We start from the raw sequence: 58,832 nt of genomic DNA, 5'->3' as shown, positions 1-58,832 counted from the left end.
ATGTGCCATTATTCAGAGTGTACTGTACCCATGAGAATATTGTAAGGAGGGTGAAGGCCTCAGGGTAGGGAATTGGCCACTGGTGGCTGGCTCCTGGGCACAAATAGTAAGCCCATAGGTTGACTTGGTCATAACATGTAGTCATCCCTGGTGAGGATGAAGGCAGGTGGTGGATTTAAGCAAATAGCGCTTTGGGAGTTTATTTATTTATATGGCATTATTCAAGACAGTAGTTCTGAAATCTTTAGGGTCACTAACAATATCTTGGTAGTGTTTTAAGTGCATTAGAAACACGTTCAGGTCAAAGTGACAGGTTTGGCAGTTGTAATGTTGGAGGGTATGAAATGATAGTAAGGTATATGTAAAGGTTAGTGGTATTTGTGTGTGATCAAGGGGAAAGAGTGATCATAGTAGGAGATACAGGGCGAGAGTAGGAAAAGGCATCGGGGAGTAAACTGTACTCTTTCTAGGGGGAGAAGGGGTTGACTGATTTGAGGCAGATGCCTCTTGAGGAAAGTAATAATTTCCACTAATTTTTAGAATGGCATAGATGGTAGTAACCTCTACTAGATTTACTGTTAGACATGGAAGTGTAGGGTGTACATTTTGGCAGAGAGCAAGGAATATACCAGAATCATAGGTTAGACAGACAGCAAGTTCAGAAACATAGTAGAACCTTTAACATCCAAGGGAGAAAAGCATAAATATCCCATGTTTAATGCATGCCTTAGGAGAGGCACTCCATAGGCACCACGGGGACAGAGGTTTTCATATCTGGGGTGAAGCTGTCCCTGGCACAAGAGGTAAAGTCATCTACAATGGCAAAGACTTGGGCTGGGACAATGTCATCTCCAGCAGTGAGCTTCTGGGCAAGGGTGAAATCATCTGAGATACGGAACTTGGGTGTCCTTTTTAAATGGGTACCCTCTCAGGGTGATGTGCAACTCAGCATTTGCCATGTTTGGTTGAGGCTTATTTGGGGAGTTTAGACCTCTGAATTGAAAACCAGTGAATCATCCCAACCAGCAGTAAGGAGACCAATAGTTACCAGAATGGTGTGCAGTGCACTTAACAGATCTTCTGTTTTTCTTTGTGGAAGTCTAGGCTCAAATGGGTGCCATAGCAGATAAGTAGCTGCCTGAACCATGGGACAGTCTCTATGGTCACTGAGTCCAAGGGAAATAAGCACCCTCAATCCAGCCTTCCGCCCCGTGCTCCTGGAGAAAAATGGATGCAGCTATGATCTATCTTGCAAAGAATGTGTGTGATGGCAGAGCTGCTGAAGTACCCCACAGGTAGCCTGAAACAGGAGTATTATGTCCCTTCAGAAATGAAGGTGAACTGTAGTTGACAGACTATTGAAATAGGCCTGGAACAGAACACATTCTCCAAATCTATAAGAGCTGGTTATTGATTTAATAGAATCAGTAATTTTAATAATATTAGCTATTTTATATGGGGAGCCTAATTGGTGGGAACACATTAAGGTTGTAGTAATGCACCATGAGGCACTTTACCTTTTTTATCCCCCAGGTTTAACTGGCAAGATTGGGATATCAAATAGAAAAGCAGTTGGGGTAACTGCCTTTTTATTAATTAGGTTTTAACTCTTGAAGGCCCTGTTGTACCCTATATTGGACCAGATTAACTATTTTAACTGGGTATTCATGGGGTCCCATTTTATCAAGCCAGTTTGTAAAAGACCTACCTTAATTTATTATTTATGTTAGAGCATCTATGCTCCAATATGGGATATTTTAGGGCAATGGGTATTATGACTTGGGAAATATAGGCAAGGCTACATTTAAAGTGAGGCATTGCTACTTTTTCTCTATTTTATATATAGTGACTTCAAGATTATAGGAGAGGCACAATGCTTAAATTTAATGGGATCCCCCAGTATAAATGTAATTTGAGCTCCAGTACTGATTATGTCCATGGAGTTTTGTCATTGGGTACATTTTAGCTTCTTTTAATTTCAACCTGATAGACTTCCTTTACCTTTTTTTTTTTTTTTTTTTTTTTTGCAGAGCAGGTCTAGTGACAACTCCTTCCACTTTTGTTTATCTGGAAATATGTGAATTTCTACATATTTTTTCAAGAACATTTTGCTGAATATAAACTTCTCTATTGACAGCTTTTTTTTCTTCACCCTTTACGTTTATTGACGCACTTCCTTCTAGCTTCCAAGGTCTGATGAGACACTGGTTAATAGTCTTGAGGATCCCCTGTATGAGAGGAGTTGCTTCTCTCTTCCTATTTTCAAGATTTATCTGTCTTTGGCTTTTGACATTTGATGATGTATCTCAGTGTGGGTCTCTTTGCAATTCTCCTACTTGAGAGTTCATTCATGGTGAGCTCTTGCTGGATTTGCAAATTCATGTCTTTTATCAAATCTGGAGATTTTTCAGCCATTATGTCTTCAAATATTTTCTCTGCCTCTTTCTTTCTCTTCCCCTTCAGGGATTCCCAAATTGTTGTTGTGTTAAAGTTCCAATAAGCTATGTTCACTCTTCCTCATTCTTTTTTATATTGATAATTTATATTTTCCTATTTTTAAGTTTGCTGAATCTCTCCTCTGATTGCATGTCTTTTTAATCCCTTTGTTGTATTCATATTTTTTGTTTCCATTACTGTAAATTTTGATCCAGAATTTCTTTTTAGTTTTTTTTAAAATAATTTTCTCTCTTTAGTTCTATCCTTAGTTTGCTCATACATCTTTTTCCTTTGTTCATGTCTTTAGCTTTTTAAGCATCTTTAAGACAGTTGTCTTTTTCTAGTGAGACTGACATCTGGGTTTCCTCAAGTATTTTTTGTCTCCATTCATTTTGTTCCTTTAATTGGGCCATACTTTTCTGTTTTTTGGCATGCCTTCAGGTTTTTTTTTGTTGTTGTAGAAAACTGGACATTTGAATCTTACCATGTGATAACTCTGGAAATCATATTTCCCCCCACCTTTCCCTGGATTTGCTGCATTTTTGCCTTTGTTTTTATTATTATGGGATAACTATGTGCCAGAGATCAGCCTAAAGTGAAAGCTGAAGAAAGTCTTTTCAGTGCTTGTATCTGTCCTTGGGCATGTGAGGTGGCTTTCTGAATTCTTCCACATATGTAGTTATTTTTGAACAGACACAAAAAAATAGGTGCAATTCTTTTATATCTCGTGAGAGTCACTTCATCCAGTAGGGGTTGAAACAATGATGACTAGCCTACAAGCCCACAAGATCAGAAGCACCAATCCACAGTAAGAACACAGAACCTCAGTACCTGTGGGATAAGGTACTTATTGCCCACCCTGGCTCCAGAAATCTGCACCAGAATGACATTCCCATCCACAAAGCTGCTTGCCATGGAGCTGGGAGTGAGGAATGTGTAGACAATACCACTCTGATGGCTGCAATCAACACAAATTGTAATTTATTAGGCAAGCTGGAAATTACAAGCATTCAAAGAAACTCTGGAGTTCCAAAATTGTCACTTCAGAGAGATGCCAGAATAGTTTTTCAGGTATAGTAGCAGATTCGTAGCACTTTCTATTTGGTCATTTTCCCTGAAATCATACTCCACATATTTGGTTTTGTAGTATTTCATAGTATCTGAAATAATCTCTCTCTAAATATTTATGTGATCTGTTGCAGACAGTAAAATATGGAAAACTGGGTACTCACCTTTAAGAAATGAAGTACCACTCTCTTCATGAGTCTTTTGATGCTCCTTCCTAGTGGTCTTCTGGGTGCTACTTAGCCATTGCCTCAAAGAATGTGAAAAGCTACATTACCTAGAAGGATGTGCTTCATATGCCCAAGTGAGACCCTAGGACAAAAGTGCTTCCTGCAGCCTGCATTATTATGGGTTGCATTATTGGCACTGCTATGGTGGACTTTCATTTGTCACATGACCTGTCTGACCACACCACCCTGGGGGAGCAGGTGGCTCTTTGGGACCAAGCTAGGAAGGCCAGTAAGGAGGATAGGATCCATCTAGACACCTTTGTAGGGCCTGCGAGAGAGTTCAGCTGAGTCTGAAGTACTGATGCCATCACCTCCGTCCTAGCACAGGTGTGTTAACTACTCTCATATTCTTGGACCCTCAGCCACATGGCTGTGGCACACTGACATGGAGGATCGTGGCATCCTGGGATTCTTCAGGCCTTCTCTTCCTGCTGATAGGGTCACTCTCAGTCCAGAGTCCTAGACTTACATGAGGTATTACAAGAGAAAGTTCCTCTTTCTGGCAATCGGTGGTATGTAGTGGAGAAGTATGAACTATAACTTCTTAGTATCCCCCATTCATGTACAGTGGCATGTGCAGATCCTCAGGAGAGCATGGCCTACAGAATCCAGAGACATGATTGGATCATGCTGTGCCCTATCTCAGGGCTGTGGCCTTGTGCAAGCTACCTTGCTACCCTTCACCTCCATTTTCCTCAAGGAAGGCTTAAAGGGGAAATATTAACCATCTTAATTCTAGATGAGAGTATCAGAGATGGCTAAATGTGTGATGTGTGTTCCCAGTGCCCAACATTGTGCAAGGAACATCCCTCTAGATGCTATTTCTAGGGAGATACATCCTTAGGCCTATAAATCTGTCCTCTACTCCATCTTCCTTTGCTTACTGCTCTCCTGCCAAGCTGTGCTGATCATTCTAAGCTCCTTCCCACTTCCCAGGGTTTCTCTCTGCCTGTGACACTGAGTCCAGATCACCGCAGTGCCTCTCCCTCTCCTCTCCTCCCTTGCATCCTTCCCTGTTCTGCACAAATGTCACCTACTAGGAGAGTCTTCCCCCTCCTCCCCCTTTGGCCTTGCTAGTTCTAGATTAAGTATTTCTCATCTTCTGGAATCTTTGTGCAGGGAATGTGACACACTTACAAAAGTAGAGATCAGGACTTGTTTGGGTTTTCCAGGGTGGTGTGGAAGCAAAGAGGCTAAATAACAATAATAGCTACATTTATTGAGCTCTGAGGGTACCTGGTTATGTAACAGTTCATTTAATCCCAGTTTCCTCAGAGTTAGGTTCTATTATTCCTGCTTTACAGAAAAGGAACCTGAGGTTTGGATAACTTAAGTTACCTTCTCAGGGTCACACAACTCTTGGCAGAAACTCACACCCTGTATGTTGATCCCTTGAGGCTATGTTCTTTCTTCTTCACCTCCATTCTTCCTCAGTGGGTTGGGGAAGCCTAAGGTGACACCTGACAAAGATTTCTCTTTCTTTGACCAAACTCTAGCCAGGCCCCTCTGAGCCTTCTTCAATAGGCCTGTCAACTTTTGCCTATTAAGACTTGAACAACACTAACACTTTCTAATGACTGTTAAAGTGCCAGCCTGAAAAACTCAAAGCTGTCCACAGAATTTCTTCCAGCCAACACTGAAGATAAGGCCCTTGTCTCCCAGCCTCTGTGGGAGGATAGGAGCCTCAAAGTGCCAGTAGCAAACCCAGATAGACTGCACACAGATCAGCCCCCTCCCTTCCTGTGTTTTGTAATTTTTCAGTTTTTTTTTTTTTTTTTTTTTTTTTTTTGAGACGGAGTCTCGCGCTGTCACCCAGGCTGGAGTGCAGTGGCCGGATCTCAGCTCACTGCAAGCTCCGCCTCCCGGGTTCACGCCATTCTCCTGCGTCAGCCTCCCGAGTAGCTGGGACTACAGGCGTCCGCCACCTCGCCCGGCTAGTTTTTTGTATTTTTTTTTTAGTAGAGACAGGGTTTCACCATGTTAACCAGGATGGTCTCGATCTCCTGACCTCGTGATCCGCCCGTCTCGGCCTCCCAAAGTGCTGGGATTACAGGCTTGAGCCACCGCGCCCGGCCAATTTTTCAGTTTTCTGACTCTACTGAGCCCGTTCTCCACTCCCTCCCTATTTCCTCACCCTCCCTTTAACATACGCATTCACCTCTGTACAAATCAAAGCTGGGTTCAGTTCATGCCAAATTCCTTTCCCCATTGCAATAGTTACTACCAATTAAAGTCTGTTCTCACCACCGTCATTAATGTCCAGCTTTGTTCATCTTTGACACACCTAGTGAGCTTTGCAAGGTAGGCAGGCCTCCCTCGGCAGGCAAGCATGGTAATAAATGGGGTATGGGACATATTCTAGGCAGAAGGAACAGCATGGCCAAAGGCAACATTTTTTGTTCAAGGAGGCAAGAGAGCCTGTTTATTTGCCAAAAGAAACCCGTTTCTGAGGTCTGTCCTAGGAGGGCAGTATGGTGTGGTCTTTTACTGAATGTTCAAATTTAGCCTATATTCCTAAGATGTGTGACTCTGAGCTCAGGTCACTAGCATGAACATAATTACAGCATTTACTTTACAGTATATGGGAAGACTATTAAAAGCAGGAAAACCACAGCAACAAACTTCCATGTAGAGGCACTTTGTTGCTTGCTTTGTAAGTCTTTTAATTCTCACAACCACCTGGTAAGATGGGAATTATTTTTGTTTTGATGGAAAAATCAGGAAATGAAGTGACTTTCCCAAGTTTATAGAGTAAGCAAGTGACAGTCCCAATACACTTAGGAATTTGGGTCCAGAGCTGAGAACATTTAATTGTCTCAATGCAGCACATAGTGCAAACACAATGCTCAGTTTATGCTGCTATTAACAATATTGTGTTATGATCATTTTAATTTTTCCCTATTTATCTTTCATGCCAGAGTGCTTACACTCTGCACCTCTCGGGCCATATGGCCTTGTCATTGTCTTATTTCTTGCATCAATTACTTCTGCATATAAACCTTTTTTCTCTAACACAATTGCAATTTGTTTAAAGACTGACTCCCCCTCAGCAGCAAAAAATTAAGTTCCCAGGAAGTGCTCAGTGATATGTGCCTTGCTTCTTTCTAGGTGTTTACCAACAACTGAGCTCTAATCACATCTGACTGGCCCAAGGCTAACAAGGAAACTGTTTGACTTTCCAGGCATCAGTGACCTTCAATGACAGGCTGTAACCTCCATTTAGGAAGAGTGAGAACAGTGGCACCCAGCCCACAGGACTCTGTATTGAGAGATGATGATAAAGAACTGTAGGCTTCTGGTCTCTCGGTAAAGCCTCCCCTTTCCTTCATGTGGAAGCCTGATGCCTCCTTCACTCGGCCCATTTTCCAAATCTGTAGGGCACCCTCCTTCCTTCCCACAGACCTGCTAGGTTCCCATCTCATCTCCTACCTGGTCTCTTTGTTTCTCCTCAGATTATTTAGGGCAAGAAACATTCTCTCCCTCAAAATGGCTCAGATACTCAAGAATTTGTTGGAAGGAAACCAGGGGGTTTTGTAAGAGCTCTCCCCTAAAAATGTTAAACAGCAAACACGTAAGAATGACAAGTGATTAGATGTGACATTTGAGACCAGAATGATGAAGCAACCATGAGAAGACAATGATGATGAAATCAACAGCTAATACATAATGAATGCTATTGAGAGGCCAGGCACTGTTATAAACACTTTGCACCAATTGATACATTTAATCTTCATAATAATGCTGTGAGATAGCTTTATTACCATTTTACAGATGGAGAAACTGAGGCATGACACAGTGAAATAGTTTGTCCAAGGTCACACAAAGCCAGTATACATGCAACTTGGATTTAAACCCAGGTAGCATGACTCCAAAGCTTAATGCTCTTCACACACACACACACCTTGGGGCTCTTAAAGGATATGGAGTGTTTCTTATCTATTAGGCCCACAGTGGATGCTCAAGAAATGGTTAATAGGTATAACTGAGGAAACAATGTCAGCGACATCATAACATCATCATGACATCAGCCAAACTTTCTATCATAGCAAAGTAAGTCTCTTATTGCTTTCTTAAAACCATCTTCATTTAAAAAGATGGCCTTCTTTTTCCTAGTTCTGTATTGTGAAGGCACTTTAAATCCAGAAATGTAAAGCATTATCATATGTATGCTCATGCTTTTTAAATGACAAAGCACAGGTATTTCGATGAATCCTCTCATAACAAAGTGACATGGTAGCAGTAAACTACGTGTAGTGGAAACAAAATCTGGGCATTATAGGGCTACTTCATCTTTGTGGTACCAGTTGCTTGGGAGAGCAGAGAAAGGACACAGAATGGGAGAAAAGAAAGCTACTCTCATTATCCCATAAGTATATATGTGGTAGCCAGTCTATCCATACACAACTGTTTGATACCACGTCATGCTTCCTTAAGCATGACGTTGTTCTTCTTGTGTTCTTCTGTCCAGGCTGGAAAGCAGTGGTGTGATGACAGCTCACTGTGACCTTAAAACTCCTGTACTCAAGCAGTCCCTCCCCACTCAGCCTCCTGAATAGCTAGGACTGCAGGTGTGTGTCTACACCTGGGTAATTTTTTTTTTTTTTTAAACAGACTAATGAGTTTTGCTGTGTTGCCCAGGCTGGTCTCGAACTCCTGGCCTCAAGCAATCCTCTTGTCTCTGCCTCCCAAAGTGCTGGGAGTACAGACATGAGCCACTACATCTGGCCCTTCCTTAATTATAAATCTTCCAAAGATCCTTCAATGTTCCACAGAATTTCAATATAAATTTCATGATTAAAAATAAATCAAATGAAAGATAAAATCCCTGCAAAATAGTAAAAATTTACCACCCCATTCCAAACCTACTTTCTGTCGCAAATTGCTATTGGGATATGCCTCTGTGCTTTGGCTTTCAGTTAAGGTCGCACATATATCAGAGGAGATATATTTTGTTGCAAGTCAGAAACCTTATCACTCATTCCACACCAGAATTATATCTATAATGTTCCTTTTTAAAACAACAACGTATCTTACTACTCACCTAAGATATAGAACAAAATCTGAAGCACAATCCATATCACAGCCCTTCACTTGCATCAGTGTCCATACACTCCAAATCAAATTGATCTGTATTACCTTTTTAATCACAAGATAGGATTCTAATCACAGGGCCAGTGAGACTGTTCCATTTCTTATCTAGAAGTTAGAATATCTGAAGCCATCCTCCCTCCTTACAAACCATAATTGTCTGTCAAGGTTCAGTGCACAGAACAAAAACTCTCTTAACTATTTCAAGGCATATATTGCTGTAAATTAGTGCTTTCAAAATTGGTAGGTAGGCTGTAAAAGTAATGAGAACACTTCTGGACTAGTGACTTCAACGTAAACTCCCATAACTATGATCCAGGGATAGAGAAATAATGGTTGCTGAAACCAATGATGCTGCCAGCAGTACTACCTCAAAGCCACAGAATCTGAAACTAGACATGGGAACATGGAGTCCAGCTGCAGCAAGCATGACAGAACTCGACTGTCCACTTTACCTAGAATAACACCCAGTACACCACATACACACATGCAAAGGCACAAGCAGGGATGCACATAGCTACATGAGTAGTACTCATTACATAATTAGTGTTCATCATTTAGGATTCATTTAAAAAATCACATCCAGCTAAGCCTGCTCTGATCTCTTATAGTATGTTGTTTCTTGGTTATGTCCTCATAGCACTTGTAAACAATTATTTCAAATTTACTTGCTATCCATCTTTCTTGTCAGATAACATCCCTGTGAGAAAAAGATCACATTTGTTTTGTTCATTATTACAATGCTTATCAAAATGTGCTTTCTGGACGGTGAGAACACATGAAAAATGCAAATTCAAATCAACTCATACAGAAACTCTAAGATTCAGACTTAGCAATCTGTGCTTTAATAAACCCTCCTAGTGATTTTGACACATCACTAAGCTCAGAACTACTGAATTCCTGTATTCCATCCCTGTGTAATACACATGAGTGATGCTCAGTAAATTTTCTTGAAATGTATTTAATTAAGCCTACTGGAAATTGACTCTGAATAATCCTCATCAAAATACTGCTATTTTTTTTTTTTTTTGAGATGGAGTCTTGCTCTGTCGCCCAGGCTGGAGTGCAGTGGCCGGATCTCAGCTCACTGCAAGCTCCGCCTCCCGGGTTTACGCCATTCTCCTGCCTCAGCCTCCCCAGTAGCTGGGACTACAGGCGCCCACCACCTCGCCCGGCTAGTTTTTTGTATTTTTAGTAGAGACGGGGTTTCACCATATTAGCCAGGATGGTCTCGATCTCCTGACCTCGTGATCCGCCCGTCTCGGCCTCCCAAAGTGCTGGGATTACAGGCTTGAGCCACCGCGCCCGGCCCAAAATACTGCTATTCTTAGTACAAAGAGCAGGTGATTTTTCTCTAGGTTTGCTAGTCTCCAACTAAAGGCTATGCTAAGGCTAATCTTAGTGAAATTTTTTTACAAGAAATAGTCACAGTAAAAGAGTTTGTGGTGTACAAAATGATTTTATTAGATGCCAAAACTTTTATTAACATCACTTTATTTCTTTTGTAGCTTTAATTTTCAACATTATAACACTGGCTCCTCTGGGTGACTAAATATCTTCACATGTCCACTAGCTAAAAAGAATTTCTAAGTATAACTCAACTGAAACTGAAAGCTACTGCTCTAAGAAATGCATATTATAATGTTTATTTGCTCTCCTGTAGAATCCAGTTTACAAATAGCATGACTGCAAAGATTTACACATAATTCCTAAATCCTTCAGGTTGTTCTACCATTAATCTTCTGATGTGTAGCAAGATAAAACACTCTTAGTGAACACTTTGCTACATCTCTTAAATGAGATTTCTCTCCATTTTGAGTTCTCTGCTGTAGAATAAGGGATACACTTGGAACTGAAGACTTCCCTCAATTTCTAAATTTTCTACATTCATACAGCTTCTCTCCCGTAGGAGTTTGTAAAAGATTCCTATTGCCTAGTCTTTCCCACATTTGCTACATGTACAGGGTTTTTTTCCTAGTGTGAGTACACTTATGTCAATTAAGGGATTAACACTGACAAAGATTTTCCCACATGTATGGTCTTCATATGATTTCCCTACAGTATAACGTCTGATAAACAAACAGGCCTACATCTTTGCTAAAAAGTCTTCCTACAGTCACCACATTCATACGACTTTCCCCAGTATAAATTTTTCTAATGTTAAATAAGGGAGAATCTAGGAATGAAAATTACCATGATAAACACTGCTTCATATGGTTTCTCTTCTGTAAGGTTTCTCACATGTATAGTGATTCATATGGTCTAAAGGCTTTTCCACACTTACCACATTATTGGGTTTCTCTCCATTATGTACTCTTTGATGGGCAGTAAGATTTGAGCCTTTGCTAAAAGCTTTCCCACACTCATTACATTTATATGGCTTTTCTCCAGTATGAATTCTCTGATGTACAGTAAGGTTTGAACTACAGCTGAAGGTTTTCCCACATTTAATACATTCATAGGGTTTCTCTCCAGTATGAATTCTGTGATGTTGAAGCAGGGATGACCTATGACTGAAGGCTTTCCCACATATACTGCATTCATAGGGTTTCAATCTAATGTGATTTCTCAAATGCATATTCAGTGATTCAAGCTGGTTGAAGGATTTCCTGCATTTCTGACATTCAAAGGGTTTTTCTTCAGTATGAATACTCTGATGCTGAACAAGAAATGAGAGGCTACTAAAGACTTTGAGACATTTGTTGCATTCATATTGTTTCTCCATAGTGTGAATTCTTTGATGTCGAGTAAGGTGTGAGCTACAGCAAAAAGCTTTCCCACATTCTCTACATTCATAAGGCTTCTCTCCAGTATGGATTTTCTGATGGTGAATGAGAGATGACCTATGAATGAAGGCCTTTCCACATATACGACACTCATAGAGTTTTTCTTGCGTATGAATTCTTAGATGTTCAATAAGATGGGACACACGACTAAAAGACTTTCCACAGTTCATACATTCGTATGGTTTCTCTCCAGTGTGAGTGCTCTGATGGTTAGTAAGTGATGACACATGGCTAAAGGCCTTCCCACATTCAACACATTTGTAAGGTTTCTCTCCACTATGGCTTATCAGATGTCGTGTAAGGGATGAGCCATGGCTAAAAGTCTTCCCACATTCACGACATTCATAGGGCTTCTCTCCTGTGTGAATTCTCCAATGGCGATTGAGGATTGACTGTTTGCCAAAGGCTTTCCCACATTCACTGCATATATAGATTTTCTCTCTATTACAAGTTTGGTGAAGGGTAAGAGATTTGCTCTGGTGGAAGGCTGCCCCACTTATACTAGAATTCAAAAGTTTCTTTCCACCACTGATTTTCTCATTTTTTACAACTGACTTTTTTGGTAAGTTCTTCTTTAATATAGCATATTTGTGTGAATTCCCTTCAGCAGAAATTTTTTGTGTTTCAAAAAGAGTAGACTTTGAATGAAAGGTGTAAATACTGTCTGGAGTGGGGCTTTCTCTAAAGGTGAGAGTTGCTGGTCTGAAATGCTCTACCTGACTTCCATGCTTCCCTTCCAACTTCTCTATATATTCCAAATTCTTCTTAGAATTTGAAAATTCATAACTTTGTTTTACAACTTTTTCTATTATTACTGTTTGGGGTGAATCTTCATCATAAATATCCTTCTTTGTTGATAATTCCTTGCTTTCCCATCTTGATTCCCAATCTGAAATACATCAAGAAAGTAAAGCACTGCTTTTTTTTTTTTTTTTTTTTTTTTTTTTACTTCTTGAAAAGTAACTTCTATAGTGGAATTAGGAGAACTGGATTAGAAATGAAGCCCCCACAAAACACATAGCTCTGACAACTCAAATATTTCAATGATTTCTGAACAATGCTCAAATGGAGCAGAGAATACAAAGTTCACAGAAGTAGGAACAGAGTGTGATAATAGAAATGGGAAAAATATATGTAATGAATGAAATAGTATGGAAAAAAAGGAAATTATCAAAATAAAATGTGGAAGGCATTCTGGATTCCAAGCCATCATTTTGTGCCTATATTCATGTGTGAAAGACTGCATTTTGTCTCATAGCCTTTTTCTCCAACATTCAATTAATCTCAATTTGCTGCCAGATTAACACACTTAAAATACAGAATTGATATTTCTACTTTAAACAGTTTCAGTAAAAACAAAATAATCTAAATGCTCTTTATATGTGACAAAGATTTAGGCTTTCCGAGGTTATGAAGAAACTGTGTGAATCATGTCATTTACCGGACATTAGAAAATATTATTCCTAGAAACATCTTTATATATGTTCGTTTTTTCCTCTAATATGTTCATATTTCATCTATAAGGCTCAGCTTTAGAAAAGTGATTTCTCATCTAATTGACAGCTTTTCTTAGCCTAAAACTATCAGTAGGTTTTTCTTTAAATAGATTTAAGAAAGAATAATTTGCCTTACTTTGTCATGAACAGAGTAACAATTGAATTATTATGATGGCAAAAACCTCTAACCCTGATTAGATGACATGAGTAACACAGATAATAATTTGGGATAGAGGAACAATTGTTTTGAAAATCTAAGCTAAATATCCCTCAATTTTTCATTTCTATCTGAGATCTTTGAAGACAGTATCCCTAAAATGCTTCCACACTCTCTATAAACATCTTTAACAAAATCTTCCTTAGTCTCGTTCACCATGACTCACCTGGAATCATACCTTTTGACAGTTTTTTCTCCACCATCCAGGGCTCTTTTCCATCCTCCAATAACATGATCACATATGGCTTAGTTACGGAAAGACCTGCTTACAGGAAGAATATAGAATTGTTTAAGCTGTGGTCCTCTATTATGAGAGGCATCACATGAGGGACCATAGGAAGGGATGAAGGGTGTTCACTGAAATGGAAAGATAAGCTTCAGGGGCACAACAGAGCCGCACATTTCTTTGGGAACATGCTACAGAAATTCAGCCATTTACTTAGGAGATCTCCAGCAATTCAGAGTGGCAAAAGAGCCCCTAATGGAGTAGAAGGGGTGATATCCTTACCTACAGAGACCAGGTTCTCATAATTCTGGACCATCACATCCTTGTATAAGTCCCTCTGAGCAGAATCGAGCCATCCCCACTCTTCATGAGAGAAGTCTATAGCCACATCACTAAATGTCACCTGAAATAGCAAATATATTTAGGCTCATGCATAGCCCAGGCCTCTTCTGTCACTGAAGAAAGGGTAAAATTAGCCTGGTTGTGGGAGAAATGGAATAAGATTCAGGAATTGTGGCAATGATTGGGAATGTGATCTCAGTTAAGTAATAATAGGACAGTATGTAGTTGGAATTACTATACCATAAGGGGGACAGGTATGTGATTAGAATTATTATACAATAAGGGTGAGAAACAAATATGAGAGCTTTGCTTCAGGAGAGTTAATTTTGCTAAAAGTTACAGAAATACACGAATTTTAAAAAATCAGTATTTGACATTTGACAGCACAGGGTCAAGTATTTAGTTATATCTTTTACAGCTTAAGTGCTAGATAAGTAATTAAAAAAATGAGGCTAAAGCGATTGTCTCTCAAATGGGATACTCAGGATGATCCACTAAGGCTCACAAAAAATGGGCAACCAGGTATGGTGGCTCACACCTGTAATCCCAACTACTTAGGAGGCTGAGGCAGGAGAATGGCTTGAACTCAAGAGACGGAGGTTGTGCCACTGCACTCCAGCCTGGGTAACAGAGCAAGACTCTGTCTCAAAAATAAAAAAAATCTTTATATTAAAGACTGATAGACATACACTGTTATGGTTTGATTGTGACCCCCAAAAAGCATGTATTGAACTTAATCACCATTGTAACAGTTTTGAGAGGTAAGACCTTAGGAGATGATTATGCCTTGAGGGCTTTGCCCTCATGAATGGATTAATGTCATCATCATTAGGACTGGCTTATTTAATAAATGCATTTGAGCCCCTTTTTGGTTCTCTCTCTTCTCTTCACCCTTCCACCATAAAAGGACACAGCAAGAAGGCCCTTGCCAGATGCCTGCCCCTTGATCTTGGACTTCCCAGGCTACAAAACCATGAGAGGTCAATTTCTATTGTTCATAAATTGCTCAGTCTGTGGTATTCTGTTACAGCAGCACCAATGGACTAAAACATACATATAACTGATTCATAAACAAAAAAGAAAAATATATTTATGGTGTATACTTAAACTTTGTACTGACAGACATTTAATAATTAAAATATGAGACCCCTGAGTGAAAAGACTGAAGGATGGTTTCATATCATAGATCAGGTGTCTCTAACCCCCTGGGCCACAGACTGGTACCGGTCTGTGGCCTGTTAGGAATTGGGCCATAGAGCAGGAGATGATTGGGAGGCAAATGACTATTATCACCTGAGCTCCACCTCCTGTCAGATCAGCTATGGCATTAGACTCTCATAGGAGCACAATCGCTACTGTGAATTGCACGTGCAAGGGATCAATTCACACCCCTTATGTGAACTAAACTAATGCCTGATGATCTGAGGTGGAACAGTTTTATCCTCAGAACACCACCTCCCACTTCTGTGGGAAAACTGTCTTCCACAAAACTGATCTCTGGTGCCAAAAAGGTTGGGGACCACTGTCTTAGATAGTCCTTAAATAGGACCTGAAAGGAAAGGGAAAAAAATAAAAGGGTACATTTCAAAGAAAATACTCTAAGGAAATGCTCACAGATGAGCTTAGAAATTCCTTTCAATAGTACTCATTTCACAATATTACTTAAAATAGTAAAACTTTGGAAGCTTCAATATTCAATAGTAGTTTATTGGCTAGTTAAATTATATTATGTACAAAAAATATATCCATTTAATACAGCATTATTACTGTCTTTGATTTGTGAAACAAATTGCTTGCCTGTGGTAATTTTTTAGGTCTGACAGTTAATTCAGTATTGTATTACATTATTTGGATATTTTGCATGCATATTCACCAGTGATACTGGTCTTTGGTTTTAAAGGCAGAATTTACTTTTCCCAGGTGTTGGGAAAATAATTAAAATTCAAATCTCCTGCCAATGGCAGAAAATCCTCTCCACAAATGTAGGAAAAAACACAGTTTTATTACTTAATAAGCATTAAATCAATTGTGATGTACTTCACAGGCAATCCACTAATGAGATTAAAAGGACAGGAAGAAATCTCATCTTTTTTATAGCCAAGCAGATACAATCCAATACATACATTTTCCAAATAAGTAAGACCTGACAGTTCAATTTGCTACACATAATTTATCCTAAATTCATCTGTTAATTGTAGTTGCCACTGTGTTAGTTAATTCCCTTTATCCCAAATCAAAAAAACATTTATCATAGCTTTATGATGAACAGGTTATTACAAGTTAGAGCCAGGGATTACAAGTTCTTCCCCTTCAGTTGCCTGGGCAGCCTGGGGTGTTCACTCATCTCTGTCCCCAAAAGAACATAGGATATCTGTCCTAGCACTTATTTTAACTTCTTATGCTTTCTTACTTTTCTACCAGTGCTGCAATCCTCAATACAGTAGCCACTAGGCAATTTGGCTACATACATTTAAATTAATTAAAATGTAAAAATAAAATAAATAAAATTTAAAATTCAGTTCCTCAGTTGCTTAAGCCACAGTTCAAGGACTCAATAGTCATACAGGGCTGGTGGCTACCGTACTGACCAGCACATGTGCAGAACACTTCTACCACTGCAGAAAGTTCTCTTAGACAATACTGTATTAGAACATGAAGTCCTGTGTGTCGGTGTACACCGAAATTCATCTACAACTTTTCCTAACAGGTACTTCACAAGTGTTTAGAAGATGAACCAATTAATAATTTTGGCATGAGTTCACTTTAGCTGTTACTTTTTTCTTGCTGTCGCCAGGCTGGAGTGCAGTGACATAAACATAGTTCATGAAGCCTCATACCACAGGGTTCAAGAAATTTTCTCAACTCATCGGCCTCTCGAATAGCTGGAAAAAGAGGCATGTACCACCACACCAGTTTTTCGATTCTAATTATCTAATTTCTCCAAGAAAACAGACTTCACCTAACATGTACATCTGCTACTCATGTTCTCTCCTGTGCAAGCTTCAAGTTCCATGCCATGATTCTGCCCCATCAGTTCTTCATTACTCATCTTATTCACTCAACAATTACTTACTAAGCATCTATTTGGTGCCAGGTACCACTCTGGGTACTGAAGCTATAACAGACAACAAAAAAGAAAAAACATTTCTCCCACCAGGAAGAGGCAAACAATGAGCATGTGCGTATACTGAATATACAGTACATCAGCTAGTGAGTGACACGTGCCGTGGAAAACAACAAAGCAGTGATGGAGGAGTGGAAGTGCTAGGCGAGAGAAGATGACCGCAATTGCAAATAGGCGTTCAGGGACGCTTTTCTGAGAAAGTAACCACGGAGCAAACACACGAAGAAGATAAGAATGCAAGCTTGTGCCTATGTCGGGGAAGAATTTTCCACGTGGATGGCACAGCAACTGGTGACAGTAGCTGGAACTCACAGGAATGAGGAAGCAGAGAAGGAAGGTGGGATCAGAGAGGTAATGGCCTAATTGTACAAACAGGTCATTGCAGAAGTAACTCAGAGCCACTGAAAACTTTTAGGTTGAGGAATGATAGGAATTGATATAACAGTAGGGTCACAATAACAGCTGTACTAAGAACAGACCGATGAGGGTTAAGGGCAGATGGAGGGAATCCAGCTAGGATTCCGCAATAATCCAGGTGGCTTTATCGCTAGCACTACCGGGGTGGTAGTGGTGGTGGTAGTGATGGGGTAACTAAGGGTCAGATTCTGTATACAGCGTATAACTTAGTTCCAACTAGAGGATCTGAGTAAGAGTTATAAGTCAAAGGGAGAATCAAGGATGTCGGCAAACATCTCTTCACTTGAGACTACATGGTACAGTTTTGACAATCATAAAGCAAATAACCTTACATTCCAAAGTTGCATTGTGAATTGTAGTTTTAAAACGTTGGCAAGACTAGAAAGTCTTCTAGCAGAAAACTGTAGAATAGAGGACCACTGGGTGAAGAGGACAATACCTTGTGGGCTCCATCCTTCCTATATATATGGATGGAACCATAGATTCAATCCCTTAAATAGACTTAATTAGGTGGGAACAGGCAGGAGAAGCAAACACACAGTCCTGATAAAGTGTTTCAGGAAGATTTGGGGACACACTGACTTACCTGAGACATTACTCTGCAATTTCCCAACAGCCAACAGAGTCCTCTTGCCAGGCTCTTATCTTAGAGATGGGCAGTGTCCTGAGGGCACAGAAGGGCAGGGAAAAGCAGTCATGAAAAATCAGGTTTATCTTGCGGCACCCGTGACACACCATAATGGAAAAGCACACTGGTAATCACTCTCCAGGGCGTCAATCTCTCCCTGGGAACTAACAGGTTGTTTCTCCGCAAGGGCTAACCGTTTACCAGGTGCCACCTGCGGGGAAAATCAATTATTCTGTACATAAAAGCCTCATAAAACAACGGTAACAACTATCAGCTCGTTCGATCTTCATTACTATGCATGGTCGGCATTCACATTATTCCAGATTTCTTTTTAAACAATGACAAAACTGAAATTCCAAGATACCGAACCCATTTGTTCAAGGTTACACAACTGCAAAGCGCCGGCTTCATGACGACATAACCCAAAGACAACTGTGGCTGGCGTCTGCTCACGCGCCCACTTCGCTCTCACAACAGCGCCAAGATGTCGGCGCCGTCATCACCCCGCGTTTACACAGGAGGACAAGGCGGCCAGGAAAAGCCAAGGCACCGGCCGGGGTCACACCGCGGGGCAGACCCAGGGCCTGAGCCCCGCCGCCGCCCCCGGGACTCACACTAGCCGGAGTCCTCAGCGGGGCCTCACCGTCCCCGCAGGCGCCCCGAGCCCGCACCTCTGCGGACCTGACGCCCCGCGTCGCTGGTGAGCGGGCAACGGCCGCCGACCTCCGGGAACGACACTGCCCAGAATCGTCCCTGAGCCTAGGAGTCGCCGTCAGGCCTGAGGCTACCGCGGGACGGACCCACTGCGCAGTCCACAGCCGATCGACATTTCCCAGAATCATCCGCGAACCGCCGGCACCGGAAGACCACGCTTCCCAGGAGTCTCTGCGGCCGCGCGGACCTGGCGCGCCGCGGGCAAACCGGTCTAGGTTTCCTAAGAAACTAAACCGCCTGGGACTATTGTCCCAGAACCGGCCAGTTAGGACCATGCGCGAAGTGTCCTGGGGCACACAGTCATCCTGTGGTGAAAGATACACCTTGGAACCAAGGGCTACCCTCTACTTTTGAAGACAATAGCGCCGGGACCAAGAAACTACACTTCCCAGAAAACCGTGCGGCCATGGCAAACTCTTTCTGGGTCAGCGTGGGCTCACACCAATATTTCTTTCCGGGGGCGTGGGGAGACCTTACTGGTACCGCGCGAGCTCTCGCCTTTGCTAGCAAAAGAGCTCCTCTCTTGCCAAACCCTGCTGCTACGCTGTCCAGCTTCTGTGGTATTTGAGGTTTTTTTGGAATGCACTTGCCGGAGACTACAGCTCACAGAACGCCCTGGGCTGGACTGTGCCAGCTGTAGTTCGCCAAGGACATTTCTTGGAAATGCATGCGGCCACGTATCTGTGACACAAATGGGCGTTCTCATGTGCGTTAAGCTCCGTGGAAGGACTTGGAAATACGGAACTTGAGAGTGCGCTGGGAGGACACAGACCCTCATCCTGGGAGGAGTCACTCCTCCCGCAGTCATCGAGCCTGACCCCCTCTCTCACCAGAGGCGCTTCTTAGACCCTGACCTTGCCCGGCCCACCCAAAGGGGCAATGGACCTCTTTGTATGCAAGCCAGAGCAGTCTACTGTTGGTGTATATTTGAATTTTTTACTTTCTTTTTAATATTTAAATTAAATTTTAATTTAATGCTGCCTCTGCCTCTGAGAGAGACAGGGAGAGATAGGGGAGGCCTGGAGTGGGGGCCCTGCGGGACAGGGATAGGGGACCCTTCCTCACTTTGCACAATCTGGGAACCCTCCCCAAGGGGAACATAAAGCTGCAGTGGAAGAGCACTGGCCTAGTGGGCTTCGTCCTGGGGACAAAGGCTGGGAGACTGCAGCTGAAAAGTGTGGGCTCCAGGAGGGCCACAGAGGGCCCAGCAGCAGAGTCAGGGAGCAGAGGTCCGCCCTCCGTCCATCTTCCTTCCTTCTCTGGCCCACAGAGCACTCTGTGCCCCTCCCACGCCCACAGCTACAGGTGGAGCCGGCTTGCGGGGGCGGGGGTTCTTTAGAAGGAGTGGGGGTCCTCCTAGGGTAAAGAGGGCCAGGAGGCTTCCTGGGGACCTCAGGCCCCTCTGGGCCTCCCAGGACTGGGCCTGTGGCTGTGATGTGCTTTGCCCTGGGAGTGACGTGCTCAGTGGTGGAGTTTGTGTAACTGTCACTCATTCACCTGCCCGTGCGCAGCCACTCCCATCGGCGCCCACCCAATACACATGTGGGTCCTCAGCTGCCGTCAGGGGAAGTTCCTGCCTGTGTCACACACATCCGTCCCACCCACCACACTGCAGGTTACAGGACTGCCCCACATGCGCCACCATGCCCACCTGAAGTTACCTGGCACACAGGTATCATCACCTGCACGACATGACCATGTCGTGCACTTTCTATGCTAGGGCCAGGGCAGGCTTGCACCTTCAGCCTTAGGGACACTGGGGGTGGTGATAGCTGGAGGCCAGGGAAGTCACCAGGCTGGAGACATCATCTACCTCCAGGAGAGGGTTGATATCAGACATCTCCCATGCACCACTTTGAGCCATCTCAGCCTCACCTGGGACTCTGGCTGGCACCAGCAGTTCCATGAAGGTTTAGACCATCTCTAGGTTTAGGAAGGGCCTCCCTTGCCATCACCGTGGTCTGGGCTGCACGCCTTCTGAGCAAGGGCTCTGGGCAGCAGATGCAGCCAGCCAGAGTGTGGGGGTGAGGGGCCTAGGCACAGGAGGGTTGCAAGGCCTTCACTACACCCACCATTTCAGAGGGAGGACAGTAATTGTTTGGGTTTGTCCTGTGAGGTGTGGCAGAGAGCAGGGCCCAGGGCATGTCCAGGGCCAGACAGGAATCCTGTGCTGCAGCCTCGGGGCCATGAGGGTACATGATGGGGCCAGTATGGGGGCATCCCCTGTGCCAAACACCTGGGCAGTAGGTGCCCTGGGGTCAGTGGGTGGGTCAGAGCGTTTGCAGGATTTCTGGTTTCTGTTGGACTTGTGTGTGCTGGAGGATAGAGAGAAGAGAGAAAGGGTGGAGAGAAGGGGGAGATGGCCCCTGCTGCTTCCTGGCCTCTAATTGGGGATGATGGGTGGTAGATGAGTGGCAGAGGGGTCAGCGGGAGCTTCAAGGCTGAGCCAGGGAAGCGGAGGCAGCAGGGGTGCAGGCCTTGCCTGAGGTTGACTTGGGGCTGGGGCTTCTTAGAGGCCAGGGCCCTAGAGCTCCCAGACAGGGAGTCTGCAGGAACACAGCACATGACACAGCACAACTCAACACAACACAACCTGGCACAGCAGAGCAGCGTGCTGTGCACTGGGCTGCAGCAGAACGGGGAGGGAAGTCTGTAGGGTCCCAGGAGTCATGGAGCAAACTGACCTGAGCCGTGTCCCTCAGCCAAGGCACAGGCACCTGGCCTTGAGCCACCTACTTCCTTGTGACAGCCCCATGCCCTGGTGTCCCTGGGGCTGAGACAGGGCTGGGGCTGCTGTCCAAGGTGAGGTCTGACTAATCCCTAACCTCTAACCCCGAGCTGTTTTGGGAACTTGAACTTCTTCTAGGGGACCCAGTGGTGCTGACAGGATTTCTGGGCACCTCAGCCAGGCCCCCTGCCCGCCTGGCCACATTGGCTCCCACTCAAATCTGACCTTGGGGCTTGTGTGGCCTCTGCTTACTGAGCCCTGTGGTTCTCTGCCAGGCACTGTTGGCCCTGCGGCCAGGCTGGCACCTGGAGAATGGCCTGTCCCCAAAGCCTGCACTCCTCCCAGTTCACCCGCTTTGCTTTTCTCCCGCACTGGGAGGTGGGAACCAGGTTGACACTGGGGGAGGAGCTCCCTCAAATCTGGCTTCACTTTAGAGTTCTGGGCAGGGCTTTGGGAGATGATACCCTCATTATTTATTCTTTGGAAGAATTTGTATAAGATTGGTTTCCTCCTTAAGTATTTGCTAGAATGTCCCAGAAAAGGTCATTTGCCTAGGGATTTTCTTTGCAAAAGCTTTTAAAATTTTAATTTGGTTTCATAGACAATTAGAGGACTGCAGGGCCACCAGCAACAGTTGCAGATTCTTATGGGCAATAAAACTCACAGACACAATAGGTGAATGTTCACTTGACTCTAAATTAACGTAGATTTATGAAAGGACAAAGAAAAAGCATGTTCAGCATTTTCAGTGTTATTGGTGGGGTGAGAGATGTCCAGCAGCAGTCTAACATTTCACACCACCATTCAGTAGCATCGCTATTTGGGAATTGAAGTTAATGTGCATGAGGTTCACCTTGAAATGTTCATGTATCATTGTCTGATCCAGAACATCTTACAACATTGGAGGATACCTCCATGTCCATGTTAGTTCAGGAAAGCCTTGCTTTCCTGTCTTTTACATGATCCTAATCATGTCGTCCTTCAGTGTCCATACACCACTCACTGCCCTCCCAGTTCAGGTGCAGTTCCCCAAGCAAAGCTTTCACAATAAACAATGCCTGAAATGCAGCATTTCTCATTGATCTAATTCCATTCTGACTGAAGAAACAGTGCTGGAGGAAATAAAAGCAACATCGTCTTCCTAGGATTGAATATAGGAGAGAGCCTAGGCCTCCTGTTCATGGTTCACCCTTAAGGATTATTCAGGGTTTCTCTATCTTCTCATGTCAGTATTTGAATGTTTTTTTGGAATTTAAAAATCTCACCTAATTTTAAAAATAAACACAGGCCGGTCACGGTGGCTCAAGCCTGTAATCCCAGCACTTTGGGAGGCCCAGACGGGCGGATCACAAGGTCAGGAGATCGAGACCATCCTGGCTAACATGGTGAAACCCCGTCTCTACTGAAAAATACAAAAAACTAGCCGGGCGAGGTGTCAGGTGTCTGTAGTCCCAGCTACTCGGGAGGCTGAGGCGGGAGAATGGCGTAAACCCGGGAGGCGGAGCTTGCAGTAAGCCGACATCCGGCCACTGCACTCCAGCCTGGGTGACACAGCGAGACTCCGTCTCAAAAAAAAAAAAACACAAAGTTTCCATAGTATCCTATTTAAAATGTTTCATTACTTTATTTTTAACAAATAAACTCTCACTATATTGCCCAGGCTGGAATGCAGGAGCTGTTCCAGGTGTGATGATAACTCACTGCAGCCTCAAGCTCCTGGGCTCAAGCAACACTCCCACCTCAGCCTCCTGAATATACTCTTATTTTAATGGCTGAAAGATCTTTAAGAAGGTCTCCTTTTAAATTAATTTATTCATTATTTGTGTCTTTTCAATTTTTCTTTTTAATGTCTCCCTCCCCATAGGTTTTTCATTTGGTAGTAGATTAATGTTCCACAACATTTACTTTGTGCAGCTAAATTGCCACACAGGATCTACATGATCCTAATCATGTCGTCATTCAGTGTCCATACACCACTCACTGCCCTCCCAGTTCAGGCGCAGTCCCCCAAGTACCCTCACTCCATTGATGTCCCTAGATTTGGACAATGGGATGTTAGCAGACAATAGGCAGTTAATTGCTTCAATAGGACCATGCAGTTAGTCTTTCCTTCCCACATTCCTGTGGTCACTATGAGACGACCTTTCCCCTAGAAGTGCTGGTTCTTAGGTGTGAACCCCTGAATGAATAGATGTGGCTCAGATTTGAGCCCAACCTACAGGAGGGACCAACTCCTACCAGGTCCACAGCTTGAGTGTTCACCATCTAGCCAAGCCCAGCTTATATCAGCTGAAACACCAGCCAACCCACAGCACATGAGGGATAATGATTGTCAGTCATCATCAATGAGTGTCATTTTAATCTATTGAATTTTCAGGTTGTTTGTGACACAGTAAAAGTGGGCCAATTGGATAATTAATTTGTATAAATATGAAGAGTTTGCAATCACTTTTTGTTATTGATTTCTATGAAAATTGCATTGAGATCAAATTATATCCTCTGGAAATTTTAAAATCCTTTGAAATTTGTTGAGACCTACTTTATGCTCTAATAAGTGGTCATTTTTATTAATCATCCACATGCAGTTAAAAATGCATATTCCTCCATTATTACATGCCTTATTCTATTAAGTTTTTCCTAATTGTATTTTTAAATCTTATTTTTTTATTTTAACAGCTTTAATGAAGTATAAATGACATATAAGAAGCATATATATCAAAATGTACAATTTGTAACTTCTGACAGTTGTGAAAACCAGAAAAATCATCATGATCAAAATATGAACAGATTTATCCCTTGTGAAAGTTTCCTTGTGCCTCTTTAAGTGCCTCTCTCTTGCCTGTCCTTGTCCCCTTCCTTCTCTTTGGGCAACCACTGATCTGGTTTCTGCCAGTATAGATTAGTTTGCATTTTCCAGCACTTTATGTACATGGAATCATAGAGCATGCACTGTTTTTGGTCTGATTTCCTTCACAGAACTTAAAATCTTTCAAGTTCATTGGTCTTATGAGTATCAATACTTCATACAGTTTTTTTTAGTTTCAAATGTTAAAAAATTTACATAAAGCAAATTCACTCTTTTTGATGTGCATTTCCATGAGTTTTGAGAACTCTGTCTTATGTAGGTTTTGTATGGGTGTCTGGAGTCGTAGGCACTTCCACTACAGTAGAGATATTCTTTCCTGACTTCAGACGCTCCTTGTGCTATGCTTTTGTAGGCAGATGGTCTCCTTGCCCTTAATCCTGAGTGGCCACCAGCTTGTTCTTCATTCCGATGGCTTTGCCTTTTCCAGAACTGCTTATCAATGAAATCATGTACTATGTAGCTTTTTGAGTCTGGCTTCTTTCAATAATTTTCAAATTATTAATAATTGATTATTAATAATTAATTATTAATAATTGATTATTATTAATAATTGACAAATTCTACCTATAATCTTAAAATGCTAAAGTGTCAAGTATCTTTATTAATACTCTTTTTTTCAGATGTTTTAATTACTGGAAATAAGATTACCAAATTTATTTTTTAAAAATCAGGTTCTTATGTGGCAATATATTTAATGTATTTTTATATAGTAACTAGATAATAAGATTTCTTTTTTCCCTCCAGCTTTATTGGTATAATTGACAAATAGGAATTGTGTATATTTAAAATGTATGGCTTGATAATTTGATATATATTTACAGTGTGAAGTGACCACCATACTCAAGGTAATTAACATATTCATCATAGATTTGATTATGTTTCAAATTTTAAAATAAAAAGGTATTGAAGTCAGGTAGACTCAAAAGCTACATATTGCGTGATTTTACTTATTAGCAATTCTGGAAAAGGCAAAGCTATAGAGATAAGAGCACACCAGTGGCCACTAACGATTAAGGGTGAGGAGATTATTTGAGTACAAAGGAACAGCAGAAGAAATTTTTTGAGGGGTAGAAAACAGGTTTTTTGTTTTGTTTTGTTTTTTTAATGATGAGGACCCTTAAAAATTTTTAGCAAATTTCAAGTAAGATGGCTCCTCCCTTTTTCACAGTTTTGCTTTCTGCAGTTTCAGTTACTCATAGTCAACCAGGGTTCAAAAATTGGTGAGGCAGTACAATAAGATATATTCAGAGAGAGACACTGATCAGATTCATATAAATTTTACTACAGTATGTTGGTATAATTGTTCTATTTTATAATTAGTTCCTGTTAATTTCTTAGTTGAATTTATAAATTAAACTCTATGATAGTCATGGAGGCATAGGAAAAAAGCATAGTATATTGTATACAAGGTTCATTACTATGCATGGGTTCAGGCATTCACAGAGAGTTATAGAATGTATCCCCTGAGGATAAAGGGGATTCCTCTATACAATAGAGTATTATTACTCAAGGTCACCATGCTGTCCATTAGACCTCCAGAGATGCATCTTGCATAGCTGAAACTTTGTACCCTTTGAGGACTTCTCACTCATACCGCCCACCACCACTTTGTGGCCCCAGGCAACCACAATTCTACTCTCTGATTCTATGAGTTTTATCATTTTAGATTACACATAGAAGTGATATCATGCAGGATTTGTCTTTTTGTGTCTAGCTTATTTCACTAATGTCCTCAAGATTCATCCATGTTGTTGAAAGTAGCAGGATTTCCGTCTTTTTTAAAAGGCCAAACAGTATTCCATTGTATATTTTGTAAAACATATGTGATTGATAGCTTTTGTGTGTATGTGTATGTGTGTGTGTGTGTACATATGTGTGTGTGTATGTGTGTGTATATATATATATATATATATATATATATATATCTCACATTTTCTTTATCCATTCATCCATTGACAGACATTTAGGTTTTTTCCCTATCTTGGTGACTATGAATAATGCCACAATGAACCTGGGGGTGCCAATCTACTGATCTTATTATTATTGGATATATATGTAGAAGTGGGATTTCTGGGTCATATAGTAGTTCTATTTTTTATTTTTATTTTTTGAGACAGAGTCTTGCTCTGTCACCCAAGCTAGAGTGCAATGGTGTGATCTTGGCTCACTGCAACATTTGCCTCCTGGGTTCAAGTGATTCTCCTGTCTCAGCCTCCCGAGTAGCTGGGATTACAGGCACACACCACCATGCTCGGCTAATTTTTGTATTTTTAGTAGAGACAGGGCTTCACCATGTTGGCCAGGTTGGTCTCAAACTCCTGACCTAGGGTGATCTGCCTGTCTCGGCCTCCCAAAGTGCTGGGATTACAGGTGTAAGCCAATGCGCCCTGCCTATTTTTAATTTTTTGAGAAAGGTTCATTCTGTTTTTTATAAAGGCTGTACCATTTTATATTTCTACAATAGTGCACAAGGGTTTCAATTTCTTTACATCTTTGCAAACACTTATAATTTTTCATCTTTTGGGTAGAAGCCATGCTAATATGTGTGAGATGGTATCTTGTGGTTTTGATTGTCATTTCCCAGATGATTCATGATGGTGAACATCTTTTCATGCAGCTATTGGCCATTTGTAAGTCTTTTTAGGAAAAATGTGTATGCAGGTCCTTTGCCCATTTTTAATTGGATTATTTTTTACATTGAGTTGTATGAGGTAATTATATAGTTTGGATATTAACCCCTTATCAAATATGATTTACAAATGTTTTCTTTCATTTTTTAGGTTGATACCTCCAGCCTCATCTTCTCACTCAGGATTGTTTTCACTTTTTGGGCTTCTCTGCAATTCCATAAACATTTTAGGATTTTTTTTTTTTTCCTGTTTCTATAAAAAATGCCATTGGGATTCATAGAATCTGATATATGTCTTCTTTAATTTTCTTTATCAATGTTTTACAGTCTTCGGTGTGCAAGTATTTCACCTCTTTGGCTAAGTTTATTTTGAAGCATTTTATTCTTTTTGTTGTTACTGTAAATGTAATTGTTTTCTTATTTTCCTTTTTGGATAGTTCATTATCAGTGTATAGAAATATCTTAGATTTTTGTATATATATTTTGTATCCTGCAACATTACTAGACTTATCAGTACTTTAACAATACATTGTTAATTACACTTATCCTACAGTACTATAGAACCCTAGAACTTATTCCTCCTATCTAGTTGCATTTTGTATCAGCAATCAACCTTTGGCTATAAACCCCTCTCCCCCAACTTTTCCTTGCCTCTAGTAACTATTACGGTATACTCTCCTATGAGTTCAACTTTTTTTAGCTTCCATGTATGAGTGAGAACATACAGCATTTATCTTTCTGTGCCTGGCTTATTTCACTTAACACAATATCTCCAAATTCATCCATGTTGATGCAAATAACAGAACTTTGTACTTTTTAAATGGCTAAACAGTATTTCATTACATATATATACTGTATTTTCTTCATCCATTCACTTGTTGATGGAAACTGAGATTGATTCCAATAAATATGAGAGTGCAGATATGTCTTTGATATACTAATTTTCTTTATTTTTTTCTTGGATGTATACTCAGTAATGATATTGCTCAATCATACGGTAATTCTGTTTTTAGTTTTTTGAGAAAACCTCCATATCATACTCCATAATGGCTATCCTAATTTACATTCCCACCTACAGTATGCAAGGGTTCCCTTTTCCTTGCTTCCTCACTAGCATTTGTTATCTTTTGCAATTTTGATAATAGCCCTTCCTACTAAGGTGAGATGAATCTCATTGTGGTTTTGATTTGCATTTCCCTGATGATTGGCGATGCTGACCATTTGAAAAATACCTGTTGACCATTTGTATGCCATCTGGGTTTCAGCTCTTGCATATAAGTCTTCATGCTATTTTGAGTTGATTTAAGGAAAAATATGATTAGAGATGGATGTCTGGTTTCATATTTTTGGCATATTAATATCCAGTTTTTCCAGCACCATTTATTGAAGAGGGTCCAACACCCAGGGAGCCTTGCTCACTGCTAGCACAGCAGTCTGATATCAAACTGCAAGGCAGCAGTGAGGCTGGGGGAGGGGTGCCCACCATTGTTGAGGCTTGAGTAGGTAAACAAAACGTCCAGGAAGCTCGAACTGGGTGGAGCCCACCACAGCTCAAGGAGGCCTGCCTGCCTCTGTAGACTCCACCTCTGGGGGCAGGGCATAGCCAAACAAAAGGCAGCAGAAACCTCTGCAGACTTAAATGTCCCTGTCCGACAGCTTTGAAGAGAGTAGGGGTTCTCCCAGCATGGAATTTGAGGTCTGAGAACGGACAGACTGCCTCTTCAAGTGGGTCCCTGACCCCCGAGTAGCCTAACTGGGAGGCACCTCCCAGTAGGGGCCGACTGACACCTCATACGGCCAGGTGCTCTTCTGAGACGAAGCTTCCAGAGGAACCATCAGGCAGCAACAATTGCCATTCTGCAATATTTGTGGTTCTGCAGCCTCTGCTGGTGATACCCAAGCAAACAGGGTCTGGAATGGACCTCCAGCAAACTCCAACAGACCTGCAACTGAGGGTCCTGACTGTTAGAAGGAAAACTAACAAACAGAAAGGACATCCACACCAAAACCCCATCTGTAAGTCATCATCATCAAAGACCAAAGGTAGATAAAACCACAAAGGTGGGGAGAAAGCAGAGAAGAAGAGCTGAAAATTCTAAAAATCAGAGCGCCTCTTCTCCTCCAAAGGAACGCAACTCCTCGCCAGCAATGGAACAAAGCTGGATAGAGAATGACTTTGACGAGTTGAGAGAAGAAGGCTTCAGATGATCGGTAATAACAAACTTCTCCGAGCTAAAGCAGGATGTTCGAACCCATTGCAAAGAAGCTAAAAACTTTGAAAAAAGATTAGATGAATGGCTAACTAGAATAAGCAGCATAGAGAAGACCTTAAATGACTGATAGAGCTGAAAACCATGGCATGAGAACTACGTGACGCATGCACAAGCTTCAGTAGCCAATTCGATCAACTGGAAGAAAGGGTATCAGTGATTGAAGATCAGATGAATGAAATGAAGTGAGAAGAGAAGTTTAGGGGAAGAAGAGTAAAAAGAAATGAACAAAGCCTCCAACAAATATGGGAATATGTGAAAAGAACAAATCTACGTCTTATTGGTGTATCTGAAAGTGATGAGGAGAATGGAACCAAGTTGGAAAACACTCTTCAGGCTATTATCCAGGAGAACTTCCCCAACCTAGCAAGGCAGGCCAACAATCAAATTCAGGAAACACAGAGAATGCCACAAAGATACTCCTCGAGAAGAGCAACTCCAAGACACATAATTGTCAGATTCACCAAAGTTGAAATGAAGGAAAAAATGTTAAGGGCAGCCAGAGAGAAAGGTCGGGTTACCCAGAAAGGGAAGCCCATCAGACTAACAGCAGATCTCTCGGCAGAAACTCTCCAAGCCAGAAAGAGTGGGGGCTGATATTCAACATTCTTAAAGAAAAGAATTTTCAACCCAGAATTTCATATCCAGCCAAACTAAGTTTCATAAGTGAAGGAGAAATAAAATCCTTTACAGACAAGCAAATGCTTAGAGATTTTGTCACCACCAGGCCTGCTGCTACAAGAGCTCCTGAAGGAAGCACTAAACATGGAAAGGAACAACTGGTACCAGGCATTGCAAAAACATGCCAAAATGTAAAGTCCATCGATGCTAGGAAGAAACTGCATCAACTAAGGAGCAAAATAACCAGCTAACATCATGAGAGGATCAAGTTCACACATAATAATATTAACCTTAAATGTAAATGGGCTAAATGCTCCCATTAAAAGACACAGACTGGCAAATTGGATAAAGAGTCAAACCCATCAGTGTGCTGTGTTCAGGAGACCCATCTCATGTGCAGAGACACACAGATGCTCAAAATAAAGGGATAGAGGAAGATCTACCAGGCAAATGGAAACAAAAAAAGGAGGGGTTGCAATCCTAGTCTCTGATAAAATACATTTTATCTGATAAAACCTAGTCTCTGATAAAACAAACAAAGATCAAAAGAGACAAAGAAGTCCATTACCTAATGGTAAAGGGATCAATTCAACAAGAAGAGCTAACTATCCTAAATATATATGCACTCAATACAGGAGCACCTGGATTCATAAAGCAAGTCCTTAGAGACTTTCAAAGAGACTTAGACTCCCACACAGTAATAATGGGAGACTTTAACACTGCACTGTCAATATTAGATAGATCAACGAGATAGAAGATTAACAAGGATATCCAGGACTTGAACTCAGCTCTGCACCAAGTAGACCTAATAGACTTCTACAGAACTCTCCACCCCAAATCAACAGAATATACATTCTTCTCAGCAACACATCACACTTATTCCAAAATTGACCACGTAGTTGGAAGCAAAGCACTCCTCAGAAAATGTAAAAGAACAGAAATTATAACAAACTGTCTCTCAGACCACAGTGCCATCAAACTAGAACTAAGGATTAAGAAACTCACTCAAAACCACTCAACTACCTGGAAACTGAACAACCTGCTCCTGAATGACTACTGGGTACATAACAAAATGAAGACAGAAATAAAGATGTTCTTTGAAACCAACGAGAACAAAGACACAGCATACCAGAATCTCTGGGACACATTTAAAGCAGAGTGTAGAGGGAAATGTATAGCACTAAATGCCCACAAGAGAAAGCAGGAAAGATCTAAAATTGACACCCTAGCATCACAATTAAAAGAACTAGAGAAGCCAAGAGAAAACACATTCAAAAACTAACAGAAGGCAAGAAATAACTAAGATCACAGCAGAACTGAAGGCGATTGAGACACAAAAACCCTTCAAAAAATCAATGAATCCAGGAGCAAGTTTTTTGAAAAGATCAACAAAATTGATAGACTGCTAGCAAGACTAATAAAGAAGAAAAGTGAGAAGAATCAGATAAACGCAATAAAAAATGATAAAGGGGATATCACCAGTGACCCAACGAGATACAAACTACCATCAGAGAATACTATAAATATCTCTATGCAAACAAACTAGAAAATCTAGAAGTAATGGATAAATTCTTGGACACATACACCCTCCCAAGACTAAACCAGTAAGAAGTTGAATTCCTGAATAGACCAATAACAGGTTCTGAAATTGAGGCAATAATTAATAGCCTACCAACCAAAAAAAGTCCAGGACCAGATGGATTCACAGCCAAATTCTACCAGAGATACAAAGAGGAGCTGGTACCATTCCTTCTGAAATTATTCCAATCAATAGAAAAAGAGGGAATCCTCCCTAACTCATTTTATGAGGCCAGCATCATCCTGATACCAAAACCTGGCAGAGACACAATAAAAAGAGAATTTGAGACCACTATCCCTGATGAACATCAATGCAAAAATCCTCAATAAAATACTGGCATCTGAATCCAGCAGAATATCAAAAAGCTTATCCACCATGATCAAGTTGGCTTCATCCCTGGGATGCAAGGCTGGTTCAACATACACAAATCAATAAACGTGATCCATCGTATAAACAGAACCAAAGACAAAAACCACATGATTATCTCGATAGATGTAGAAAAGGCCTTCAACAAAATTCAACAGCCCTTTATGCTAAAAACTCTCAATAAATTAGGTATTTATAGGACGTATCTCAAAATAATAAGAGCTATTTATGGCAAACCCACAGCCAATATCATACTGAATGGGCAAAAACTGGAAGCATTCCCTTTGAAAACTGGCACAAGACAGGGATGCCCTCTCCCACCACTCCTATTCAACATAGAGTTGGAAGTTCTGGCCAGGGCAATCAGGCAGGAGAAAGAAATAAAGAGTATTCAGTTAGGAAAAGAGGAAGTCAAATTGTCTGTTTGCAGATGACATGATTGTATATTTAGAAAACCCCATCATCTCAGTCCGAAATCTCCTTAAGCTGATAAGCAACTTCAGCAAAGTCTCAGGATACAAAATCAATGTGCAAAATCACAAGCATTCCTATACACCAATAACAGAGAAACAGAGAGCCCAATCATGAATGAACTCCCATTCACAATTGCTTCAAAGAGAATAAAATACCTAGGAATGCAACTTACAAGGGAATTACAAACCACTGCTCAAGGAAATAAAAGAGGAAACAAACAAATGGAAGAACATTCCCTGTTCATGGATATGAAGTATCAATATCGTGAAAATGGCCATACTGCCCAAGGTAATTTATAGATTCAATGTCATCCCCATCAAGCTACCAATGACTTTCTTCACAGAATTGGAAAAAACTACTTTAAAGTTCCTATGGAACCAAAAAAGAGCCCGCATTGCCAAGACAATCCTAAGCCAAAACAACAAAGCTGGAGGCATCACTCTACCTGACTTTAAACTATGCTACAAGACTACAGTAACCAAAACAGCATGGTACTGGTACCAAATCAGAGACGTAGACCAGTGGAAGAGAACAGAGCCCTCAGAAACAATACCACACATCTACAACCATCTGATCTTTGACAAAGCTGACAAAAACAAGAAATGAGGAAAGGATTCCCTATTTAATAAATGATGCTGGAAAACGGGCTAGCCATATGTAGAAAGCTGAAACTGGATCACTTCCTTACACCTTATACAAAAATTAATTCAATATGGATTAAAGACTTAAATGTTACATCTAAAGCCATAAAAAACCTAGAAGAAAACCTAGGTAATACCATTCAGGACATAGGCATGGGCAAGGACTTCATGTCTAAAACACCAAAAGCAATGGCAACAAAAGCCAAAATTGATAAATGGGATCTAATTGAACTAAAGAGCTTCTGCACAGCAAAAGAAACTACCATCAGAGTGAATAGGTAACCTAAAGAATGGGAGAAAATTTTTGCAATCTACCCATCTGACAAAGGGCTAATATCCAGAATCTACAAAGAACTTAAACAAATTTACAAGAAAAAATAAAACAACCCCATCAAAAAGTGGGCAAAGGATAAGAATAGACACTTCTCAAAAGAAGACATTTATGCAGGCAACAGACACATGAAAAAATGCTCATCATCACTGGTCATCAGAGAAATGTGAATCAAAACCACAATGAGATACCATCTCACACCAGTGTAGAATGGCAATCATTAAATAGTCAAGAAACAACAGGTGCTGGAGAGGATGCGGAGAAATCGGAACATGTTTACACTGTTGGTGGGACTGTAAACTAGTTCAACCATTGTGGAAGATAGTGTGGCAATTCCTCAAGGATCTAGAACTAGAAATACCATTTGACCCAGCGATCCCATTACTGGTTATATACCCAAAGGATTATAAATCATGCTACTACAAAGACACATGCACACGTACGTTTATTGCGGCACTATTCACAATAGCAAAGACTTGGAACCAACCCAAATGTCCATCAATGATAGACTGGATTAAGAAAATGTGGCACATATACACCATGGAATACTATGCAGCCATAAAGAGGATGAGTTAATGTCCTTTGTAGGGACATGGATGAAGCTGGAAACCATCATTCTGAGCAAACTATCCCAAGGACAGAAAACCAAACACTGCACTTTCTCACTCATAGGTGAGAATTGAACAATGAGAACTCTTGGACACAGGATGGGGAACATAACACACTGTGGCCTGTCGTGGGGTGGGGGAAGTGGGAAGGGATAGCATTAGAAGATATACCTAATGTAAATGAGTTAATGGGTGCAGCACACCAACATGGCACATGCATACATACATAACAAACCTGCACATTGTGCACATGTACTCTAGAACTTAAAGTATAATAATTAAAAAAAAAAAAAGAAAAAAATCACATAAGAGTCAATGGGATGCCGGGTGTGGTGGCTCACACCTGTAATCCTAGCACTTTGGGAGGCCGAGGTGGGCAGATCACGAGGTTAGGAGTTCAAGACCAGCCTGGCCAACACAGTGATACCCCATCTCTACTAAAAATACAAAAATTTAGCAGGGCATGGTGGCAGGCACCTGTAATCCCACCTACTCGGGAGGCTAAAGCAGGAGAATCATTTGAACTGGGGGGGGTGGAGGCTGCAGTGAGCTGAGATCGCACCATTGTACTCTAGCCCAGGCAACAGTGCTAGACTCTGTCTCAAAAAAAAAAAAAAAAAAAAAAAAGAGTCAATGGGGTATCCGTCACCTGAAGGATTTATTCTTTGTGTTACAAATAATTTGATTATACTTTTTCAGTTATTTTAAAATATACAATTAAACAATTATTAACTATAGTCACCCTGTTTTCCTATCAAATACTAAACCTTATTCATTCTTTGTTAAATGTTCTTACAGAAAGAAATATTATTTTGCAGCTGTTGGATGAAATAGTCTATAAATATCTCCAAGAGCCATTTGGTCAGAAGTGCAGCAATTGTGTCAAGAAAGTTTTCAATTTTTCCACATATATATAAATTTCACTGTTTTCTTGTCAGTTTTGATTTCTGGTTTCATTCCATTGTGGCCAGAAAAGACACTGAATATGATTCTGATCTTCTTAAATTTGTTAAGACTTGTTTTCAAATTAACGTGTGTTCTGTCCTGGAGACTGTACTGTGTAATATTGACGAGAATGTCTTCTGCTGTTGGGAGGAAAGTTCTGTGTATGTCTGATAGGTCCATTTGTTCTATGGTTTTGTTTAAGTCTGCTGTAGGTTGTCAGTCTAGATGGTCTGTCTCTTATTAAATGTGACATGTGGAAGCCTCCTACCATTTACTATTGCCATTTTGTTAACATTTTTGTTTGTCTTGTAGTTCTTTTGTCCCTCTGTTTCTACTCCCTAAGTGTCCTTTCACTGTGACCTAGGGTGGAGAGGAAGACAGTGGGAGCGTCCCCCCAACAGTTTTCTCTCTTTGGTTCCTGTGTCCTAGCATTGTGTTAAAGGTGCTGCCCATGGTTGTAGGCGTGGTCTTCCAAGTCATGGAACCATATGAACTAAGTGATGGGATTAACCATGGTTTACCCACACAGCCTTAACTTATCGATCTGTGTGATCTGCCTGGCTTCCTGAAAAAAATGGATCTCTGGAGAGTGTGTGTCCCCTTTGGTCAAAGCTTCTTTAAGAGAGTCAATGTGCTAAATTACCTGCTATTTTGGCCTGTGCTAAAATATTTACCCTTAGCAAAACGGTTCTGTTTAACCTTTGTACTTAAAATCACTTTACTAATTAAGTACTGCTCTCATTGGAGACAGAAATGAAAATAGGGACTTAACGGCTATTTTTCCTGATGTTGGGACAGTATCGGCGCTAACATTTGGCTATGAAGGATATTTTCCTCCTAATTGTTGAAGGTGGAGCTTTCCCATTCACAGAAGGAGCTTAGAGCCTGATTTCTAACAGTGCAAAAAGAGAATTGAGAAGATGCAGCTGTGAAACACCATCAATTTGCCTGATGAAGAGGATGTCTATTTCCACTAGGTGGCGCTGTTGGCTCAGAAATACCATGTGCTCACCGGAGGAAGGATAGAGAGAGGCTTGTTAAGTTGCTGCATGTGGTGTTTGCTGATCTTTCCTAACAGAACTGTTTCCCTGAACTGTAAAATTTCCTGCACACTGCACATAGAGGATAGGAGACATAGTGACCGTGGATAGAAAAGAAAGGAAAATTTTGCGACAGGATAGCTGAAATCCATGACCAACACCTGGATGGGCTGTTGGAGGCTGGGTTCAATCCTGAAGCCTTTGAATAATGCCAGGGTGGGCCCTGGACAGAAATTCTCAGTTGCCCTAGGACTTCTCCCAGCCTCTCGTGATGTGATGGCTAGGAACTCTGTGAAACAAAAAACAAAACAAAACAAAACAAAAAACTGGTTTGAAGACAGCCTTGAGATTAGAGGACAGATTTGAGGTTCACTCCATACTACCAGTCTAATGTTTCCATCTTCCATTCTGATCCTGAGCCTAGATGAGAACCGCAAAAGGAAACAGCTTGGTTGTCTGGGGTATAGTCCCTTTTTTTTTTTTTTTTGAGATGGAGTCTCGCTCTGTCACCCAGGCTGGAGTGCAGTGACATGATCTTGGCTCACTGCAAGCTCTGCCTCCCAGGTTCCCGCCATTCTCCTGCCTCAGCCTCCTGAGTAACTGGGACTACAGGCACCTGCCACCATGCCCAGCTAATTTTTTGTATTTGCAGTAGAGACAGGGTTTCACCATGTTGACCAGGATGGTCTCGATTTCCTGACCTTGTTATCTGCCCGCCTTGGCCTCCCAAAGTGCTGGGATTACAGGCATGAGCCACCATGCCCAGCCTACCGTTTCTTTGTCTCAGGTGAGAAAAATTCAGGACACAAACACACATGAGGAGTGGGTTTAGGAGCAGAAAGTTTAATAGGCAAAGAATAGAGAGAGAAAATGCTTCCTCATGCTGAGAAACCAGGTTGCCCAAGAGAGGGTCTCCAGTTTGCAGCAGGATGCAATTGATTTTGCACAGTGGCTTGGGGAGGTGGTGACTGATTTACATAGGGCCCAGGGGATTGGTTTGACTAGATGTGCCATTTGCATAGCCTGCAAAAAGACTGGTCTTTCCACCCTAGTCTTTTATTATGCAAATGTGGTTCTGCCTGGTGGGTCACCATGATACCTACACACATGGTGACAACGAAAAGGAGAGCAGGAACCAACACATTGAATGTACCTGGCTTTCAGGTACCACTGTTGGCATTTACATATGAAAGCTCCTAGCTTTCATATATATCAGGCTGCTTTCTGTTGGAGAATAAATGGTTTGGGGCTGCTTTTTATTAAAGGAAAATTCCACTGAGAATTTTTACCTTTTCTAGCTGCCAAAAAATAATTTCTTAATAAATCCTGTATTAGAAAGACACAGGGCTCATGGTTTGGAGAAGATTCGGTCCATAGCCTCATGTGCTATAGAGCCTGGAGGCAGGGAGGTCAGAGTCAAGGGTGTAAAATTGAGGTTGAGTGGTCCGTGGACACAGGAGGTCCTGGAGGTTCTCAGGCTAGCCTACAGAGCTGAACAGCCAGAGCCAGCCCACAAGCTCAAGGGTTAGCTGAGTCTCCCTTCTTGGCCCTTCCCTGCATCATTGGTGTCTGCTCTCTCCTCTCTACCTCCTCATTCACAAGGTTTCCTCCCAGATTCCCAGGGAAAGACCTTGGTAGGAGAGTACCTTGTCATGCTTTTATTTTAATGCTGAATTTACAGAAAAACCATATAATATGCTTTTGAATTTAGTCAATATATTCATACACAGAATTTTTGCAAGATTAATTTTTATACTTTCCACCACTTGTTTGAACTTTTAACTTCATATTATCTAATTTAAAAAATTATTTAACCCTAGGCAAGAATTCACATTTTTATGCCTCTTATAACCTTTTATTAAAACATTTTACTGTTCCTACACACCTCACATGTAAATCTATTTCCAGTAGGCTCAATTACATGTCATAATAGTAACTTGGTGGGAGGAGAATAAGCACTCCCACCACTGCTCTAGAACCAGCAGACCCTCCACCCAGACTAAGGCACAGGCACAACACTAACACTTTCTAACGATGCCTGAAAAACTAAAGGCTGTCCAAAGAATTTCTTCTAGTCAACACCTGAAGATAAGGCCCCTGTCTCCCAGGCTCTGTGGCAGGATAGGAGCCTAACTCAAAGTGCCAGCAGCAAACCCAGATACACTGCACACAGACCAGCCCCCTCCCTTCCTGTGTTTTGTAATTTTTCACTTTTCTGAGTCCACTGAACCCCTCCTCACCACACCCAATTTCTTCACCTTCCCTTTAACGTACTCATTCACCTTTGTACAAATCAAAACTGAGTTCGCTTCATGCCAAATTCCTTTCCCCATTGCAATAGTTATCAATCAGTCTGTTCTCACCACTGTTATTAACGTCCAGCTTTGTTCATCTTTGACACACCTAGTGAGCTTTGCAAGGTAGGCATGCCTCCATTGGCATTAGGTAAGCGTGGTAATAAATGGGGTATGGGACACATTCTAGGCAGAAGAAACGGCATGACCAAAGGAAATGTTTTTTGTTCAAGTAGGCAAGAGAGCCTGTATGGTTGCCAAGAGAAATCCCCGTCTTCTGAGATCTGTCCTAGGAGGGCAATATTGTTTGGTCTTTTACTGAATGTTCAAATGTAGCCTATATTCCTAAGATGTGTGACTCTGAGAGAGACTCAGGTCACTAGCATGAAGATGATGACCATATTTACCTTACAGTATGTGGGAAGATTATTAAAAGCAAGGAAAACACAGCAACAAACTTCCATGCAGAGGCACTTTGTTGCTTGCTTTATAAATCTTTTAATTCTCACAACCACCTGGTAAGATGGGAAATATTTTTGTTTTGATGGAGAAATTGGGAAATGAAGTGACTTCCCCAAATTTATAGATTAAGCAAGTGACAGTCCCAATAGGCTGAATTCACACCTAGCAATTTGTGTCCAGAGCTGAGAGCATTTGTCTGAATGCAGCACACAAACATAAGGCGCAGTTGTTGCTATTAACGGTATTGTATTATGATCATTATTTTTCCCTATTTGATGCCAGAGTGCTTACACTCTGCACCATACAGCATTGTCACTGTCTTGTATCTTGTATCAATTACTTCTGCATATAAAGCTGTTTTCCTCTAACACAACTGCAATTTGTTTAAAGACTGACTCTCCGTCAGCAGCAAAGAATTAAGCTCCCAGGAAGTACTCAGTGATATGTGCCTTGCTTCTTTCTAGGTGTTTATCAACAACTGAGCTCTAATCACATCTGACTGGCCCAAGGCTAACAAGGAAACTCTGACTTTCCAGGCATCGGTGACCTTCATTGACAGGCTGTAACTTCAATTCAGAAGAGTGAAGGCAGTGGCACCTAGTCCATGGGACGCTGTACTCACAGATGCTGCTGAAGACCTGTAGTGTTCTGGTCTCAGTGGGTAAAACCTCCCCTTTCCTCCATGTGGAAGCCTGATGCCTCCTTCACTCAGCCCATTTCCCAACTCTGTAGGGCACCCTCCTTCCTTCTCACAGACTTGTTGAATTCTCATCTTATCTCCTACCTGGTCTCTTTGTTTCTCCTCAGGTTATTTTAGGCAAGAAACATTCCCTCAAAATGGCTCAGATACTAAAGGATTTGTTGGAAGGAAACGGGGGTGTTTTGTAAGAGCTCTCCCCCAAAAATGTGAAACAGTAAACAGATAAGAGCAACAAGTGATTAGATGTGACATCTGAGACCAGAATGATGAAGCAACCATGAGGATATGATGGCTAATACTTATTGAACGCTATTGAGAGGCCATTGTTGTAAACATTGTGCATCAATTAACTCATTTAATTTTCACAATGCTGTGAAATAGCTTTATTACCATTTTACAGATGGAGAAACTGAGGCATGACACAGTGAAGAAGTTGGTCCAAGGTCACACAAAGCCAGTATACATGCAACTTGGATTTAAACCCAGGTAACAAGACTCCAAAGCTTAACGCTCTTCACACACACACACACACACACACACACACACACACACACACACACACCCCTCGGAGCTCTTAAAGAGTATGAAGTGCTTATCTATTAGGTCCACAGAAGATACTCAAGGAATGGTTAATAGGTATGACTGAGAAAATAATATGTTGTCAGTGACATCATAACATTATAATTATATTCTGGACAGTGTTAGTGGCCCCTAAGAATGTGTGAAAAATGCAAATTCAAATCAACTCATACAAGAATTCTAGGATTGAGGCTTAGCAATCTGTGCTTTAACAAGTCCTTCCAGTGATTTTGACACACCACTACAGCTCAGAACTACTAGATTCCTATATCCCATCCCTGTGTAATACACATGAGTGATGCTCAGTAAATTTTCTTGAAATGTATTTAATTAAGCCTACTGGAAATGGACTCTGAATAATCCTCACCAAAATACTGCTATTCTTAGTATAAAGAGCAGGCCATTTTTCTCGAAGTTTGCTAGTCTCCCACTAAAGACTATACTAAGGCTAATCTTAGTGAATTTTTTTTGCCAGAAACAGTCACAGAGAAAGACTTCATGATATACAAAACGATCTTATTAGATACCAAACTTTTATTAACACCATTTTATTTCTTTTGCAGCTTTAATTTGTAACATTATAATATTTACTGGCTCCTCTGGGTGACTAAATATCTTCACATGCCCACTAGCTAAAAAGAATTTCTAAGTAGAACCCAACTGAAACTGCAAGCTACTGCTCTAAGAAAGGCATACTTAATTATGTTTATTTGCTCTCCTATAGAATCCTGTTTACAAATAGCACCACTGCAGATTTACATGTAATTTCTAAATCCTTCAGGTTGCTCTACCATTCATCTTCTGATGTCTAGCAAGATAAACACTCTTAGTGAACACTTTGCTACATCTCTTATATGATGAGATTTCTCTCCAGTTTATTCCCTGTAGAATAAGGAATGCACTTGGAACTGAAGAATTCCTTCAATTTCTAAATTTTCCACATTCATACAACTTTTTTCCTGTAGGAGTTTGTACGAGATTCCTATCGCCTATAGTCTTTCCCACATTTGCTACATGTACACAGTTTTTTCCTAGTGTGAGTATACTTATGTCAATTAAGGGATTAATACTGACAAAGGCTTTCCCACATTTATTGACTTCATATGATTTCTCTACAGTATAAACTCTGATAAATAAAAATGTCTGCATCATTGCTAAAAGTCTCCCATATTCACCACATTCATACAACTTTTCCCCAGTATAAATTTTTTCTGATGTTAAATAAGGGAGGATCTATGAAGTTTACCATGATAAACACTGCTTCAAATAGTTTCTCTTCTGTAAGATTTATCACATGTACAGTGATTCATATGATCTAAAGGCTTTTCCACACTTACCATATTATTGGGTTTCTCTCCATTATGTACTCTTTGATGGGCAGTAAGATTTGAGCCTTTGCTAAAAGCTTTTCCACACTCATTACATTTATATGGCTTTTCTCCAGTATGAATTCTCTGATGTATAAACTCTGTATGAACTGATTATAGTGAAATTTATTGATGCAGTTCAATAAGGTTTGAACTACAGCTGAAGGTCTTCCTACATTTAATACATTCGTAAGGTTTCTCTCCAGTATGAATTCTGTGATGTTGAAGCAGGGATGACCTATGACTGAAGGTTTTCCCACATATACTGCATTCATAGGGTTTCAATCTAATGTGATTTCTCAAATGCATATTCAGTGATTCAAGCTGGTTGAAGGATTTCCTGCATTTCTAAACTTCAAAAGGATTTTCTTCAGTATGAATACTCTGATGTTGAACAAGAAATGACAGGCTACTAAAGACTTTGAGACATTTGTTGCATTCAAACTTTTTCTTTATACTGTGAATTCTTTGATGTTGAGTAAGGTGTGAGCTACAGCAGAAAGCTTTCCCACATTCTCTACATTCATAAGGTTTCTCTCCAGTATGGCTTTTCTGATGATGAATGAGAGATGAACTATGAATGAAGGCCTTTCCACATATACGACACTCATAGCGTTTTTCTTGCGTATGAATTCTTAGATGCTGAATGAGAAGGGACACACGACTAAAAGACTTTCCACAGTTCATACATTCGTATGGTTTCTCTCCAGTGTGAGTGCTCTGATGGTTAGTAAGTGATGAGCCATGGCTAAAGGCCTTCCCACATTCAACACATTTGTAAGGTTTCTCTCCACTATGACTTATCTGATGCCGTGTAAGGGATGAACCATGGCTAAAAGTCTTCCCACATTCACGACATTCATACGGCTTCTCTCCTGTATGAATTCTCCAATGGCGATTGAGGATTGACTGTTTGCCAAAGGCTTTCCCACATTCACTGCATGTATAGATTTTAGCTCTATTACAAGTCTGGGGAAGGATAAGAGATTTGCTCTGGTTGAAGGCTGCCCCACTTTTATTAGAATTCAAAAGCTTCTTTCCACCATTGATTCTCTCATTTTTTATAACTGACTTTTTTGATACATTCTTCTTTAATATATCATATTTATGTGAATTTCCTTCAGCAGAATTGTTTTGTGGTTCGGAAAGAGTAGACTTTGAATGAAAGGTGCTCCTAAATTTGTTGCATTCTATATATTCCAAATTCTTATTAGAATTTGGGAATTCAAAACGTCGTTTTACAACTTTTTCTATTGTTACTGTTTGGGGTGAATCTTCATCGTAAATATCCTTCTTTGTTGATAATTCCTTGTTTTCCCACCTTGATTCCCAATCTGAAATATATCAAGAAAGCAAAGCACTGCTTTTTTTTTTTTCCACTTCTTGAAGAAAACTTCTACAGTGTAATTAGGAGAAATGGATAAGAAATGAAGCCCCCAGAAAACACATAGCTCTGACAACTCAAAATATTTCAGTGACTTCTGAACAATGCTCAAATGGAGCAGAGAATAGAAAGTTCACAGAAGTAGGAACAGAGTGTGATAAAGGAAATGGGTAAACTATACAAAATGGATAAAATAGTATTGAAAAAAAGGAAACTATCAGAAATAAGATGTAGAAGGCATTCTTGGATTACAAATCATCTTTTTGTGCCTATATTCATGTGGGAAAGATTGCATTTTGTCTCATAGCCTTTTTCTCCAACCTTCCATTAATCTCAATTTGCTGCCGGATTATCAAGCTTAAAATACAGAATTGATACTACTATATTAAACAATTGCAGTAAAAACAAAGTAATCTAAATGTTCTTTATAGCTGACAAAAATTTAGGCTTTCTGAGGTTATGAAGAAACTGTGTGAATCATATTATTTCTTGAACATTAGAAAATATTATTCCTAGAAACATATTTATATGTCCCTTACTTCCTCTAATATGTTCATATTTCACCTACAAATTTAGAAAAGTGATTTTCCATCTAATAGACAGCTTTTCTTAGCTTAAAACTATTAGTATATTTTGCTTAAGTAGAATTAAGAAAGAATAAATTGTCTTACTTTGTCATGAATATAGTAACAATTTTAATTATCTCTAACCTTGATTAGATGACATGAGTGATATAGATAATAATTTTAGAGGGAGAAGTAATTGTTTTGAAAATATAAGCTAAATATCCCTCAATTTTTCATTTCTATTTGAGATCTTTGAAGACAGTATCCGTAAAATACCTCCACACTCACTATAAACATCTTTTAACAAAAACTTCCTTAGTCTCGTTCACCATGACTCACCTGGAATCATACCTTTTGACAGTTTTTTCTCCACCATCCAGGGCTCTTTTCCATCCTCCAATAACATGATCACATATGGCTTAGTTATGGAAAGACCTGCTTACAGGAAGAAAATAGAATTGTTTAAGCTGTGGTCCTCTATTATGAGAGGCCATCACAAGAAGGACCACAAGAAGGGATGAAGGGTGTTCATTGAAATGGAAAGATAAGCTTCAGGCAGGGCACAACAGAGCTGCACATTTCTTTGGAAACATGCCACAGAAATTCAGCCATTTACTTAGGAGGCTCTCCAGCAATTCAGAGTGACAAAAGAAAGGTGTCCCCTACTGGAGTGGAAGGGGTGATATCCTTACCTACAGAGACCAGGTTCTCATAATTCTGGACCATCACATCCTTGTATAAGTCCCTCTGAGCAGAATCTAGCCATGCCCACTCTTCATGAGAGAAGTCTATAGCCACATCACTAAATGTCACCTGAAATAGCAAATATATTTAAGCTCAGTCATAGCCCAGGCCTCTTCTGTCACTAAAGAAGGGGTAAAATCAGCCTGCTTGTGGAAGAAATGAAACAAGATTCAGGAGTTGTGACAATGATTGGGAATGTGATCTCAGTTAAGTAATAACAGGACAGTTATGTAGTTGGAATTAACATACAATAAAGGGGACAGTTATGTAGTTAGAATTTTTACACAATAAGAATGAGAGACAAATATGATAGCTTCACTTCAGTAGAGTTAATTTTGTTAAAAGTTTAGAATTATATGAATTTTTATTTTTTTATTTTTTTTATTTTTTATTTTTTATTTTTTTTTTTTTGAGACAGAGTCTCGCTCTGTCCCCCAGGCTGGAGTGCAGTGGCACGATCTCGGCTCACTGCAAGCTCCGTCTCCTGGGTTCAGGCCATTCTCCTGCCTCAGCCTCCCGAGTAGCTGGGACTATAGGCGCCCGCCACCACACCCGGCTAATTTTTTGTTTTTTTTTTTTTTAGTAGAGACGGGGTTTCACCGTGGTCTCGATCTCCTGACCTTGTGATCCGCCCGCCTCGGCCTCCCAAAGTGCTGGGATTACAGGCGTGGGAATTTTTAAAAGGCAACATTTGACATTTGACAGCACAGAGTCAAGTATTTAGTTATATCTTTTAGAGCTAAGTGCTAGTAATTAAAAATAAGTAATTAAAATAAGTAAGTGAAAATAAGGCTAAAGTGATTGTCTCTCAAATGGGATACTCAGGAAGATTCACTAAAGCTCACAAAAAATGGGTTCAGAAAAAAAGACATCTTTATATTAAAGACTGGTAAGACATATGGTTTGATTGTATTCCCTAAAAAAGCATATATTGAACTTAATCGCCATTCTAATAGTATTGAGAGGTGAGACCTTTAGGAGATGATTGGCCTTGAGGACTCTGTCCTCATGAATGGATTAATGTCATCACTAGGGGAGAGGGTTCCTTATTTTAAAAAATGAGTTCAGGCCCCTCTTTGCCTCTCTCTCTTCTCTTTGCCCATCCACCATAAAATGACACAGCAAGAAGGCCTTTGCCAGATGTCTGCCCCTTAGTCTTGGACTTCCCAGGCACCAAAACCATGAGAAGTCAATTTTCATTATTTATAAACTACTCAGTCTGGGGTATTCTGTTACAGCAGCACAAATAGACTAAAATATATACATAACTGATTCATAAACAAAAAACAAAAATATATTTATGGTGTATACTTAAACTGAGTACTGACAAACATTTAATAATTGAAATATGAGACTCCTGGGTGAAAAGACTGAAGATGTCATAGATCAGGGGTCTACCGCCCGGTCACGGACTGGTACTGGTCTGTGGCTTTTAGGAATGGGGCAACACAGCAGGAGGTAAGTGGCAGGGAAGTGAGCATTACCACCGGAGCTCCGCCTGCTGTCAGATCAGCTCTGGCATAGATTCTTACAGGAGCGCAATCTCTAGTGTGAACTGCGCATGCAAGGGATCGAGGTTGCACGCTCCTTATGTGAATCTAACTAACGCCTGATGATCTGACGTAGAACAGTTTCGTCCCCAAACCACTACCTCCACCACCTCCCACTTTCATGGAAAAATTGTTTTCCACAAAACTGATCCCTGGTGTCAAAAAGGTTGAGGACTCCTGCCATAGACAGTCCTTAAATAGGACCTGGAAGTAACAGAAAAAAACAAAAGAGCACATTTCAAAGAAAATATTCTAAAAAAAATGCTCACAGATGTACTTAGAAATTCTTCTCAATAGTACTCATTTCACAGTATTATTTAAAATAGTAAAACTTTAGAAGCTTAAATATTCAATAGTAGCTTATTGGCTAGTCAAATTACAATATGTGCAAAAAGTACATCCATTTAATACAGCATTATTACTGTCTGTGATTTGTAAAACAGACTGCTCTACTGTGGTTATTTTTTAGCTCTGAGAGTTCATTCAGTATTGTAGCACTTTATTTGGATATTTTGCATGCATGTTCACAAGTGACATGGGTCTTTGGTTTTAAAGCCAGAATTTACTTTTCTCAGGTTTGGGGAAAACAATTAAAATTCAAACCTCCTTCCAATGGCAGAAAATCCTCTCCATAAATGTAGAAACAAAAAGAAAACGGTTTTATTACTGAATAAGCATTAAATCAGACCTTGAGGCACTTCACAAGCAATCCACTATTGAGATTAAAAGGACAGGAAGAAATCTCATCTTTTTATATAGGCAAGCAGATACAATCCAACACATATGTTTTCCAAATAAACAATAACTTATCCTCAAGTAAGATTTGACAGTTCAATTTGCTACACAAAATTTATTCTAAATTCACCTGTTAATTGGAGTTGCCACTGTGTTAGTTAATTGCCTATATCCCAAATAAAAATAACATTTCTCCTATCTTTGACAAACCAGTCATTACAACTTAGAGCCAGAATGCTTCTTTCTTCCCCTTCAGTTGCCCGGGCAGCTTGAGATGTTCACTCATCTGAGCCCCCAAAAGAACATAGGATATCTATGCTAGCACTTATTTAAATTTCTTATGCTTTCTTATTTTTCTACCAGTGCTGCAATCTTCAACACAGGAGCCACTAGCCAACTTGGCTACAACATTTAAATTAACTAAAATGTAAAAATAAAATAATTAAATAAAATTTAAAATTCATTTCCTCTGTTGCTTAAGCTAAAATTCGAGTACTCAATAGTCACACAGGGCTGGTGGCTACCGTACTGACTAGTACACATGCAGAACACTTCCACCACTGCAGAAAGTTCTCTTAGACAATACTGCACTAGATCATGAAGTTCTGTGTGTCAGTGTACACTGAAATCCATGTATAACTTTTCCTAACAGGTACTTTGTAAGTGTTTAGAAGATGAACCAATGAATGGTTTTGGTATTAGCTCACTTTAGCCTTTCCTTTTTTTTTTTTTTTTTTTTAAGAGACAGGTTCTTGCCCTATCACCAAGCTGGAGTGCAGTGACATAATCATAGCTCACTACAGCCTCACCCCACAGGGCTCAAGAAATCTTCCCACTTCATCAGCCTCCCAAATAGCTGGGACAACAGGCATGCACCACTATGCCAGTTTTTCAGTTCTAATTATCTAATTATTCCAGGAAAACAGACTTCACCCAACATGTACATCTGCTACTTACATCCCCTCCTGTGCAAGCTTCACCTTTCATGTCCATGATTCTGCCCCACCAGTTCTTCATTACTCATCTTATTCACCCAACAATTACCTACTAATCTATTTGGTGCCAGGTAACACTCTGGGTACTGAAGCTATAGCAGTCAACAAAAAAGAAAAAACATTCCTCCCACCAGGAACAGACAATGAGCAGGTGCATATACTGAACATACAGTACATCAGCTAGTGAGTGACACGCGCCATGGAAAACAAAGCAGTGATGGAGGAGTGGAAGTGCTGGTCAAGGGAAGGTGACTGCAATTGCAAATAGGCGTTCAGGGAAGCTTTTCTGAGAAAGTAACCACGGAACAAATATATGAAGGAGATAAGAATGCAAGCTTATGCATATGTAGGGAAAGAAGATTCCACGTGGATGGCACAGCAACTGGTGACAGTGGCTAGAGCTCAAAGGAATGAGGAGGCAGAGAAGGAAGGTGGGATCAGACAGGTAATGGCCTAACTGTACAAATAGGTCACTGCAGAAGTGACTCAGTTAGAGCCACTGAAAAATTTTAGGTTGAAGAATGACAGGAATTTATATAACAATAGGATCACAGTAACAGTTGTACTGAGAATAGATTGATGCGGGTTAAGGGCAGATGCTGGGAATACAGCTAGGAGGCTACCCCAATAATCCAGGTGGCTCAGACTGGTGGTAGGGGTGGTGGTGGTGATGGGCTAGCTAATGGTTAGATGCTGTACACGGTGTATCGTTTAGATCCAACTAGAGGACCGGAATATTAGTTATAAGTCAAAAGGAAGAATCAAGGATGACTCCAAACATCTCTTCACTTGAGACCACATGGTACAGTTTTGACAACCATAAACCAAATAACCTTACATTCCAAAGTTGCATTGTGAATTACAGTTTAAAAATTTTGGCAATCTAGAAAGTCTTCTAGCAGAAAACTGTAGAAAAGAGGAACACTGGGTGAAGAGAGCAATACCTTGGTGTTCTCTTGTGGGCTCCATCCTTCCTATAGTGAAAGGAACCATAGATCCAGTCCCTTAAATGGACTTGATTAGGTGGGAATAGGCAGAAGCAAAGCAAACACACAGAGGCCTCATGAAGTGTTTCAGGAAGACTTGGGGACACACCGACTTACCTGAGCCATTATTCTGCAATTTCCAGTAGCCAATAGAGTCCCCTTTCCAGGCTCTTATCTTACAGATGGGCAGTGTCCTGAGGGCACAGAAGGACAGGAAACAGTAGTCATGAAAAATAAGGCTGGCACCTGTGACACACCATAATGGAAAGGCACACTGGTAATCACTCTCCGGGGCGCCAGTGTCTCCCTGGGAACTAACAGGGTGTTTCTCTGCAAGGGCTAACCGTTTACCAGGTGCCACCTGCGGGGAAAATCAGTTATTCTGTATATAAAAGACTGATAAAACAACAGTAATAACTATCAGCTTGTTCAATCTTCACCACTTTGCACGGTGGACATTCACATTATTCCAGATTTCTTTTTTCTTTTTGTCTCTTTTTTTTGAGACGGAGTCCCGTTCTGTCGCCCAGGCTGGAGTACAATGGAGCGACCTCGGCTCACTGCAACCTCCGCCTCCCAGGTTCAAGCGATTCTCCTGCCTCAGCCTCCCGAAGAGCTGGGATTACACACACGTGCCACCACGCCCAGCTAATTTTTTTTTTTTTTTTTTTTTTTTTTTGTATTTTTAGTAGAGACGGGGTTTCGCCATGTTGGCCAGGCTGGTGCGATGGCTTACGCCTTAATCCCAGCACTTTGGGAGGCGGAGGCAGGCGGATCGCTTGAGGTCAGGAGTTCTAAACCGTATTTTTTTTTTTAAATGAAGACAAAACTGAAATTCCGAGATACAGAACCTATTTGTTCAAGGTTACACAACTGAAAGCGCCGGCTTGATGACAACATAACCCCAAAACAACTGCGGCTGGCGTCTGCTCTCGCACCCACTTCGCTCTCACAACAGTGCCAAGAGGTCGGCGCCGTCATCACCCCGCGTTTACACGACTCGACACCAAGGGCAGGAAATGCCAAAGCCCGGGCCGGTGTCAAACCGCGGGGCGGACGCAAGGCCTGAGCCCCGCCGTCGTCCCCGGGACCCACACTTGCCGGAGTCCTCAGCATGGCCTCACCGTCCCCGCAGGCGCCCGGAGCTCGCGTCTCCGCAGACCTGACGCGCCGCGTAGCTGGTGAGCAGGTAACGGCCGCCGACCTCCGGGAACGACACTGCCCCAAACCGTTCCTTAGCTTGGAATCTGCCTCCAGCCCTGAGGTTATCGCGGGACTGACCTCGTGCACCCACGGCCGAACCACATTTCCCAGAATCCTCCGCGTGCGGGACACCTGTCCCCGGTGCCGCGAACGGCCGGCACCGGAAGACCACACTTCCCAAGGGTCTGTGCGGCTGCGCGGACCTTGTGCGCAGAGGGTAAACCGGTCACGGCTTCGTAAGAAGCTAAACCGCCTGGGGCTGTCGAGCCAGAGCCGGCCAGCTAGGACCACGCGCAGTGTCCTGGGGCACACAGTCGTCCTCTGGTGAACGATACACCTCGGAACCAAGGGACACCCTCTACTTGTAAGGGTCATGGCGCCTGGACCAAGAAATTACATTTCCCAGAAAACTCTGCAGCCGCGCCGAGGTCTTCCGGGTCATTCCTGCGCTCACACAAACGTTTCCCTCCGGGACGTGGGCAGCCCTTGCTGGTACCGCGGAAGTGCTCGCCTTTGCTAGCAAGGGGGCCCCTCTCATCCCAAAGCCTGCTGCTATGCAGTTCATCTTCAGAGCTCTTTTTGTTTTTTTGGCCCTCATATGCCCAAGACGATAGCTCACAAAACGCCCTGTGACCCGACTATCACGACTGTAGTTGCCAAGGACATTTCCTGGAAATGCAAGGGGACACGTATCTGTGACACCAGTGACCGTTCTGACGCGCGTTACGCCCCCTGGAATTACTTAGAAATACTGAATTTGAGTGAGCGCTGGGAGGACGGAAACCATCCTGGGAGGAGCCACTCCTTCCGCAGCCATCAGCGCCTGACACCCCCTCTCCCCAGAAGTGCTTCTGAGGCCCTGACCTTGCCCGGCCCACCCAAAGGGGCAATGAACCTCTCTGTATGCAAGCCAGAGCAGTCTACTCCTTATGTGTATTTGGGTTGTTTACTTTCTTTTTAACACTTAAATGTCAATTGACTTATTTTTAAAATGACAAATAGTGTGGTTATAGACTTTTTTGTAATTAGTAAGTACTCACCTGCATGATCTTCGTGAAGTGGTGCTTGTTACCAGCAAGGGGTCCCGGTCCAGACCCCAAGAGAGGGTTCTTAGATCTCACACAAGAAAAATCCACGGGAGTCCACAGTGCAAAGACAAAGCAAGTGTATTAAGAAAGTAAAGAAACAAAAGAATGGGTACTCCACTGTTGGAGCAGCAGCTTGGGCTGCTGGACTAAGGATACTTGTAGTTATTGCTTGATGATATGCTAAGCAAGGGGTGGATTATTCATGAGTTTTCCAGGAAAGAGGTGGGCAATTTCCTGGAGCTGAGGGCTTCCTCACTTTTTAAATCATGCAGGGTAACTTCTGAACCTTACTATGGCATTTGTAAATTGTCATGGCACTGGTGAGAGTGTCTCTTAGCATGCTAATGCATATAATTAGCATATAACTGAGAGGTGAAGGCAGCTGGGCTTCTGGGTCAGGTGGGGACTTGGAGAACTGTTCTGTCTAGCTGAAGGATTGTAAATGCACCAATCAGGGCTCTGTGTCTAGCTAAAGGTTTGTAAACATACCAATCAGCACTCTGTAAAAATGCACCAATCAGAGCTCTGTGTCTAGCTAAATGTTTGTAAATACACCAATCAGCACTCTGTAAAAACGGACCAATCAGTACTCTGTAAAATAGACCAATCAGTGGGATGTGGGCGGGGCCAAATAAGGGAATTAAAAACTGGCCACCGGAGCGGCAGCTGCAAGCCCCTGGTTTCCCCTTCCACAGTGTGGAGTGTTTTTGTTCTTTTGCTCTTTGGGTCTGCACTATTTTTATTAGCTGTAACACCGCAAAGGTCTAGATGCAGCTTCACTCTTGAAGCCAGCGAGACCACCAACCCACTGGGAGGAATGAACAACTCCAGACGTGCCACCTTTATGAGCTGTAACAGTCACTGTGAAGGTCTGCAGCTTCACTCCTGACACCAGTGGGACCACAAACCCACCGGAAGGAACCCATTCTGGACACATAAGGAGCAGTGAGGACACCAAAGGTCAGTCTCCTCGCCATCTTGATTTTGGTGGGTTTTGGCTGGCTTCTTTACTGCAACCTGTTTAACCAGCAAGGCCTTTATGATCTGACATGTATCTTGTGCCGACCTCCAATGTTATCCTGTGACTTAGAATGTGGTAAGTGTCTGGGAAGTTGGTCTCAGCCTTATTTTACCCAGGCCGTATTCAAGATGGAGTTGCTCTGGTTTAAACACCTCTGACACTTCTACCTTGGTGTGTCCTGTGGGTGTGGTGGTGAATTCCTATAGCAGCTACAGTTTTACAAAACACTGTGGCATCAGCTGGCTTCCTCTAAAGGCTTAGAGTATGTAATAAGGAAAGACTGGCTTGTGCAAAGTATATTCCCATCTATGACTTTACTGTACAATGATGAATTGTTTTCCAAAGTTGTACCAATTTTCACTCCTACCAGAGTTTATGGTTATTTTGGTTGCCAACTCTTACTGCCAACACTCTCTTTGTGAAACTTTAAGTTTGATAATCTACTAGGTGTGAAATAGGAGGTGTGAAATAGTAACCCATTGTGGCTTAAAGTTGCATTTTTTTTTTTTTTTTTGAGACAGAGTCTCGCTCTGTCACCCAAGCTGGAGTGCAGTGGCTGGATCTCAGCTCACTGCAAGCTCCGCCTCCTGGGTTCATGCCATTCTCCTGCCTCAGCCTCCTGAGTAGCTGTGACTACAGGCGCCTGCCACCACACCCAGCTAATTTTTTTGTATTTTTAGTAGAGACGGGGTTTCACCACATTAGCCAGGATGGTTTCGATCTCCTGACCTCGTGATCCACCCGCCTCAGCCTCCCAAAGTGCTGGGGCTGGGATTACAGGCGTGAGCCACCACACCTGGTCGCATTTATTTTCAATTAAGTAATTAAAACATTAATGAGTTTAAAACATTGTTGGGTTACCCACAAAGGGAAGCCTTTGTGTTCTAATCCATAAATGTGGTGTATCTCTCCATTTATTTAGATCTTTTCTTCCACAATATTTTGTAGTTTCCAGTGTACATCTTATATGTATTTCAGTTGCACATCTTATATGTCTCAAGTTTATGTTGTATGCTCTTGTAAAAAGCCAGCACTTTGGGAAGCTGAGGCAGGCACATCACCTGAGGTCAGGAGTTCAAGATCAGGCTGGCTAACATGGTGAAACCCCATTTCTACTAAAAATACAAAAAATTACCCAGGAATGGTGGTGTGAGCCTGTAATCCCAGCTACTCGGGAGGCTGAAGCAGGAGAATCACTTGAACCGGGAGGTGGAGGTTGCAGTGAGCCGAGATCATGCCATTGTACTCCAGTTTAGGCAACAACAGCGAAAATCCTTCTCAAAAATAAAAGTACTTTTTAAATTTCAGTTTCAAATTGATCATCATACATAGAAGTACAATTTTTATAAAAATCATTGTCTGCCCTGGAAACTATAATTTCATTTATTCTACATTTTTGTTTGTAGATTCCATGGGATTTTCTCCATTAATATTTATGTTGTATCAGGGGAACCCATCCCCAATATTTCAACGTAAGTTCTTTCTATTTTCCCTAAGTGTTGGCCAATCTGAGAAATAAGAGAAAGAGTACAAAGAGAGGAATTTTACAGCTGGGCCTCCAGAGGTGACATCACATAATGGTAGGACCGTGATGTCCACCTGAGCTGCAAAACCAGCAGGTTTTTATTAAGGACTTCAAAAGGGGAGGGGATGTACGAATAGGGAGTAGGTCACAAAGATCAGATGCTTTTGAGGCCGATAAAGATCACAAGGCAAAGGGCAAAGCAAAGATCACAAGGCAAAGGGCAAAATCAGAATTTCTGATGAGGGTCTATGTTCAGCTGTGCATGTATTGTCTTGATAAACATCTTAAACAACAGAAAACAGGGTTCCAGAGCAGAGAACCGGTCTGACTCCAAATTCACCAGGGTAGGGTTTTTCCCCACCCCAGTGAGCCTGAGGGTACAGAAGGAGACCAGGCATATTTCAGTCCTTATCTCAACTGCATAAGACAGACACTCCCAGAGCAGCCATTTATAGACCTCCCCTCAGGAATGCAATTCTTTTCCCAGGGTCTTAATTATTAATATTCCTTGCTAGGAAAAGAATTCAGCGATATCTTCCCCACTTTCACGTCTGTTTATAGGCTCTCTGCAAGAAGAAAAATATGGCTCTCTTTGCCCGACCCCACAGGCAGTCAGACCTTATGGTCGTCTTCCCTTGTTCCCTAAAATCGCTGCTATTCTGTTCTTTTTCAAGGTGCACTGATTTCATATTGTTCAAACACACATGTTTTACAATCAATTTGTACAATAGTGGTCCTGAAGTGACATACATTCTCAGGTTACAAAGATAACAGGATTAAGAGATTAAACACAGGCATAAGAAATTATAAGAGTATTATTTGGGAACTGATGAATGTCCATGAAATTTTCACAATTTATGTTCAGAGATTGCAGTAAAGACAGGCGTAAGAAATTATAAAAGTATTATTTAGGAACTGACATAGGTCCATATTAAAATGAAATCTTCACAATTTATGTTTCTCTGCCGTGGCTCCAGTCAGTCCCTCCATTTGGGATCCCTGACTTCCCACAACAATGTTATCTAAAAATAAGTTCAATTTTATTTGTTTTCAAACTGGTCACTGTGAAATTTATTGGAATAAGATTATTCATATTATTCCTTATTACCCTTTTAGAATCTGTAAAAACTGGGTGTAGTGGCACACTCCTGTAGGCCCAACTACTCTGGAGGCTGAAGCAAGTGGATTGATTTAGCCCAGGAGTTCCAGGCTGCAGTGAGCCATGGTCGTGCCACTGCACTCCAGGTGGGGTGTAAGAATAAATAAATAAATGAATAAATGAAATCTATAGTATCTAGTGATGTCACCTCACCTGTACCTAACATTGGTAATTTGTGTTTTCTCAATTATTTCATGCTAGATCCACAAAGGTGGATCTCTTTTATTGATCTTTTCAAAAAATCAGTTATTGGTTTCACTGGTTTTTCTCCATTGTTATTTTGTTTTCCATATCATTAAGTTTTCTCTGATCTTTATTATTGCCTTCTTGTTTTGAGTTTCAGTTGTCCTTTTTGAAGTTTTTTAGGTTGAATCTGTCATTGATTTGACACATTTCTTTCCTGAGATAGGAATTTTAACCTATAAATTTAGCAGCATCCACAATTCTTTTTTGGTTCAGATGGAGTCTTGCTCTGGCACCCAGGCTGGAATGCAGTGGCAGGATCTCGGCTCACTTGCAACCTCTGCCTCCTGGGTTCAAGCAATTCTCATGTCTCAGCCTCTCAAGTAGCTGGGATTAGAGGTGCACGTCACCACCACCAGCTAATTTTTGTATTTTTATTAGAGACAGGGTTTCAACATGTTGGCCAGGCTGGTCTCAAACTCCTGACCTCAGGTGATCTGCCTGCCTTGGCCTCCCAAAGAGCTGGGATTACAGGCAGGAGCCACTGCACCTGGCCCCACAATTCTTTTTGTATGCTGTACTGTCGTGTAATATGATACTGGCCTAGCAATGCTCTAGTCTTATCCCTGGAGATTCCTGGGTATCCATCTTTAATGCTCGGTAAAATAAATTAGCAAAATTTATGATGAGCTCTTCAAAATCTAAAATCCCGAAGGGTAGCTGGCAAGATGACGGAATAGGAACAGCTCCAGTCTGCAGCTCCCAGTGAGATCAATGCAGAAGGCAGGTGATTTCTGCATTTCCAACTGAGGTACCCAGCTCATCTCATTGGGACTGGTTAGACAGTGGGTGCAGCCCACCGAGGGTGAGCAGAAGCAGGGTGGGGCGTCGCCTCAACAGCGAAGCACAAGCGATTGAGGAACTCTCTCCCCTAGCCAAGGGAAGCTGTGAGGGACTATGCTACGAGGAATGGTGCATTCCGGCCCAGATACTACGCTTTTCCCACAGTCGTCACAACCCACAGACCAGGAGATTCCCTCTGGTGCCTACACCACCAGGGCCCTAGGTTTCAAGCACAAAACTGGGCAGCCATTTGGGCAGACACCAAGCTAGCTGCAGGAATTTCTTTTCATACCCCAGTGGCACCTGGAATGCCAGCAAGACAGAACTGTTCACTCCCCTGGAAAGGGGGCTGAAGCCAGGGAGCCAAGTGGTCTAGTTCAGTGGATCCCACTCCCACAGAGCCCAGCGAGCTAAGATCCACTGGTTTGAAATTCTCGCTGCCAACACAGCAGTCTGAAGTTGACCTGGGACACTCAAGCTTGGTGCAGGGAGGGGCGCCCACCATTACTGAGGCTTGAGTAGGTGGTTTTCTCCTCACTACATAAACAAAGCCACTGGGAAGTTCAAAATGGGCAGAGCCCCCCACAGCTCTGCAAACCTGCTGTAGCCAGACTGCCTCTCTAGATTCCTCCTCTCTGGGCAGGGCATCTCTGAAAGAAAGGCAGCAGCCCCAGTCAGGAGCTTATACATAAAACTCCCATCTCCCTGGGACAGAGCACCTGGGGGAAGGGGCAGCTTTGGGCACAGCTTCAGCAGACTTAAACATTCTTGCCTGCCAGCTCGGAAGAGAGTAGCAGATCTCCCAGCACAGCACTCGAGCTCTGCTAAGGGACAGACTGCCTCCTCAAGTGGGTCTCTGACCCCCATGCCTCCTGACTGAGAGACAACTCCCAGAAGGGGTCGACAGACACCTCATAGAGGAGAGCTCCGGCTGGCATCTGGTGGGTACCCATCCAGGATAATGTTTCATGAGGAAGGAACTGGCAGCAATCTGTGCTGCTCTGCAGCCTCCACTGGTGATACCCAGGCAAACAAGGTCTGGAGTGGACCTCCAGCAAACTCCAGCAGACCTGCAGCAGAGATGCCTGTCAGAAGGAAAACTAACAAACAGAAAGGAATTGTATCAACATGAACAAAAAGGACATCCACACCAAAACCCCATCCAAATGTCAATAACATCAAAGGCCAAAGGTAGATAAATCCACAAAGATGGGGAGAAACCAGTGCAAAAAGGCTGAAAATTCCAAACACCAGAACACCTCTTCTCCTCCAAAGGATCACAACTCCTCACCAGCAAATGAACAAAACTTGACAGAAAATGAGTTTGACGAATTGACAGAAGTAGGCTTCAGAAAGTGGGTAATAACAAACTCCTCCGAGCTAAAGGAGCAGGTTCTAACCCAATGCAAGGAAGCTAAGAAACTTGAAAAAAGGTTAGACGAATTGCTAACTAGAATAACCAGTTTAGAGAAGAACATAAATGACCTGATGGAGCTGAAAAACACAGCACAAGAAATTCGTGAAGTATACACAAGTATCAATAGCCGAATTGATCAAGCGGAAGAAAGGATATCAGTGACTGAATATCAACTTAATGAAATAAAGTGTGAAGACAAGATTAGAGGAAAACATTGAAAAGGAATGAACAAAACCTCCAAGAAATATGGGACTACGTAAAAAGACCAAACCCATGTTTGATTGGTGTACCTGAAAGTGATGGGGAGAATGGAACCAACTTGGAAAACACTCTTCAGGATATTATCCAGGAGAACTTCCCCAATCTAGCAAGACAGGCCAACATTCAAATTTAGGAAATACAGAGAACACCACAAAGATACTCCTTGAGAAGAACAACCCCAAGACACAAAATCATCAAATTCGCCAAGGTTGTAACGAAGGAAAAAAACGTTAGGGGCAGCCAGAGAGAAAAGTTGGGTTACCCACAAAGGGAAACCCATCAGACTAACAGTGGATCTCTCTGCAGAAACCCTACAAGCCAGAAGAGAGTGGGGGCCAATAGTCAACATTCTTGCAGAAAAGAATTTTCAATCCAGAATTTCATATCCAGCCAAACTAAGCATCATAAGCAAAGGAGAAATAAAATCCTTTACAGACAAGCAAATGCTGAGAGATTTTGTCACCACCAGACCTGCCTTACAAGATTTCCTGAAGAAAGCACTAAACTGGGAAAGGAACAATTGGTACCAACAACTGCAAAAACATGCCAATTTGTAAAGACCATCGACACTATGAAGAAACTGCATCAACTAATGTGCAAAATAAACAGCTAGCATCATAATGACAGGATCATATTCCCACATAATAGTATTAACCTTAAATGTAAATGGGCTAAATGCCCCAATTAAAAGACACAGACTGGCAAATTGGATAGAGTCAAAACCCATCAGTGTGCTGTATTCAGGAGCCCCAGCTCATGTGCAAAGACACATACAGTCTCAAAATAAAGGGATGGAGGAATACTTACCAAGCAAATGGAAAGAAAAAAAAAAAAAAAAAAAAAAAAAAGGTGCTGTAATCCTCATCTCTGATAAAACAGACTTTAAGCCAACAAAGATCAAAAGAGACCAAAAAAAGGGCATTACGTAATGGTAAAGGGATCAATTCAACAAGAAGAGATAAGTATCCTAAATATATATGCACCCAATACAGGAGCACCCAGATTCATAAAGCAAGTTTTTAGAGACCCACAAAGAGACTTAGACTCCCACACAATAATAGTGGGACATTTTAACACCCCATTGTCAATATTAGACAAATCAACAAGACAGAAAATTAACAAGAATATTCAGGACTTGAACTCAGCTCTGGACCAAGTGAACCTAACAGACATCTACAGAACTCTCCACCCCAAATCAACAGAATATACATCCTTCTTAGCACCACATTGCACTTACTCTGAAATTGACCACATAATTGGAAGTAAAACATTCCTCAGCAAATGCAAAGGAATGGAAATCGTAACAAACAGGCTCTCAGACTACGGTGCAATCAAATTAGAATTTAGGATTAAGAAACTCACTCAAAACCGCACCACTACATGAAACTGAACAACCTGCTCCTGAATGACTCACTACTGGGTAAATAATGAAATGAAGGCAGAAATAAACAAGTTATTTGAAGCCAATGAGAACAAAGACACAATGTACCAGAATCTCTGGGACACATTTAAAGCAGTGTTTAGAGGGAAATTATTGCACTAAATGCCCACAAGAGAAAGCAGGAAAGATCTAAAAACAACACCCTAATATCACAATTAAAAGAACTAGAGAAGCAAGAGCAAACAAATTCAAAAGCTAGCAGAAGACAAGAAATAACTAAGATCAGAGCAGATCTGAAGGAGATAGAGACACGAACAACCCTTTAAAAAAAATCAATGAATCCAGCAGCTGGTTTTTTGAAAAGATCAACAAAATAGATAGATCACTAGCCAGACTAATAAAGAAGAAAAAAGAATCAAATAGACAAAATAAAAAATAATAAAGGGGATATCACCACTGATCCCACAGAAATACAAACTACCATCAGAGAATACTATAAACACCTCTATGCAAATAAACTAG

At 41.5% G+C, this 58,832-nt stretch overlaps 1 protein-coding gene and 1 pseudogene across 10 annotated transcripts; both read right to left on the bottom strand.

The window, feature by feature from the left end:
- Positions 1–10,267: 10,267 nt before the first annotated feature.
- On the bottom strand, positions 10,268–47,200 carry LOC126941899 (zinc finger protein 181). 9 transcript variants are annotated; one of them, XM_050768755.1, is made up of 5 exons: positions 18,420–18,718; positions 18,014–18,091; positions 13,827–13,947; positions 13,485–13,583; positions 10,268–12,494 (listed from the first exon to the last, which is right to left on the bottom strand). In XM_050768755.1, the coding sequence occupies exons 2-5, from the start codon at positions 18,020–18,022 to the stop codon at positions 11,029–11,031; spliced, it is 1,695 nt and encodes a 564-aa protein (XP_050624712.1). In that variant the 5' UTR covers positions 18,023–18,091; positions 18,420–18,718; the 3' UTR covers positions 10,268–11,028. The 9 variants fall into 9 exon arrangements, with proteins under 9 accessions (XP_050624712.1, XP_050624714.1, XP_050624713.1 ...); XM_050768757.1 differs by having other exon boundaries at positions 18,425–18,718; XM_050768756.1 differs by having other exon boundaries at positions 18,448–18,718.
- LOC126941901 (zinc finger protein 181-like) lies at positions 40,398–48,552 on the bottom strand (annotated as a pseudogene). The gene is made up of 4 exons (XR_007721453.1): positions 48,347–48,552; positions 43,912–44,032; positions 43,559–43,654; positions 40,398–42,603 (listed from the first exon to the last, which is right to left on the bottom strand). The product of XR_007721453.1 is annotated as a zinc finger protein 181-like (transcript).
- Positions 48,553–58,832: the final 10,280 nt, after the last annotated feature.

Source organism: Macaca thibetana, chromosome 19, assembly GCF_024542745.1.
Source record: "Macaca thibetana thibetana isolate TM-01 chromosome 19, ASM2454274v1, whole genome shotgun sequence".
NCBI classification, from domain to species: domain Eukaryota; kingdom Metazoa; phylum Chordata; class Mammalia; order Primates; family Cercopithecidae; genus Macaca; species Macaca thibetana.
This window is presented reverse-complemented; position numbering and strand designations above follow the sequence as displayed.

Excerpts from the sequence above, each read along its gene's own strand:
- LOC126941899 (XM_050768754.1), bottom strand. Across the intron at positions 13,584-13,826 it reads TGAGAACCTGGTCTCTGTAG|CAGGTCTTTCCGTAACTAAG; the intron begins GTAAGGATATCA and ends TCTTCCTGTAAG. Across the intron at positions 12,495-13,484 it reads GTCAAAAGGTATGATTCCAG|ATTGGGAATCAAGATGGGAA; the intron begins GTGAGTCATGGT and ends GATGTATTTCAG.